The sequence below is a fragment of the Pagrus major genome, chromosome 17 (assembly GCF_040436345.1).
Source record: "Pagrus major chromosome 17, Pma_NU_1.0".
Taxonomy (NCBI): Eukaryota; Metazoa; Chordata; class Actinopteri; order Spariformes; family Sparidae; genus Pagrus; species Pagrus major.
The window spans coordinates 8,055,172-8,127,260 of record NC_133231.1 but is presented as its reverse complement, the minus strand read 5'-3'; the positions used below and the strand labels follow the sequence as shown (position 1 = coordinate 8,127,260).

The following is a 72,089-nucleotide window of genomic DNA, read 5'->3' as shown; positions in this document are numbered from 1 at the left end:
TTTAAACTAACCTTATAAACCCATCCAATGGTACACTAATTAAAATTTAAAATGTTGATGAAGGTTCTCAGTCATCCAGATCGTGGTAATTCCAAGTGCTGTATTGTAGCAACTGGATGTGTTTCAGTTTCTAACATTGAACATTGCCACTATGAGTGTAATTGTGTTATCCGTGCTGGACCACAACAACCAATAAGAGGGCCACCTCTGAGTAGCCGACAGTGCTGCCAAGCAATGGTAAACATTCTAGTGCTTGAGGCTAACATTAGCTAGCATACTACTGTTGACTGTTAAAATGTCAGTCGTTTAAGCTTCTGCTTTAGTTTTTTTTTTTCCTCACTGCAACACGTTATTACAGCATGTTGTTGTACCAAGCTGCACTTTGTTTACGTCTGCTTCCCCACGAGATCACGTGAGGTGGTGCATTGCTCCCTCTGGTACAATAACCTTACATGTAGTGTGTGATGTGCCATTGTTTTAAAATCTTGTACTATGTGCATTTCATGGAATTCTGAGGAGTTTCTCCTTATATGCTCAACACAACTCTATTTCAAAATCGGTTGGGATTTTAAAAAAGAGTTCTAGTGTGAGCCATCACTGCACTTTATTGGGTCCTCAGCAACACACCTGCCAAGTGTGAAGTAGACTGGATGAATGGTTCTCGAGATATGCGAAGGACAGACAGACAAACAGACCACGAAAGGAACTTGTCCCAGTAGTGCAACTGACCACTCAGTGGGTACTCCTTTAATTTTTGTTAAAATTCCTGCAGTCCCCCCCCCCCCCCCCCCCAAGATTCAGCCAATATCATTACATCTGTCTCTAGTGTATCCATTCCCGTGAGAAATATTTGTGGAGCTACAGTATGAAAAAAAAAACTGCTCTGTGGAGGCCAGTACTGTAACTGACACCTGTTGTACTCTCAGCAGAGGACGGCATTCAGTTACCCACGGTGAAACGGGGCTACATCATATTATCAAAATGCAAACTGTTATGCAAATCCAGCTGAACGATTTAGTCACCGAACTTTCCATACACACATTAATTTGCATTTTTCCATCAACAGTCAAGTGTCTGCTAAAAAGACGACAACAAAAGGAGAAAAAATTGATTTGCATTCGGTGTATAAATAGTTCCAGGACAAGGGCTGTTAAGTTTGAAATTAACATGTAAACAGTTGGAAAGTCTGCCCCCCGCCCCTCACTCCTTAACCCCCACCCCTGGCTCCCTTTTAGTGCCTTGATAAATATACATAAAGCCTCACACAAAGACCGCCTTGTTCCTTCAAATGGGCTACTTTTTAATGGAGACATATATTTCCAGGATTATATCAGCATTCAGTTGCAAATTCTGAGTTTTAATACTCTGGTTGGGGCAGTCTATGAATGAGAGTATCATTTGAATTCAGGGAACACCTGGTGCTGAGGGGCTGGGCTGTGAGGGGGCTTCGAGCTGACCTGGAGTCAGTGCCAAGGCTTCACTTGTTCCCAGCATTCCCATTCAGACTCTCACCGCCTCAGCCTTTCGCTCTGATACTGTAGACTGCACTGCATGTGTTTGGAGTCAGACAAGCGCATTATTTTTATGTTATTTTTATGATAAATGATTAAACAGCCTCAATCATTGAAAGAAGAATTGCTTTTCAGGTAGCAGCTAAAAATGACTTTTATTTTGACAGTATTTACAACTGGTGCATGTTGCCACATCAACATCTATTTAGTATTACAGTTTAGCAGAGAAAGCATTTAATAGAGGAAACATCATCTCATCATTCTCTTAATTTTTTTTTTTTTTTTGCTTTCCACTGTCAGTTTAAAATAAAGCTTACAATTCACGACTGTACCAAGAAAACAATATAACAACAGAGCTTTTTTTTTTTTTTTCCTTTTTACATGACTTGGCGTCATGAGAAAAGAGAGGGGTCGGGGGAGGAGGAGGAGGGAATGAGTAGTACTATTTGGAGGAGGAGAGAGGAAGGGGTCCGGGGTCTATTCGTATGCACCCCACATCCACTTGACACACAATCAGGCCTGTATTGCATTTTGCAAATTTATACCCAGGATGTTGGTTTAGAGTGTTTCCCTGAAAAAAAAAGAAAAAAAAAAAAAAAGAGAGAGAGAGAGAAGGAGTTTTTTTTTTTTTTTTCAAGTAAGTGTCTGCTTTCATGAGCAAGAGTGATTGAGGCACACAAACAAACCTTTGTTTCCTAGCTCACAGATGCAAGGCCCGAGCTCTGATTTACGCCCCACCCCAAGACACATTTGCACTTTTCTTTAATACTTTAAGACTCAGACTGTATGAAAAAATAGGTTACTACTATGAAAAAATATAAACAAAATCAGTGATTTAGAATGAAACTCAGCAAAGTTGTTTTTTGAATTAAAAGGTAAATGTCCTTTAAAAAAATTATATATATGAAAAATAATGTGTCCCCATACTGAATGATGTACATTCGACACTATACATCCACAGTCTCTCCTCTTCCTCAAAACATTAGCACAGCCTTCTGTTTGCAGTGGCTGGAGAGCTCCTCTCATGACAAGCCAATCTATAGCCAGACACAAACAGTCAAAGTCAAAGGCAAGAAACACCGAAGCCGAGAGGCACTGACACGTCTATGACTGAGGTATGCAGGAAGCAGGTGATGCTTACTTTACATTATAATCTCATTCTATGTCACTGATGCTATAAATTAACATGTTTCTTATGTTAATGTCACTGTAACGTGATGTCACAGTGCTGGTGTGTCAGGTTGCCTGCAGGGCACAGTAACTCTAAAGATGAAGATGTGTTTGGTTTTGTGCAGAATGATCAGTCAGATACAGTGGCAGCACAATATGTATAGATTACATGAGATCATAGGCTAGGTTGAAAAATATTGAGAAGCAATGAAAATATTTTTTTTGGCAATGAAAAGTGATTGGGGAAAAAAAGGTAAACAATGCGTTTTGAGGTAACAGGACCGATTTGTAAGATATGGCCATGGATATGGAGTGTGAAGACACAACAGTGTATTGTGTTGCAGAGATGTCTACTGAAGTTGGGATGCTAACCAGCTAGCCCCGGCCCGTCCTGTCTCGTAATACCGCTTTGTACCGCAAGAGGCTATAGTCCAATAGCCCCCCTGCTTTCAGCTGGCAGATATATGCCAGCTGTTGGTGTAATAAACTCACAAAATAAACTCACAAAACATCAAGAAATGAAACACTTCTATTTTATTTTGTAAACATACAAATAAATATAAAATATACAACTGTGAACCTTCTGAAATGAAGCTCCTCTCTTTTACTGAACTAAGATGAGCTTAACTGCCTCGTTAACTCATCATAAAACACACTTCATTCAAACTTGACATAAACATCATAAAGCTCACCAACACAGTCTTGGTTTGTCTTTCCACAATCATCTCTGGTTTGGTCGATATAAAGCTCTACATGCCATTTTCATCTGCTGATGTCCCACTCTCTGTCTGACTTCGCTATGCAAATTAAGCTTGACTGGTGATCCAGTCAGGCTGGCAGCTTGGCACCACTTCTGTCTAGTTTCACATCCATTATAGACGAAATGAATGAAAAAACTCACATTCTGTCCTGCGTGGCTGGTAGTTGCAACACTGAGGGGAAAGGAAACGATCCAGTTGTCTTTGGGACAGCAGCATAGTGAGTAACTAGTTAAGTAACTGGTTTCTAAAGAGCTGAAATATTTGCCTTCACTTTGGTTTGGTTTGATTGGTTTGTAATATGTGCACTTCATCAGGTCAATGCGTTCTACTCGCTGAGCTGAGACCACAGTCAAGTCGGCAGGCTGCTGACAACTTGTTTACGTCAGTCCCAATTAATAATTAGTTTAATGATTTGAGTGCTTGACATGTGCCCCGGACAAATGCGGGCAGGAAAATGCACACACAGTGCTGTTTGCATAAATCTGCCATTTCAGCTTGGGTTGAAGGGGGGAACAGAGGGAGAGAGGTGGGGGAATTATAGGACTCAGATGTGTGTGATTGGCGGTTCCCCTGGCTCCCAGGGTTAGAGAGTTCAGAGAAAAGCCGATTATTGCTCTCCCTCAGGTCAGGCCTTCATAAATAAACAAGGGGAGAGCCTGAGGCACCGTGTTTTAGTATGATTAGCATATCATACAGCCTATCGACAAGGCACTTATCATATTACAGCATGGCCGTCCTCTGAGCACACAGAGGTTACATGTACAGGGCTGCTGAGCATACATCTCTGTTCATTAGACGGGTCCTCGGGGGAGAGAATAAATCATATCAGCACGTGGTTATGGCAGCGCAGGCGTTTGACTCCTTTAATAAGCCGGAGAGGAGCTGACAGTTGCTTTACACCAAGGAAAAGGGAGGGAGTGAGCGGAAGTGATGGGGAGGATTGAAAGGCAGAGCTGTGGGTGTCTGAGGCCAATATCTGGAGCACTTTTCTGACACTTCAGACTTCAATCTCCTGTGTTTGGACTCAGACTTGTCTTGGCCTCAGCCGTTTGTGGATCCTGACAGAACCAGTTACATGTCTACCTGGTCCGATCCTCAGCATTATAAATGATTCTTTAACCTTAAAATTCTCTGATTTGATCAGGGCTAAGGTCAAGCTTAGGGTTAGGGTTCGGTTAGACCTACAGATTTGGGGTCAGGTTAGGGGTTGGACTCATACTGAGTACTACACAAGAAAGGTACATTCTTGCCCATTCTAACTTTAAATGAGTCTCAGTTTCTTTGGTCTTGGCCCTGACTTTTAGTTTCACTCTTGGACTTGCCAATCGTGGTCTCCGCTACCTGCAAGGATGATCCAATGAACAGCGAAATGGAATGAAATAAGAGGAAAGGATGATAGCGTTTGGTACAGTGAACAGACAAAAGAATGTTTCTTTGGATGATGAAATTAGCCCTGGAGGGAATTATGACTGTGTCTTCTTAAAACTGCATCCATGATGGAGTGGAAGTCGGCCCGACTCTCAGACACGCTACTCAGATTTCAATTTGGGCAAGCCTTTTCTCCTCAGCTACACAAGCTCAACTCACAGACCAGGGGCCACAATTAGCAGCTAGCCACTCCGACCAGGGAGAAAGAGCAAATGACATCCGCACCTAAGCCCTCCTAAGCCTGGGGAGCCGGGGCACGGAGCAGCCTCAGTGCTCTCCTCCCTCCAGTCAAGCATGGCCTCTTTAGGTGGTCCACGCACAGGGGAGGGATAGTATATTTTAACTGTTATTAGCGTTGTTTAGCCTCCTCTCCAGGAGGTGGGTGTGCCGGGGCTGACCAGCCTGGGCGGATATACAGTAGGCTATAAGAGGTTACAATGCAAAAAGCGGAATATTGGATAGGTGTTCTTCATGTCTCGGCTTCACGGTGGTGGCACAAAGCCGGGATCAGTGTGGAGGCCATGTCACTTGGATAATCACATCCACCACTGGCATGGATCTTATGCCAAAGAGAGGGGCAGTAGACACCAGGTGCAAACATTTAGTTTCAAACCGAATGTTTAAAAATTACTTGAAGAAAAAATGTCCTCAATAGCTTCAGTCTGGATGGGCTTTTTTTTGTAAAAAAGTGAAACAATTCAACAAATGATTCGCTTGACGGAGCTGTTGGGGAATGTGCATATTTTTGTCTGTGTACGCATTCTCTCAAACCATCCCACTACATTTTTATGCACCTTTGTGTGTGTGTGTGTGTGTGTGTATCGCATGTGTGATGCCAACCTCCCCCCCCTCCAAATCCTCCCCCCACCCCCCACCTATGCAAATTAGAACTTCACACACGTCGCGGCAAGCTGCCGGGTGCTCTGTGATTTCACACGACCAATTAAGGCCCTCTTGGCAGTTGTGTGAACAGTTTCATTAGAGGAGATAATATTGCAAAGTGAAATGATAAGCCAAAGTGAAATGATAAGCAATCATTATGATTAATTCCCAGACATTACATTGCTCGTTAATGAGGTGTAAATGATCTCATTATTTTTTGAAAGAGTACAGATTAGATTAAAGTGGAGTGGACAGCGCTCCTCGGTGTTCAGACAAGTTAGTGTTAATTAGGCCCAATCTCCAGGAGCAAATGAGCCGCAACCCTTTGGTAAACAATTAGGCTTCCATAGCCCCGGGCTAGATGGACAAGGATAGGCAACTGAATGGATAGATCGCTGGAGAGATGGATATTAGGGGAGTGTTCGAATCTGAATCCAATTCATCGTTTTATAGCCACGGAAAATTAGACAAATCATCTTTCTTCTAGTGCTGAACAGCAGAGTTAGGCAAATATTTGTGGTCGGTAATGGGCTTTTATTAAATATCAGCAGTTAGTGTGGTTTGCTCCCGATATGGTGCAGTTTCCTTCTTCAACACGGCTACAGAATATTAACAAAAATATTGCATTTAATCCTGATTATTCTCCTGCTTTCTTTTAACTCATCTCACTATACAACAATTAAGAATACAGAGTGAGTATCACTCGAGTTTTTGAAGAGGGGTCAGTCATGAATGATCTTTGTTTCACGGTGATTCATTGTATTGTACTATAGTCAAATATTTTCTTGTACACATTTATTGTTGAGGTTTATGTTCGTATTGTTTCTTCTGTATTCACTGTTGAGTTTTATGTTTTATGTATTTTTAAAGGCCCATCTGGGAACAACATTGCAAATTAGCATAGTCTATGAATGCTGTGGTGTGTGGCATCATTTTATGCTACATGCTACATACATGCTTGTCTATCATATAAACATTAAATAAATGAATGAATGAATGAATAAATAAATAAAAAGCATGCAAAAGGTAGCCAGTAAAGTATGTTCTTTGTCTATTTCTAAATAAATAAATAATGGCGGACTCCAACAAGAAAAACTGAAACTGGTAATTACAACCATTGCTGAGAGAATAATGATAAAATATTGTAACAAAAACTCTAATATTCTGTAACTTTAAAGGAATTTACCTGGCTTTCATTGTGAAAATGAATGGGGATTCACACGGTATATCAGCAGCCTTGTAATATAAAAAAATACCTTCATCAAATCCTGCTGAACCACCACAGACACATTTAGAGTACACTGTCTATTCACACAACCACACAACCATTAATGTCTAAAAAAAGATATAGGCATATAAATGCTGTTGGTAAGGGACAATATTTTGGTATCAGCAGTGTTCTGGTTTCTGTTTGTAATGTGTTATAATACTGGCCAATCACGTTTGAGCTGGTTTTGGTTGCATGCAGGTGAACAGTCAGAGTGGAGAGCAAAAAATGTGGAATGCATTGGCCAAAATACAAACTTCTAACCCATCAACTATTGTCTGGTGACAATTTAGCTTTTAATTCGCTTTTTTAAAATAATTTATCTGCATTCATATCTGCTAACAGAAATTAGCCAAATGTTCTCCGATGTCTCAAGTTGCTAACGTGACTGTTAATTACTGGCGCACAGCGGAGGAAGTCTTGAATCGGACGTCCATTATCTGCTGGCTACACCGGAAGCTCTGAAACATTGGTCGTCGCCCCTGGAGGCTAAATCGTACCAAGGTTGCACAACCATCAACACAATCCATTGAAAGGTTGTGGAATGTCAGCAAACATGAGGATCATGTCAGACTGCCACACAGACTGGAAGAGTGATTCCCTACTCCCTGTCTCGCACTTTCATGTACAGAGGCCTTGCAGCTGCTCTCAAGGTAAGAAAACAATCTTCATGTGCTGTAAATGAATTTTTGCAAACAAAAGTGGAAAGGATTATCTTACGTGTTTTATCTTCATTTCATGAAAACAGAGCTCAGCCTATTGATGTCAAATTGTCATTCATTGTGTCTTTATTGATTCAAACAACACTTGCTTTTGAAAAAAAAAAGTTTTTGTGTAATTCAACAATTTAGCGAAACAAAGAAGACAAAGACTTTAATTTTTGGGCTTTTGTTTTTGACTTTAGTCATGAAATTCATTCATTCGACAAGAACCAATTTATTATTGTGCTGTAATGAAATAATTACATGCTCCATTGTTGGAGTATAATGTCAGTAAACATGAGGGCAAAATTGATTTAAAGGTTAGAGCTGTGTGTAAGCGTGAAGTTTTTAAGGGAACGACATACAAACTTCTATTAATTAAAATCATTTTGAGCAGCGACACGTTCACAAAGAGAGATCTTGATGTCTCAAAGGTTAGAACAGTGCTCCTGTATCTCATCTAAAGACAGACTGGAGCAGCCGCGGTGGGAAATGTCTGCCTCTGACAACATTGATTTTACCATCCTCTGCCTTTGTCTGAAAAGATATGCTTAGATTATGACAAGAAAAGCGATGCTGTAATCCCACTGCTATAGGAGTTATGTTTTAGAGACATCAGGCCCTTATCGGTGATTGATAACGCTTAACTCAAAAACATATAGAAGCATTAGGAACGTCAATATTTTGCCGGCGACTGAAGGTGACCCCTGGTTCCCGTGTTTGCAGTGTGTGCGTGGAGGGCTTTGATGGTAAATTTGTGAGGGTGGTTATGTGGGGAGGCTATTATGGATTTGCTATCTTGGCCTGAAGTGTTTGCGGCTGATTATGTGATTAAATCAATAATAATTTCTGTTTGGGCTCCTTTGCTCCTCTGCTTCATCTTCTTTTTCCTGTGTAGTTGAGTGGAACGGTGGGTGGGGACTGGTGTACACAAATGCAGGCGCAAACACACACACACACACACACACACACACACACACACACACGTACAAACATATACTAGAACAACTGTGCAGCAGATGGCATTAAGGGCACATTCCAGGGTCCAAAAAGTTTACATGAAGGAATTAATCAATAGAGAAAAACATGGAATGGGAAAAATGTTCAAAATCTAAATGTTTGAAGAGTTTTTAAACACTTTTGTTCAATAAAGGAGGGCACAAGTACATCTTGAACACAAGCAGACAAATAAAAGGCAATCGTTTTCAACAAAATAACACACTTACCTAACTTTTACCTAACATCTGAGACTCTCCTCGAGGCTCAAAATAAGACTAAAGAAGATACCCCGACGCCTCGGCTGCATCTGTCTGACTGTTCCTGCGTCTATACCTCAGACGCCCGTTTGTTGCCGACTTGTGCCAGCCACTCCTTAGCAACCGCAATCGCTCCCCTCTCTGGTTCTGCCAGGTTTGTTGTTATGTCTAGACTGCAGGAAATGCAACATTACATTTGTTTACAACCAACAGGAACTAGAACCAGAAGCTGTTATGTGATTAAAGAGTGTTACCCAGAGAGAGTGTGTGTGTGGCTCAACCCCCTGGGTTTGGCAACGATCGACTCGATATAGGCGAACCAAAATGGAGAAGGAGAGCAGAGGTGCTGTCCGCATCAGTTAGATGAACGGATTACATTCAACGCGGTATTCTCGCTAAAAACTTCAGGTGCTGAGAGGAAGTTAGAACGAGCCAAGTTCGGGCGTTTCTTTACTGTATTAATGCTGGTGTTTATGTGTGCATGTGACTATGTAGAATATGCATTTAGTGTGTCTCTGTGGCTGCGTGCGTGTGATTGTGTGTGGCTGAGTTAACTCACAATCCCTCAGCACCCTCTTAAATCTATACCCAATAAAAATCAGCGCCGTCTCGAAAAACAAAACCCAGGGAAACATCTGTAAAACATCGATTTCGCAGATTGCAAACCAACTGCATGGCTAATGAGAAAAGAAATCATTTTTGATTAATTAACCTAAAAATTGGAGAATCTAAGCTGCCACCAGGGAGATGACAAGTGCTGCAGGCCTGATCACACAGGAGGAGGAGGACATACTGTAGGGCTGCATCCAGCTCCAGCTCGCTCAGGGAAGGGGGGGGGGGGGCTTTGGGACTGCTGGTAGCTGAGGTATGGCACCCATTACTGAGCCAAAATCACCAAGAGTCTTTGTGGTGATCAAATGCTGGAGTAAAATATTTTCCACTCAATGATTGTGCCCATTTATTCATGAGGGGGAAAATGTTGGTCAGCTATCAACATAGGTGGAATTTATTGCTTTTACAGTACTATGCGTGTTTTAAAGGGTCGGTTTACCCAAATCACACATACACACACACACACACACACACACACACACACACACACACACACACACACACACACACACACACATAATGTCTCACTTACCTCTTGTGGTATTTTGCCATGCAGACCATTTTTGGGTTTACTTGCAGAGGTTATTTCTGTACAAACACAACTGAGGTAAATTAGATGAAAAACTAGAAAGGCACTCAGTAAAGCGCAAACCTCCACCAAAGCCCAACAGTCTTCTTTTGTCCTCACTCATAGATATGAACCAACTAAATACACCAGATGTATTTCATCAAGATCCATGCATTACTCCCTGAGAAAGTAATGAAAAAGTTCAAAAACGACCTCGCAATGTTAAAGAAAGTGAGAAAAATTTACTAGATACTTTTATCTGGATCTGTACCAAAAGTTAATAGGGACTTTCCAGTCCGAGACCCATCCTTCTATCAAATTTCGCGGAAATCTGTTCAGTAGTCTTTGTGTAATCCTGCTGACAAACCAACCAACCAAGACAGAAACAAACAGACACGGGTGAAAACATAACCTCCTTGGCGGAGTTAATAATAGCAGCTCGGTTCCCGAAATTGTGTTGTTGTTATATTGGATATTCAAATACCCAGTCAGCAGTTTTCATTGGAACTACTTTGTTACGCTTAAATATATATTATTATTTTATTGTCACATGTAGGTCAATGTGCGCACTTAACCCACTTCTGTGAATAGAGTAAATTATTATCCACACATTATTTATTCTAGTATTCTTTGCACTACCATCCACTCTTGTACTGCATATGCCACAATCCTGTTAATACAATGCATTGTAATAATCTCACCTGTATATACATAGTTGTTTAAGTATATTGCAGACATATGTCAAATAAAATCTTAGTATAGCGGTATGTCTGCACCTGCATCTCTGTTTGTAGACTGTATTAAGGGCTACTGAACTGCAACTTTCTTCCTCAAGTCATCATTGCCACTATAAGTGTAAAACAGCACTTTTGCTTTCTCTCTGGAGAATAATCCTGTTTTTATTTTGTTTTAGCAAGTATAAACTAAAGCCGTATTTAATATTTAAAAAAATAAATCCTTATTTTTAATTCAGTGTCACCAAAACTTGTATTATGATAGGACACAGCGACTCATTGTGTTCTCTACATATAGCCCAGGGAGAGAACAGCTAAACACATCTGACCTCTCCGGTTCGTATCCCAAGACTGCAAATGGCCAGCTGGGACTTATGGGAATTATCAATAAGTTCGGAGCTTGTTTTTAACCAATCAAATAACATAGCCGCAGCCATTCATTGTACGCGCACACAAAGGCGCACGCAAACAGATGCAATTTGAACAAAAAACACACACTTATACTCAAGAGCTCTATTCTGCTCTCGCACGCACACACAAACACACACAGGCGCACACTCTCAGAAGGGAGGGAGGGTGCGGACAGCCAAGTCGAGCTGCACTCACAACACAGCTGGTTCTCCAAGGTCAATAAGAAACTTGGAGTGTTTATTTGTTCATGTGTTTTATTTGCTTTCTAATACAGACGAGGCTCTGATTTGACAGATCTTCTTGAAAAGAATCATAGCACTTTACCGTCTAAAGAGCATGGGAAATTTCCACTCGCCATAGAAGTTTTTACGTCTCCTCTTCCTCTTCTTTATTCTATTAGATTTTCATAACTCATTACCATCCTCACTACTTCCCCTGGTGCCTTAATTTTCTCCTTGAAGGAGGCATAATGGTCGTACCCTAGCAGCTCACTAGGGTGATGCAGTAACAACCTCCTACCCTCTGATGGCTAGACAGTAGGCCATTGTAAAGCTGAATTGCCGTGGATTTATGGCCACAGTCCTGGGTTCCCAGAATGCAATGTCACTCTGTCACACCATCATCAATCTGCCACCTCTGACCAAAGACGAAGAGGGAAAAGATTGCCGCTGAAAAGTAGCACCAACGGCAAGAGTGATACTTCTTTATGCATGATCTCATTTTTATCAGCTGCCTGTCTGTCATAGGTAAAATGTGTGAGCTCCATTTACTCAAGGCAAGCTGGGCGCAGCCACGTCAGACATCATCTACCAGTTCCAGATTGCACAATTAACAAGGGGCTGGTTGAGCGCCAAATGTGGCCATTGTAGCAAATTAATACACCTTTTGATGCCAAAGCTTTTCCGAGACATTTAATCTTCATTAAGCTATAAAACCTGCAGCTCTGGAGTCCCTTTTCACACGTTAATATCCACTCATGTCACAGCACAAACCTTTCATGTGGACCAATGTAGGAAATGTATAAAAAAAATCCAAACGGCACAATTAATTAACATAAATTCCCGTCTCTTGCTAACTTGGCTATTTCCTACAAAAACACACTCAAGAACAAAAGCAGTCTGCTGACACAGACTGCACGCTGCTCTCTTCCCTCGCTCATAAACTCTTACCTCTCACGCTCATTTCCCATGATCTACACACACTGATATTGAACTCCGTAAATCAGCTTCATAAAGGACGTCTGAGCGATTCTGTGTCTTTTTTGGAAAAAAAAATAAAAGAGAAAGAAACCTAAATCCTTGTGATTAATGTGCTCTCAAACCCTCTCATAGCCATGGTAACCGGGGCAGTTTGCCATGCCATTTAGAGGATCCAGCCTCTGACATACAAGTCTCTCACTGATACATCTGGTTCAAAGCCTCCGCTCTTGTTTTTAAGCAAATTATGTTGCATAACGTTTTATAATAAACAGCAAAACATCTTTAGAGTTATTCCACTTTTCATGTCCATTCACTAGTCTGTCATATGCAGACCGTGCTCACCTCTCTGTGCTTCAATACTCTTCAGAAACTTTTTTTGAAAACGGTGAAGAGTATGAATGAAAGACCTTGTATCATACTGCATTCACCACATATAAATCATAATCTGTTACAGCGGAAGAGACATCAGAATTGGATATGACAGCGGTGATTCTTCTCAGTGCTCACATACAGAAACAGACAGGGCGATAACAAACAAAGGTTTTAGGGGGGGAAATTCATAAAAGTGGAGAGTCTAAGAGGCTTTTCACTGCAGGAGAGGAAGGTCAAGTGTTGACATGCAGAGAGGCAGAATTTCAGTTTATGTTTTTACCTAATTTTCCCATGAAGCAAAGTTTCACCTTTTCTCCAGAAACAGTAGTTTTTGGAGAAGGGATTCAAACTCAGAATTTTGATATTTACAGATTAATGAGGTAATAATACAAAAACTTTGAAGTATTTATTTTTTCCATAACCGAATAAACAAGCTGTTCTCAGAGGAAAATAAGGTCCCCAGAACACTGTTTGAAGCTAGAAAGGTGGCAGGGTCCGCCAAATATAAACAAAGTAAAACAGTATGAAACTGCGTTGTCCTTTACGGTCAGTTTGTTTATATAAAACATTAAAAGTTTGTTTATTTAATTTGTTTAGGCATAAACAAAAATCAGTCAATGAAGATCTTTCTCTTCTGATTAAAATTTCTTCCCCAAAACACCTGTAAAAATCAATATTTAGTGGTGATATACTTTAAAGTAAAAATAATCAATGTTAAAGGTGCACTATGTAGTTTTTAGAAAGAAAATCTAACTCAGAAAGTTAATATTTACAATATTATGAGGTAACAATACAAACTCAAAAAATAGTTATTTGATACATTTCCATAAAAGCAAGCAATCCTCAAGGGGAGTAAGGTCTCCAGAACAGTTTGACGCTACAAAGGAAGCTAGTGCTGCTAACATAAACAAAGTAAGACAGTATGAAATTGTGTCATCCTTTCAGTTTATTCAGTCATCAATAAGTGAAGAATAAAATAAAAGCATGAATAAAAGCAAAATAAAAGCATGAATAAACAAATGTAATATCTCGTGATGAATTCAGAAAATTAAGAGCAGTCGTAATTTATCATTGTGAGCACCCCATAAAACTGAATATTTACGCCCAACAACACACGCTTTCAGGTACAAAGGAGGAAATACACACCCAATAAAGTGGGGCATACTTTTTTAGATGTACATAAAATGGAAGGAGATGGGAATTACAGAGTGTAGAGGCAGAAGTAAATGAGAAGTATGCACGTAAAAAAAGAATAGAGAGAAACTCACCCACTGTGAGCACAGCTGCGATTATAAGTTTGCTGTTGATGCCTCCGATCCGTCAGCTACCTGATGTGCGCCTCCTCTAATTTACTACGTCAATAACGCCGCTGTGGAAACCCAGCCGGCATGATAGATGGAGACGCTTTGCACGGACTTCCCTCCAAAGTGCCAATTCTTGAAAGTAAAAAGGGAGAGAAAAAAAAAGTTAATAAAAAGTACCATTTCTAAATCACCTTGCATGCCTTTGCTGCTACATGTAGCGACTGCTGTTTCGCTCTTTGGGGAGCTGGTGTTCACTTTGAGCTGTTTCCATTTATGAGACATCAACATTCTCCTCAAGTAATTAGTTGCCACAGACACGGGTGGATGTAAATGCTGTTTGTTTTGTGCTGCACTGACATAATTCTGAGAAAAACAAAGTCAAATTGAAGATCAATCTTAAAACTTGAGCATTAAAAGTGCTAAATGTAAAGAAAGTCTAACGTTTTTAAGATTATAATAAATTAAGGAGGAAAGCTGCAAAGGAAAAGCATGCGTTCATTTGTGAGAAACTCTTCTTGCAGCCAGGAAATGCAGAATTATCAGAACAGAACAGAAGAAATTTGCAATGATAGAGGAGAGTTTGAAAAGTTTGATTCAGCTCTGTTCCAGCTGAGGACTTGTCTGTTGTCTTCGACAAAAGGTCTTGACAGGAGGCCGCAAAGTTCAATTAAAGGAAGAGTGGAGAGGTGAGCATTGATTTAAAAGACAGTATTTCAAACTGCACCCCAGAGTGCAGGGCCGGGCTCTCACACTGATGACACTAATTCTTCGGGGAAATTCATGTTAGTTGGTGTCTAGACGTTTTATTACTTGGCCAAAGCACCAAAACAATGGCTAACTCCCCATTTGGAAGACTCGGCTGCTTACATAGAGGCATGCAGGCTTGAGCTGGAGAGATGGCATTCTCTCTGCATTAGGTCAGTTTGACTCACTAGCTAGTTAGTAATCAGATGTATGCAGCATTAACAACTTGTTGATGAAACGGGGCAACGAGATCAGGTCCCTATAAGTCATTGTATACAACCAGCATACCACCTGCACTGCAATGCAATATATTCCATCATTTTGTTGCTAGCTTCCAGTGAAGGCTTTTTTAGGATTTCAACCACTTTTTCTCAACATCTGGTTGGTCTGGATGTACTAAACAATATTTCATCTAAAGACATCTCACATCTCATCTCTTTCCCAGATTGGACTCACAGTCTTGCCTAGAATCAAAGACTCAAATGTAGGGAAATGTTTGACAGTATTTGCATAAAATTGGCCTAAGAAAATGGGGATTAAGGAAAATGTTCATCCACTAATATTATGAGACCACAAGTAGTTGAGGGCTTCAACATAAACAGTTGTAGGCGCTATAAATCCAGTCAGGTGCCATTAAACCATTGCAGAAGAGGAGGAAACAACAAGGTGACGTAAACACAAAAGAGCACCAGTCAAGCAGTAGAAAACAATTTGGCGGTGGTGGAAAGAGTTCTGAAAAAGTCTGTACTCAAGTACAAGTACAGTTACATCACTGAAATATTACTCAAGTACAAGTAAAACTACTTCTAATAAAATAATATGCAAGTAAAAGTACAAAGGACTCTTCTCAAACACTACTCAGAGTATTGGTTACTTTTTAACCGTTGATGAATCATCAGCAGCAGGTTTCTGTTTACTTTCTGTTTACTCCTAACTGCTCTGTTCTGCTCGGTGGTCACGGTCACCTCTCCAAACCTGGGCCTGCTGCAGAGTTTAGTCTTTTTTGTCTGTATGTCAGGGTTTTTATGAGCCGGTTTGTGATCGGATAGTCTTATTGGCTACAAACATGCAGCCTTACATATTAATTCAAATTGTACTCAGTGCTCAATTATGATTTACATGGTGTAATGCATTCTTAAAGGTGCAATATGTAAGAATTTCAGTTAAAAACATTAAAAAATTAGATAAAATTTTAGATGTAATGTGAAGAAATAACCGTTTCCACCTTGACGTCTAGGTATTGTGTTGCAGATATGTCTACTGAAGTTTGCATGCTTACCAGCTAACCCTGGGCCATCTCAGTCTAAAGCTCCCGTACTAGTCCGGTGCGCTAACTGTATGGCTAACTAAGCTAACTGGCTAAGGGCAGCTACAGTTAGCAGCAGTTAGTCGTTACTCTGCTGATATGCTGACCCGTATATGACCAGTTCTTACATATTGTACCTTGAATTGGAGAAAAATTACAGACTTGAAAAAATACTCGTACTCTAAAAGTACAAGTATTGACTTAATTACAGTAATTTGATTAGGCGTAGTTACTTCCACCCATGCTATTTTTCATCTTTTCAGTGGCGGTTTGGGTGACAAACTGCTCACATGCTTTACATACATCATGAATTATTCATTTGGAATTTTTGGGAATTCATGACATTTTTCTCATAAGTGACTCAAAGTGAAAATGCACATAAAAATAGGTGGGAGGAAGCACACTTACAGAATGGATTGCCAAAATGTGTCTGGTACTAGTTGACCAATCATCTCCTGCAAAGGCTTTTTGCTTAGAAAAATTTCATAATACAAAGAAGTGCACATGTGACTCCTTGTCACAGGGTGTATTGTATGTCTACGACTTCTGACCAGTTCAAACTAAGTGGGACTTTTTAGAGGCCAAAAGGCACCACTGCACCGTATTTCCCAAAAAAAATACAGGAAACTGCAGCAGATGTGTGTGTAGGAGAATTACACTTTCTCTTGTGGCCTATCCCAACAATGATCTAACGATCCTTAGATACATTTTGTAATCCACTGATGTGGATGCAAACCAGGGAGTCTTTTCCCAAACTATCTGACGCATTCACAAATTCACATATTTACTTATTCAAAGGGTATTCAGAAGTTATAATGACTTTATTGGACAGTGGTGTTCCTGTGGGACTAACATACTGCAGTATAGAAGACTGCAAGTCCAACATTTAAAAATAAAATTCACACAAATTTCTGTTTTTACTTCAGAAAACATAAAACAAAACACTTCTTCAGAAGTACGAGACTGCACCACCCCTCCTCCTCCTCCTCCTCCTCCTACTACTACTGCTTACTACATGTTGAATCAGTACTGTGTTGCAGAACCCAAACACAGATATTCATTTCAGAAAAAAGGTCACAGATTTTCACTTTAAACAGAGAAACACTTACGTACTAAATGTATTTGCTATCATTAATGTGTATATAGTACAAAGACTTCAAAACAGACACACTCTCTCTCTCTCTCTCTCTCTCTCTCTCTCTCTCTCACACACACACACACATGCACACACACATGCTCGAGATGATTAGCAGGGCTCCTGAGAGTGTGTGTCAGGTTTTAGTGGAAAATTACAGCTCTTTCAACAATTCCTCAGTCGGAATCCCATTCTAAAGTGGATTTTATCTGCAAATCACAATTATTTTGTTCATGCTCTGTTTTAATGGGCACACCCGCTGGGCTGAAGAAGACACTTCTCTATTCATAAATGTATTACTGCTGGGGAATCATTAACTTATTGTTAGCGGCGCGACTGATGGCTTATTGACATGACAACATTCAACCAACACTTTTGTCTTTAAGCCGCGCATCCGTATCACTGAAACAATGTCATCTACCCCATTTTCACCACTCCCCTCGTGTGTTTGAGCTTAGTGGAAGGCTTTTCAGTGACCGGGTAGAGAAAAAAAAAAAAAAAGTACCCAGCGAGAGATAAGTGTAGGCTGGGTTTCTGGAAAGTCTGAAGAGGTTTTTCTTTATGACGAGGAATAAGAAAAGAAAAAAGCACCAGATGCCACGGGAAATGGGACACAAGGGTGTGAGATGATGTTAGACAGAAATCACTGTTTGCTGAAAATGACACACTACTTCTGCTGGTGTCAACACGAGAATGAATAGTGGAGAAAACAGAGCAGGGAGATAAATTGGGATGTGTGAATTATCTGAGAAGTGACGCGCCGTGTGATATTTATGGCAGGAGATGCAGGAGAGTCATAGAGGGAGACAGTTTGCACAGATGGTGGCCATCCTGGGTCAACATTCAAATAAAAAACGGAATGAGCGTCTCCCTCTGTGTCCAGCTATTCCTCTCTGGGTGAATGCAGACGCAGATAAAAGGAGGGGGTGTAAAAGTGTTTAAGTAGGCAGAAGTTGTAAAGGAGAAAAAAGCAGAATCGCTATTCACTGCTTGTGCAATCCTTTCTGCCTTGTTGAACTTTATTAAATTCTGTCGTTCTCTCCTTCCCGTCTGGCTCTCTTTGTCAGCTTCTTCTCATGCGTAACTCAGATTTTTTCTTTTTTTTTTACAGAGGTGTTGTGGAGGGCATTCAGGCTGAAAGAATGTGTCGGTGATAATCATCCCACAGTGTACCAATAAGAATCCCAGTGAGATGAATCACTGTCAGAAATCAGGGGCGAGCGGAGTAACTAAAAGTCAACCGCTTATTGTTCAGAAAACATCTGAGTTAGAGAGGGCTGTGTTCACACTGCAGGTCTGTACGCTTGAGTGTGAACCGCTACTCATAGTACATATTGATGTAACTAAGTACATTTACTCAAGTACTATACTTTTGTCCAATTTTGAGGTTACTACATTTTGGAGGCAAACGTTGTACTTTTTACTCCGCTACATTTATTTGATTGATTACTTTAAAGATTGCAGCATCACAGCCAAAGCAACAGATACTTAATTTCTTTTTTTTTTCTTTTGGCAGTCAGATTAAAAGAAAAAAAAGATTCCAGTGATCAGAAAATTGCTGGATTTTGATTCTGAAAGTCGGCCAGGCAGGTAATTGGTCACCTCGTAGCATATAGTATATAGATACGTAAATATATGCATGATTTGCTTGTAATTTTGATACTTAAGCATTTTAAAATTAATTTATTTTTTCAGGAATAGGATAAAAAAAACACTGATTTAGATAATCAAAAAAAAAATCGGATCCTATAAAAGATTGACCGATTATATACCATATAAACAGCACATACATGTAAATATATGTATCATTTTACTTTTATATGTACTTTTGATACTTCATATCAGATACTTTTTAAGACTTTTCTCATGTACTATCTTTATGGGTGACTTCACTTTTACCAAAGTTATATTTTATCACAAAATCTTTTTACTTTTACTCAAGTATGACTTCTAGGTACTTTTTACAACACTGGTAAGCAACACTGAATGCTAATTTTTTTTTTAAAAAAACAATCTAATTGGTGTTCAACACAACATGCACATAATATCAGAATTAAGACATTTTCAGATAAATTGTGAATGCAACTGCAAATAACATCAGAATGCTAATTTGAAAGTGAACTACAACACATGTGAACATGATGTGGTGAACAAATGTGGTGTCAAGTGATACACACCCAGACACTGACACAACAAAATATCAAAAGGTCACATCCTGGTCAGGGAATCTTGACAATAATCTTGACTTCTAATTTAAGCAGTTACACTTCAAATCACAAATCATCGCGTTGATATGTTAAAAACATATTTTATTTTGATTTTGTTTTGATTTACAAATTTGTTATTTGTTTAATCACCGACAGCACTTGAGTTTAAATGTTGAATAAGTCAAAAGTGACTTGAAGTACAGGACAGCTTGTGTTTACTTTAACATTTAATCAAAACCACAATCTATCAGTAACCAAAATGCGTTTGTCACCTGAACCCAACAACATGTAGGACCGAGAATGCACTCCACTCCCAGTGTCATAGTCCTGCGCCCTGCCTGACCAACGTCCACTACACCACCTCGGTGTGCATAACAGCTCATGTGAAAAAACATTACCAGTAAACACAATCCAATATGCAATTATATTTCAGTTCAAACATATTTGACAAAATAACTCAGCACAATATAAACACATATTTCAGGAAACAGTGAATCTCGAACATCTTCATATTATAATATCAAATATCACAACACAGATCTCTCAGATTTAGACACCGTATATTAAGACATAGTGGAATCATTTGAACTGAATCAATCAACGTGTCATTAAAGTATTCTTCCTGTTGCCTTGGCGGTGCTCAGACTCCACTCGGAGAGGTTGAGGATACCAGTATGAATCACAGCTGCTCTGCCGTCTTTTTTTCTTTCTTTCTAAGAGACAAGTTTGGTCTCGAAGTATGTCTGTAGTCTGGCCATTCATTACAGAGGCTATGAAAGCCAGCCTAATGGATATGAAAGCCCAATCAATTGGCCAGGAAAGGGAGATTAGGGAGGGATGAGTCACCATATTCCTGCTTCTTGACAACCATGTCATGCCTTGCAGCCTCTCCAGAGACGTCGCTGATTGATGCCTATCTTTCATCAGTCCAGCTTTAATCTGACGTTCCACGTGCTTTTATAATCATATCAGCGGAAAATCTATATCGCATCAGCCTCTCTCTCCCTGGTCCCCACCTGCCGAGCAGAATATACTTTTTCTTTTATATAAAAAAAAACTGACAAAGCTGACAGTAGTGAGAGGCACGTCTTTATCTATTGATCACATTCTGAAACAAATAAATAAAAAAATAAAAAAAGAGGATAGAGAGGAGAGGAGATGAAGACGAAGCGTAAGAAAAGGCTGTTCCGTAAAACAAACAGTGATTGTGAAGTGACATTCTGGGAAGAAGTGGCAGGCTCTCTCCTGGTGCCGGCCAAACAAACAAACAGAGGAGCGAGACAAAGTGCAATCACTGACCTTTGTTCAAAGAAGCCATCTAATCTGTTTCCACTTTACTTAATTAGAAAAAGCAGAGGGATTTTTAATGTGCACAGTGTTAATGGGAAACAGCTCACAGGTGCTAATTAAAAAGAAAAAAAAAACACTGATCTCTTTGGTAACTTTGAGTCCATTAATCTATATATTCATCCATCACAAACTTGGCAAACTTATCTCTGATTACGCTGTTTTTAAAAAGCCAAATCACAACTCAAATATTAAAAAATCTTGTATTCATGAATAAATAAATGTTTTTTTCACTGGATGTATACACACTTAAGAGTATGTACCATAAAATGCAGGGTCTGGTCTTTGTCAAATCTGAGAGCTCGGTAATTTAAACTCTTTCTCTTTCCCCACTGAAGGCTATACAGCTTAACGCAGACAGTGATTAACCACTGCTTTACAGGTTCCACAGAAGTACCATGTGTGCCCTTGAGGTGGCAAATACATTCATTTCCTCTTTGACTTTGACTGTTAGAAGGAGCTGGCGCTGAGCTGCCAGAACGGTGTTTCATGTCATGTAATCCCATAAGTGTTTGACGGACGGCAGGAGGTGGCCAATGTTAACACTGACTACAACTCATGAGAATGCCACAAACTTATGCAAAAATGTTGAATAATTATGTTGATCCTAGTAACAACATTAATTCTAAAACTGCTTTGTAAGCAGTTAGCAAACAAGTATGTGTTGATAATGTAAAATCTATAAAATATATTACCCTCTACTGAGAATGTGCCAGTTGATTGTTGAAATGCTGCTCTCTCAAAGAGCCTTTTTTTACACTTACTCATAACTTCATCATAATAATAACATAAACACAGTCGTGTAACATAAGACCCAAATAGTTACACCCTGGAGCCCTGCAGTGCTGTATTCAAGTACTTCCATTTTAAGTTACTTTATACATTAACTCCACTAAAGTCAAATATTGTACTTTATGCTCCACTTTGTATTTAGCAATAATAACTAGTTATTTTGCTTTGACGCATCAAGATTTAAACTACAATACCTATAATGATAAAATATAATGTGTTTAAATGGTTAGAAACCGTGCTTACACAGTGATTCATCAGTAACGATAATCAAATATCATAATGTACAATGCTCTAACAAAGACTGTGTTGTCTTCCATGATGACTTTTAATTTGATACTTTAACTGCGTTTTGCGGATAACACTTCTGTGTGTACTTGTGTGTCGGCCTTGAGAACTTATTCCCTCAATCAGCTTTTTCACTGTATTTTACTAATGTATTCTACATGAGAACATTAAGATTTTACATTTCTATATGTTTTTCCTGTTGCTAAGTGCTTGCTAATGGGAGAATTGATATGTAAATTATAAAGGCATGGGCTCTACCTGCTTTGAATTAAAAGTGTCATAAGACACCTAGTGTTGTGATTTGGTGCTATAAAATTCAAACTGACTGGACTTCTCCTTGGTCTTTAGGCTGATTTGAAGTGTGCAGATGTCTGTTATAAAAATATGATCCCATGAACCACTCAGGATTTTGCAACATTTGAATCAGAATAGGTATGTGAGTTGTTTGGTCACATGTCAATCAAATCTGGTCAAACCACGCCCACACACCTGATAACCTGTTTTTTAAAGAAGACTTTTTGATTGCTGCTTATTGAGTCGTGATTATTAATAATATAGAGGAAAAACTTAAGAATTGAATCCAAATTTTTAATTTTTTGTAATTGTCATTTTTCTTCTTCTTTCTTTTACATTTTACACATAAAACATCTGAACACTTCTTTCACTGCTGTGTATTGAAACAGGTGTGTCTTACTTCATTTCACAAAGTTATGATGTCATCTTAAAAACAACAACAACAAAATCTAATATACAGCTTTCATTGTGGCTCTGCTTTCCTTGCATCTTAAATATCTCTAATATAATATGTTACACTAGATTTGAATTTGAATCTTAATATCCACTAAAGGATTTTAGTCAGAAACAATAACACACCCATTTTTTGCTTCCTGTGTGATAAAGGGACCCGGTAGCTGATGAGCTCAACCTCCTGCTATGCACCCTTAACCACATTAAAGCCCCTCTCGTATGGGCAGTGTGTGGTCTGCCTCTCAGGGACGGCAGGGGACGCAGGAAACAAATTAGCTTTCTTGACCTTGGCCCAAGTTTCCCTTCCACCCTTCACCCCTCCTCCCCCTGCCTGCCCTTCATCTGGCCACTTCAAGGGTCAGCTGGATGACAGCACGCCTCCGTTGTCCTCCGCGGTGGGGATATATTCAGATGAGGAGCTCATATAGGCCTGACGTGCATCGTGGGAAATGAGGTTTATATGAGTTTAGTTTATATATGAGGTTAAGTGGATGTGGATGTGGTCAAAATGATTACCAGTTGGACAAATGTCAGGTTTATGATGCAGCATGAAAGGAGCAGTTTTGAGCTGGAAATCCAGGAAGGGTAAAAAACAAAACAAAAAAGAAGACAAGGAGGTTTATCATCTCTTTCAGGTCTCTGCAGTGAAACAAGCTCAGGAAAGGGTTAATGTGAGGCGCTAAATGAAGACAGCTAAATTTCAGCATGGGATTAAACATTGAAATCACTATTAAAAGGAACATTTCCTGACAACATGAAGCACTCACTCAGTCTTTTTCCACCCTCAGTCTCAAGGTCAAGATTGCTGTCTCACACACACACACACACACACACACACACACACTCACACACACACACACACTGCTACCCCCATGAATGAAAAGCAGGCTTTTCTAACCTCTTAATAAGTTTAAAAATCTCAAACAAAATGCAATCTTCACTGCCACGGCGGCCTAAAATGAGAGACCTTTGGCTATAGGAGTGCAAAGAATCCTTTCAATGATAGATATTGGATTGTAACACCAACAGGCAAATCTAATTCTCCCAGTTCAGGCCAAAGCACGTCTACGTGCATCAGTGTTCAGCCTGAGAGCAAAAATAACCTGGGGTGTCCAGGGGAGGGAGGTAGCAGCACTATATTAATGCTCATGCTCTTCATTGATCTATGAGGACTCCTTAATCTTGTGGGCAGCTTCCTCCCTACGTATATTTCATAATGTGATACATCGTGCATCGATAACACTGGTAAGGGCCTATGCTTTCTCATGCTGGCTCACAGCACTTATTGATCCCAGAGTGAAGTAAACATGTCTTTAACACACAGGCCTGTCACTCCTCGCAGATATAACAAAACTGTCAAGCCACGCTCCTCGTTATTACGCAGTCTAACGATGACGGGGATCAATAGTTAACATGACAAGATATCATCTGCAAAGTTAATAACTGTCTGGATGGAGAGCGGGGAGGTTAAAACATTCACCTCCGTGCGGTTAAAGGAAAACATGTTTATTGCTCACCACCTTAAACTCTCAGCGCTGGGGATTATTTATTTGCTGTATGATTCAACTGGTGTTCTGGGAATGGATGACAAAAAAATACATACAGTAAAGTGACTCAGGAGCACGGCTTTGGCAGTGTACCAAATTGACCATATCCCTATGACTAAATGGTAGCTTGAGCCAGAGCAATTTCCTCAGTATTTTCTGCAGGCAGTCATGTAAAAATGATTATAGGTGTGAGCGCTGAGGAAGGTTCAGCCAAATATGGGGTTTTGAGAGCTGAAGCTACTGGATGCCTGCTGCCAACAGCTGTTTCATTGTAAGCTCATGTTGACCGTTTTTCGTATGACAAAACACATTATGGGTTAAGACCTGGACTGGTTACAGTACCTCTGCTTTGAATTCCCTATGTTGATGAAAGATCCTTATTTTTCATAGGCTCATTTTCTTTTTTATATTCTTATGAATTTTGACATTCATATTTTATCAGTTACCAATTTGTAACCTGTCTTAGGTGTTGAAGATTTGGCTCTCCTTTTTATTGGTTGTCGCAGCCAGTGACTCTAGTGCAGGGATCCCCAGACTCTGTCCTTTAAAGGCTCAAACTTGAAACTTAATGGCGGACCACGCCACACCTATACCCATTCACTTGCATTGTTTCTTTGCAAACGGTACTATGATCCCAACTTCCCTTAATTGACTGACTTCCTATGCAATGCGTCACTCTGCCCATTGTGCTCAGATTGTAAAAAATAATTACTAATTAGAGATTGTATGTATTTTAAGACATTTTTTACCTCACAGGAATAAAACAGCATGCACAGTAATATTCTTTTTAATTATTTCTTTTAATTTCCTTTTGTGAGAAACATCTAACAGACCAAATCAGACATCATGGTGGACCGACTTTGGCTCGCAGGACCATGTACGGGCAGCTCTTCAAAGATTTTGTTGTTTCATATTGTGAATTTGAATTTGAATCATTAAGGTCCATGACCAAAACACTGAATCTGTAATAAACTCAGTGGTGACAGTTTTGCAGGAATCTATCACATGACTTTTTTTCTTTAAAAGGGGTCTACCACATGTTAGATAATAATAAACTTTATTTATATATGTGCTTATTTGACAACACCTAGCAAGTCAAAGTAAGAAAAATATGAAAACATACACACAGTGTAACTTTTTAGTAGCAGTTTTGATTATGTTTGGTTATGTAGTCCTTGAACTGTCAGACTTCTAGATGGGCAAGTGCTGTTTTTTCTTCCCACCCCCACCATGACTCAAAATTTTTAAATTCAAGCATATGGCTTATAAACTGCAAATCCATGTATCAGGAGTTGACCTCTTTATTTGTTGGCCTGTGAAAAAAGTTGAATAGTGCGCCTTCAAGCAGGAGATAAAAGACCCATTAAACCTTCACTAAACTCTAAAATGCTCAACTGAATCCAGAAGTAAAAAAATAAACTGTCAAATGCAACAATGTGCAAGAAATATTAAATTAATAGTAGCGTGTAGTATGTGTGAATGAAAAGACGACCTGATAGAGTGGTTACAGTCATATCAGCCTACTGTGTTTCAGGCAAATGCAAGAGTCTCTAATGTTTCATGTAAACTGGTGGGTAAACCTTAGGCCACTAGCTGCTGATGACACTGACAAGTGTGTGTGTGTGTGTGTGTGTGTGTGTGTGTGTGTGTGTGTGTGTGTGTGTGTGTGTGTGTGTGTGTTTGGATTCCTCTAAAGTGAGATCACATGGCCGGCAGTCTGAGTCCAGACAGTAGGAAGTGAAAGTGCCACAGCAGCCACAACACAGGTCAGATCTCAAACATGGTTTTCCGCTGTACAGTGCAATCATTCTTCTCGTTTCACTCAGAAAACTGCTGCAGATATTTGGACACCAACGACGGAAGACGAGCCCTGCTTTTAATGATGTAACAAGAGGAATTAGAAACTGTGAACAAGCACTGTTAGTTAGAACGAGAGGAGATTCCTACAATAACCACATGTTGTGTTCTTACACGAACAAAAATAGTAAAAAAGAAAATCTGTTATAAATAAAAAATCACAATAAAGAGAAAAGTGATGTTCTTCTCAATTGTTTTAAGCTCTATTTTATTATCATTTTAGTGATTAATTCATATTTCTTAAGAATAACATAACCTGTAGTAAAATATAACCAATGTCAGCTAAATTCATCAGCTAAGTTTGCTCTCATTTGTTGAGCATGTTTGTGTTATAAAAATACAAGAGCTTGCCGCTGTGCTCACTGTTGCATTAGAAGCCCTTATTTTTTTTCTTCTGCAGTTTAATGAGCTGAACCTTGGAAGTGCTCGGGAGAGAGAAAAAAAAAGGGGACACACTACGGGTTACTCAGTTTGATTTTATTTTGTCATTGTGTCTGACATCGAGGGAGGGAGAGAAGAGCAAACATGAGGTTTGACAAAGACAGTGGCAGATGTGGAAGTGTGAAAAATAAAGCGAAAGGGGGATAGCTATTTGCGTGCAATGAAGAAAGACATAAAAAACAGCCTCGCACTGAGATAGTTGCTCTAAATGAAATACCTGGAGATTGCATGTTGCTTTGCATTTGCAGGGGCATTCAATTTTAATTAGGGTTTTGGAGACATCTTTTATCAGACTGTCACTAATCTCTCTCTCCCACCCCCCCACCACCCCCACTCTCAAAGACACACACACACACACACACGCACACACGCACACACACACATCCTCCTATCCCAACATTTAAAAATGCAAATACACAGCCAGGAAAAAAAAAAAAATGAACGAGAAAAAAAAGAATTTATGGAATAGTACAACAATTGTCTGATACACACATTATCAGAAAGCAATGAATTGGGGACAAAACCATCGTCCCATTTCATTTTGGAGAAAAAACCATTACCTCTACTTTTTAATTGCATTTTCTTTGGGGCAAAGGTGATAATTAATTTTGCTCAGGGAGGCACACATGAACCAGTAACAATAATATAAAAAAAATGTTAAATAGTATTCTTGCCTTCAGTCCCAGAATAACTATTTGAATTCTAACATGGTAAGTCCATGAAAGCATATTGTGGGACGGGATAAAAGAAAATTATACATCATACTCAATGTGTGTTCATACACGAGTACTTATTATTATTACTTACTTATTTTGATCTTTAATAACATCGTGATTTAAAAGCAAGAGAAAGTGAGAGAAAATACAGAATTCCTATTAGATTTATTGTAAATTTAAAGTCGGATGATTACAGTATTTCCTCCAAATCATCCAGAACACGAACAAAATCGTGTTTATTTTCAGAAACGCATCATTTCCCATTACTTAGTCTTATATAATGATAAATTGACATCAGCTTTATCAGATAAATTCAAACATTGGGGGATTTATCCCTCAATACATCCCTTAACGTTGTTAAAACAATCTGAATTGTTATTTATCAAATACAAGCTCTGAACCTGAACTAAAGTAGATACTTTTTCAAAAAAAGAAATTGTCAACGTAGCCGTAAAACAAAGGCAAGTTCTACCTATAAAATACACCCCCTCCCCTCCTCCTCTCCCTGTTTCTATCTGTGTGTGGGGTAGTGGTTAGCCTGTCTCCCCCTCTTCATTCCCGGCCCTCTTCCATTGTTAGTCACCTTGTTTATTGGCTGGAGCAGCCGTGGCGTACTGGACATCATCTGAAACTACAAACGACAGGATGCAATAAGCTGGAGAATAGCAGCAATCTGAGGAAAGTTCTCCATTCACCAGAGCTCCCTAACTCTCTGTCTTCTTATCCTGGGCAGAAAATAAAAAAATCAATACGGGCTCACAGGGCTTGATAAAAGTGCTGGACAGGGAGAGAAGCAACGCTGGATATAGTAAATTAAAGTGATCAAAATTTTCCAGTCGACTCAGCCCCACAGCCTACATAAACTAACAACCCTGCCTCCACAACTGTCCGTCATCCTCCACACACCGTCTTCATTCGCTCCCTCAACTTTATCTCGATCTTTCCATGCCATTCTCTTTTCTTGTTTTTATTTTTCAATTGTACAATATTGATGTAAAATGTCACATTATTAATTACTGTAACAATATAATGGTTATTTTTTTCCTGGCAGTCGAAGCAAGTTCAAAAACATGGGGTGCTGACGAAGGCGCGTGAGGCAGAAACCAACTCAACAAATTACCCCATGTGCGAGGCAAGACTGTGGCTGCAGTAGTCATTCATGCTGTTACTACACTCAAGAGTTTTGTGCTTTGCTCACTGACCTGCAAAAAAGTAACAGCACTATATCCAACAACCTAACCCTAAACATGACTAAATCCTTGCCAAAAAGCCTGTAAGACTTTAATCTGCCTTACCTGATTTTTTGGCTGCTGGGAGGCACAAAAAGTTTCACTCACATTATTGACATGTCATTTTCTCATAAAGTGGGTATGGCAAAAGTTTACAGCATGTTAGCAAAAATGTACTTAATTACACATCCAGAAAATGCAGAACAACATTAGCCTTTTTTGGGATTGTATAATGGTCAATAAAGCACATTAAAAACTATCCTTTTGGCTCGATTTTGGTCTCCACCACCTCCTGAGGAAATGTTTGACTCTTTAGCTGCTAAATGCTTTGCTATGTTCACCAGCTGATCGTTTGGTGCTGCAAATAATGTACAGTAGGTAGCATTAGCCTTTTTGCTACAAACAACTGCCTGCTACTGCTGGAAACGACACTGATGATAGATGAGACTCAACCGAACAGTAAAGTTGTGGGCAAGAAAACCAAAACAATGAGCTGAAAGAAGCTAAATTACAACAAGCTAATTAGCTCTGTAGAAATTAAGGGAACAGCAGACACTATTCACATTTTACATTACATAATGACCATTTTCTCATTGCTACTAGTAGGGCTGGGGAATATTTTAGGGTGTATTGTGACACACAATAATTATCTCAATATTTAGAAATGTCCTTTAAAGAACTTAATAAATGCTAGGATTGGGTGACAAAATGCCTCGATATTGGTACTTACACAAAATATTAAGTGGGTAAGTACTAGAACAAGTAGAACAGTCTGGTAAGTTCAGAAAATGACCTCACTAACTGTAATTCAGCCTTTAAAAGCAAGAAAAGACAACACCCTTGCCATATCATGATAGGACAATAACCAAAATCTCAGATGATATATAGTCTCATATCACGATATTGATATATATTGTATATATTGCCAAGCCAATACAAAGTTAATACCAAAAATATTAATGAGTGCAGCTTCAGGTATAAATTATTGAGGCAAATTAAACCCTATAGCCAAGACAACTGGCAGCCCCTCTTTCACACCAGAGGTATTGCTAAAGCTAGTGCTCCTTAAAATTAAGACCATAAATCCTGTTGATTCTCATGAAAATTAGTGTGTTGCTGCCTTCCTACCCTCCCCATCCCTGAAATACTAATGATGGATATTTTTAATTCTACCTTTTGCCCCTTTAACCTCCTCCCCCTGCCAGCACACTTGAAGTTTAAAGTAGCCTCCTTGTTTTCTTTTGTGCCACGAAGCACGACAGCTGGTTTTCTATCAAAAACTGACCCTGTGGCTCACAATGTTAACTGTGGAGGGAGAAATCCTCATTTGTAAATAATGTCTGAAAATAAATGTAATAATGTAATAACATACAGTCAGTAATTTGTGAATGGGCACAAAAGACAAGTTAGAAAATCATCAGGGTTCATGCCTTCACCTACACTGTTAGGAGTGCGTCCGACCACACATACACTAATTCAATTACAGTAATGCCGGCAGCAGCTGACTCACTCTGCTGCTAACACACACACACACACACACACACACCCCATGCCAGCCCTGCACAGGGCCCCTTTGGCACCTTGTCCACCTAACAGTAAGAAGGGATTAATAGGGATTGGCCAATCCGGTCCAGTCTCATGGTGTGTGAGGTTTACCACAGAGCTAAGCTGATATGCCAGCTCAACACCGATAACTGCAATTTGATGGCTGTGCTGTGGTGAGAGGGAAAATGTTGCACGTCTTGTCTTATCACCATCTTGTTTTTATGTCAAGATTGTGATGTTAGTTGAGGGATTTTTGAGGATTTCTACTGAATTTACTGACATCTTTAACAACAACTCAGCTGTATTGTCCTGTATTGTTTGAGGGATGAGCTACATTCGATACACTACTCACTAAAAAATGTATTCAGACAATATTCTGAGGCTACAGTGAGGAAATCACCCTACACATACCAACTCCAACTGACTCGCAAGCTGCTTCACCTGACCAGTATGTTCGTGCGTGCGCCTTCCTGTACGGGCCAATGTGACCGTGGACGTGTGTGTCTGGGATCAGCTCAAAAGAAACAAGCATCCACTCGGGCCAGCATTTGCTGTGGCCTTACATCCTGTTGGCGCCGGTTCGACAGCAGACAGCCTTGGGACACTTAAATCCAGCTGTAACCCTGAGCAACACGCACATGTCCTGTTAGCTCACATCACAGCTTGACTTTCTAGGGACCGGGGACCCACCACCGCCATCAGTCCCACCATTCTTCTATTCAAATAATGTGTGTGGAGCAACATAATACTAATGTAGCAAACACATAAGGAATAGTACAGGATGAGGTTCACAAAAAAGTACTATTGATATGTTTTAATTATTATTTTTGCCTCTTGTATTGAATATAAACAAAAACAGAACACTTTCCTGATCCCTTAATGAGTTTATTTGTGTTTCAAAGCAGGACAGGAAGCAAGGAAAGATGTAAGTCAACAGATTACAAGTCAAACGCACTAGTTCAAAGCAGGATTACCACGGGGATCCTGTTTGTCTATGTGTCTTATTAATCTTGTGTTAGCCATGCAGATCCCGATGCTCAAACTCTGCCCATCCCTTTCTATATTTATCTATTTTAATCTCTTTATAAAGCAAAAGGATTCCAATTACAAATGCCACAAGAGTCAATCCAATTGAAAAGCAGTTGGCAGTCCAGCGTTTAACACTTAAAACCTTAAGAAAAGATTACAGAGTGGGCCATTGCGTGCATATTCGAGACGCGATGACTTAGATGCATCACTCTGGAACTATTTGCCTAAGTGTTTCTGTCAGCCAATTAATTGCAGGTCTTTACTGTATGCTGCAGTCAGAGAATCAGCCACAAAACCCTCCCCTGGAGCCAAGCAACAGAAACCTGTAACCATGCAGGAGTGTGAAGATTAGGATTACTGCATTTAGGATTAAGAAACACAGCCTGCCCAGCCCTGTACGGTAGATCGTGTTACGCTGTCAAATAAAACATTTAAAAAATCATTTCCCAGACGGCTCTTTAAGATCAATATGATCTTTCATATTTCTCACTTGTAACCCAACACATGAGCTGCGATCTTCTGTATGCACGGTTCGTGCTTCTGAAGCTTAGCTCATCCCCACAAAGCATGATCGATGAGCACGTTGCCATGTAAACACACACATCCATACCTCCCCTATGCATTGCACACACACACACACACACACACACACACACACACACACACACACACACACACACACACACACCAAGCTTGATTTTGAAGGGTCCTTAATCACAACTAAGCAATTGACTGATCAATGACAGATATGAGGAACAACTGTGGAATGCTAACAACAACACCGCTTTGGTTTTTATCAGCTTCTTTACTTTGGCCCATTTTTATCACAGATTATATTTCTCTCTGTGTTAACAGGCTCCAAGCCCCGCCGAGGTATTAATTAAAATCTAAATACTAAATATTGATTGATACGTTATCAGGGCATAGCAGTTGGTCCGCAGGCTATTGATCCAGCCTGTGATTTATTATCATATTTAAGAAAAATCATTTTGCGTGATTATACAGGGTAATGGATTTTTAGCGAGGGGTGTAATTCTTTTTTTTCTTTTCTTTTTTTTTGTATCGCGTTTGTTATGTGGAAGGTGGAGCAGATTTCTCAATTGCATTCGGAGATCACTGATATCCTCGGTACTGCACTCCCCCCCTCCACCGCCGCCGCCACCACCACCCCTTTCAGCCCTGCATGGCCTGTGAGGGGCTAAAGCTTGTGTAAGAGAACGATCCCCGCTCTTGTCATTGGGAATAATGGGTATTGGGATTACCTCTTTAATCACAACAAAGATTAACAGATGGTATGAGAACAGTTATTAGCAAACATCTTGCACTCATCAAATCAATAAGATGATTTGTAATCAGGCTGTCGGTGCAAGTGAAAAGGGAGCCGGGGCTGTTCCCAGTGAAAGATCCTGGCAATCAGAGGCTACTGTGTAGCAATTACCTCTCCACAAAATAGGTGCTCTTCCTCCACTGGCTGGCAGTCCTCCAAAACACACGCCAGACTGATAGCAACATAGGGCATTAACACGGCAAAACACAAAACACTGCATGGGTAACCTTGTATTTGATCAGGTGTTAGGTTGCTCCGTGATTTCATTTCACTTTGTGCCTTTTAATTTGGTGGATCTCGCCGTGTACATGAGGGAAAAAATCAAAATGTTTACACACGCTGTCTCTCACGACAAAAGACCGTGTAGCTCATTAGCGGGTTACCATGAATAAGTCAGTGCAGGGACAAAGAGGGAACAGCATAGAAACTATACAGAGAGAGGGTTCACTGTGCAAATATTTCTCCCTGGAGACGCAGACAGAGAGAGAAAGAGAAAGGCTGAAGGACTGCAGACATACCGCTGCACCCAGTACTGTAAATGAAGGAATGTAAAATCTGTGTGGAGCTAAAGTCGACTCAAAAGCAATCAAGCGTTATTTTTCTAAAAATAACTTCACTTTAGTGTTTACACACAAACGCACATTTTTAAAAAAAAATTTCCATCATATTGCATGCAGGTGTTGTTGTCTAGAAATATTCAACACATACGTTGTGGAGGCACTTGCAGGTATATACGTTTTAATTTCATGTTCACAGGTTTTACGGAGAGAGAGTATGATGGTAGCTGGGCGACAATATGTCATCAGTCTCCTCTGCGTTTGTGCTTTTTCCGATTGCCATGTTAGATCTGGCTGCTCCAGCAAAATATTACAAAAAAATAAGAAATAAAATTTAAAAAACGCAGCACCGGGGGGAAAAAAGTAGCCGAACAGAGGACCGACTTCTATCGTTCTGAGAGTGCAACGTAGGTAGATAAGAATCTGCAAAATTGTCTTGGGGTCCATACATTTTTCTTTAAAATATCTGTTTCCTTTTCTCAACATCTATCATCATAAAATTACATTTCATATATTATTTTATATCATATTATTCTAGTTTTCGGTCTGTCGAAAGACTTCTTTTCCATTTTGTTTTGGATATTGAGTGGGAAAAAAGTCACTAAGGCCTAAAAACCATCATCGTGCCCAAACCGGTCACCTAAAGTATTACCGACTCTAAAAACAAAAGTCACCATCGTCCATTTTTGTTTCATTTAAGCCCAACAAAACACAACTTTTACACCGTCTCCTCCAGCTTCATAATCCTGTATAAAATAAATCGGTTTCACTCTAATTGCTGCTCTTAAAGCTCCCAGGTCTTTTGCAATCCACCTCACCTTGTTTGTATTGTTGCATATGTGTAGTGGGAACGGCGAGACCAAGCCGATGCTCCAAAAGATAGCTTCGACTGAAAGCAAGCAGTCGCTTTGGGAGCGGACATTTCTGACCTTAGCGAGATGTCGCATTTTGTTAAAGCTTGTCTGTCTCTAAATATCTGACGAATCTTGTGAACGCTGAACTTTTGTCTTGATCTCTTTCTCTCTCCTTGTGTCTTTTTGCTCTCATTTTCGACGGCGTCAAGCACACTCACACGCTCGTGCAGGCATGCACTTGTACCCCACTGCTCACACACACTCACACTTCTAATGGCAATCGAATCACTACAAAGGACATGCGACGGTAGCTACTTACCGCACATTTATCAGCATGCTAACTTTCACTGCTCTTGAATCATGATGCGACATATGCAATCTATCTGTGCTACCTCTCCTGACACACACACGTGTAAACACGCACACACACACACCTCCACTGACAGTGTAGATATGCACTTACCAGGATTAAGCAAGGCAAATGGTGCCAAAACAATGGCAGTATGAAGTAACTGATGCTGTTTAAAAATTCAAAGGCCTCTATTGAACAGACAACGTGGCACACATATCACCGGGCCCACAGATCCCTGCAGCCCACTGGTCTGGCTGCTGGCTGTTTTCAGCCACATATACTCACTATAACACATCAGGAAGTCCATGCAAATACAGGTACGCTCCTCTGACCCACAGTTACACCGACAGACAGAATCTAAGGCTGCTCTAAAGCACATTTCACCTGTGCTTTATACACACTTGCAATCACATAACTGCAGACAGAGACACATAGGCACCTCTCCCCTCCCACACATACACACACACAGTCACTTGTCGAGAGGCTAATATCTTCCCAAGGTCAAACCTGACAAGGAATTCCAATGAGATTAAGTGTCATCAGTGCGACTTTAGCCCCTTTCTGCTCATTGTTCTTGGAAATGGCATTAGAGCCGCAGATGACCGAGGCCTCGGAGCAGTAAAACCTCTTCCCTTCCTGTGCGGGGCCGAGTTGATATGTGAGATATTTGATACAGGGCCTCCGATTCCGACACCAGAATGTAATAATGTTCTTACATATATCTATATCTAGGAGGGTTAGGCCAGTATACTGGTCTGCGAGTGTCAGATATCAGCGTCAGTGTTATTCACATCTGACTGCGCAGTATTTGATTTTTATTTGTGCTTCAGTTGTTTAAAATATCTTTTTATCAGCTGATTCTTTATTCATGACTCCCAGGGTTTGTCTGCCGTAGATTAAGAGGGTCATTCTTTATTTAAGAGCTGCTAACGCTGTAAGTATTTTGGGATTCATTTAGGTCATGAAAAACAGTATTCTGGACTATAAAACCAACAATTTTGATGCACTGCATGTACAGTGAATGTGCTTATTTCCACACGCAGGCAGATCTCCACATATTTCCCTCCATATGAGGCAGTGTCTCAGCTCGGCACATAATCGCAGGGTGTTTTGTTTGTAGACTCTTCTAGTGAAGCACCAGCCTTGTCAGTGTTGTCAGCCAGCATTTGCTGCGCCGCCTTTCACACTGAATTTGACACATAGTCTTTGGTGGCAGCAATGAGCATTTTGTCATCTCCTCTCGAGTGCCAACTCGACGTCCAATTACAGCCCCGCTACTAATTTAATTACAGTAGCAGAAGAAATTGGTTGATTCAATTCATTTCAATTAGGCCTGATTGGAGCAGTCAGATCAAATTTTACTCATCTCAGGTACGAGCCGCCTGTCACATTTGATCTCAGCCTGCCTCATTTGAAGCGAGATAAGCAGGCCATGATATGATAACTGGAAAAGTACGCTTGAGTTCACTGATGTCTGATATTAAAAAGAAAAGAAAAAAGTTCACGGATCACGTGGATTCAGATTCCTCCGAACATCCGACTCTGTGATGAATGTGAGAGTAAAACACTCCACTTTCAGCGCAGGATCACAGCCAGTTGCCACTTAGCAGCGTCCCAGCTACAATGGTCATTACTTATGCATGATGTCCACAATTATGTATCAAATTGTGTGTGCATGTGTGTGCGCGTGTTTTACATATCCAACTAATGGATGCGTAGCGCGGAGCAGAGCTAGAAAACATGTCAGGAAAGAAAAAAAACACTCTTATATCATGTCATTCAGACGAGCAGCTGCTGTAGTGTCTAATAATACGACACACACTTAGAGTGGCTCCCTCCTCAACAGTTTACTGAGAAGACCCTTAAAGGTGCACTATGTAGTTTTGGGGAAGAACATTTAATCAGAGGAGAAAGCCTTGTTTATGCCTAAACAAACTAAATAAACAAACGCTCTACATTTTCACGACTCAATAAACAAACTGACCTTAAAGGACAACACTAATACTGTTTGACTTTGTTTATATTTGGCGGACCCTGCCACTTTTCTAGCTTCAAACAGTGTTCTGGGGATCTTATTTTCCTCTGAGAACAGCTTGTTTATTCACTTATGGAAAAAAAAAAATTACCTCATTTGTATTGTCTCTAAAACTACGTAGTGCCCCTTTAATATAAGACCCGGTAATAAGAAGTAACAGTGATCCTTAAAACAACTGTACTGATCTTATTTTAAATGGTAAAATAATACTTTCTCAGAATAACTACAGCTTAAACAAGCTCAAACATGTGAACGCTGAGTTACATGTTTTATATAGCACATATTTCACCTTTCTTTTCTCCCTTTTTCTCTTTTCTCAGTCGTTCTTTTCAGTCATTGTTCTTAATTGTTGGTCTTACTCATTGTTACAATCACTGTCTGCAGCGGCTGCTTGTCTATGGCTGTTTTATTGTTAGTTTTAATGTCTATTTTAAAGTGTTGTATCATGTGTTTTATTCCTCAAAAGCCTCACCAGGGACAAGGACTGCAAATTAGCCACAGCTAGAAGTCCTACAAACATGGCATTGGTTGCATTTCAATTAGATGCAACAATGCTTTCATGTATTGTCCCCATGACAAATAAACTGAAAGAATATATAAATAAATAAAGGTAAAGCCATAGACTCAGTTTAAGAGTAGATAATTATAGGAATATTGTAATAAAAGACAACCACAAGAAACTGACGAAGAAATGTGATTACTTTAAATTTCTTATCTAAACTTAGACTTTTATGAAAGGAGCCTTCAGACACTATCATAACATGTCGCACATGGCACCATAACCTTTGTAATAACAGCTACAGCGAGCCTACAGATTGCGAATAGTGTGGCGTCGGACAAAAAGTTCAATAAAGCAATATGACAAATATTTATAGGAATATTATGAAGATCGATTACAGCAGAATAAAAGGCATGTGATCATTTTAAAGTGTATCACCACTGACAAAGTTAAAGTCTTGGTTAAAGGACATAAAATTCATAATAATGTCACTAAAAACATTTTAATAACCAAAGTTATGAAGTAATTTTACAATAAAACCACAGAAAGTATGAACCTAACATAACCCAACACTCACAGACACAGTATGTGAATGTTTCAGTTACACAACAATGCCAGTAAGCACCAATAAAATCACTATAAACCAAATATTTAGTCACAATCTAGCGGGGATATTTGAGCTGTCCTCAGGGAGAGTGTTCTTATCATCAACCAATGGCAGAATAAAGTTATACATCGTCTCTGATTGGTGCAGATAGAAACCCCAGCAGTATGCCATAGGCTGCCATAGGCTGATACAGTAGCCTGCGGTGTGTGTGTGTGTGTGTGTGTGTAAATGCGTCTTGGCACCAGTTGCGGCGGCGCAAAGACGTCTGATTGGACGCTGACGCGGGGGGACGCGGTTCTTCAGACTGCGTTGCGTTAACGGTCTGATCACATGCTCCACGAGCCACACAAGGTATACAAAATATCATTCCTCTCACAGCCCCCGCGCTTACAGATAAATCTAATGGTTGAGTCTTATTTTACGCAGCGACAGACTGAAGGATAAATTCAAACTGCGAGCGTCATTTACCTCTTGGCGTCTCTCCCCTCGCGGTCCGGGCCTCCCCTTCACGGTATCCGCAGTGAAAAGACAGATAACCTCACGGCAGACTGCAGAGTGTGAGAGAAAAGTCAGCCGGTGCACTTTATGATGCAGAGAGAGGGCCGCTGCTGAAGCCAACTAGACCCCTTCTTTTTCTTTTTTTTTCTTACCTTGCGACACAGATCCAGAAGGGGTTGAAATGGGTAAAAATGGTTGTTTGGGTGATTACACGTTTCTTCTCTCCCTCCCTCCCTCCCTTCCTCGCCCCCCTCACCCCTCCTCCTCTTCCTCTCCTCCACCAGCAGCTCTCTCTCTCTCTCTCTCTCTCTCTCTCTCTCTCTCTCTCTCTCTCTCTCTCTCTGTGTGTGTGTGTGTCGGTGAATGGAGGAGAGTGGCCCTGTTCTGTTCTAACAGCCGCTGTGGGGCTCCAGCTATGCAGCAAAACAGCCCCGCCGTCCTCTAAGGTTAGAAGACACCTCCGAGGCGCGTCCCGTGTCAGCTGTGTCACAAAACGAACGCCCGTTTATTACCTTTTTTTTTTTTTTTTTTTTTTTTTTATTAATGAGCTATTTATTTGCTGTTACATGACTGAATTCATTGATTTTTTTAATTTTAATTTCATCAATATACTTTCATATCAATTATGAAAAATGATGGGATGGAATCGTGTGGATCGAGCCTAACATCAGACAGAAGACCCCTCAAAACCATCAGAAATTTCAAATTAATTACTTTCCCAGAAGTCCAAGCTGTTTGGCGATCCCTGATCACACTGGATCTCCCTCCCCTCCCCTTCTTCCTCTATGTGTGTGTGTGTGTGTGCGTGTGCGTGTGCGTCTGTGTGTGTGTGTGTAGTGTACCGGATTAAATGGCACCTCGTCCTAAATGGCACCTTGCCTCGTTTCCCCTCTCCTTTCATCATCAGCAAAATAAAGATTAGGCCTACAGAGGAGGAGGAGGAGGAGGGGGGGGGGGGGGGGGGGGGGGGGGGGGATTGTGAAGGCTCGCCCCTCGCGGAGGAGGCGCGGGGGATCCTCATTCCTCCGCCTTTGTGATGATATTGATGATGATGATGGCCAAGTGGACAGTTTGATTTTTGTGTGGCGAGCTAGTTATAAAGAATCAATATTATATCAAGGGGGTAACTTTGGTGATAAAGGACTTCAGCCACTCTGGCTATTCATCATAAGTCTGTAGCAAGCAGATAGGTCAAAAGAAATTATATTGCTCTAAAGAGTGTGTCTCCTTATCTCTCAGCACCAGGGGAGTGGAGGACACGCCGATCGATACAGTAGCTGCCGTATACTCCTTGCAATTATCAATAGCTGATTTTGTCTTCCCGGGGCTGCATCTATTAATACTAGATAATAACAGGCCTTTTGGACATAACTTCTAAAGGGGAGGAGGGAGGGATGATGGAAGGAGAAGGGGAAGGAGAAGAAAAGAAAGTTTGCTCACAGGACGACCTTGCTGTCAACAGATTTGTCTCTCATATGAGGTGGACACAGGGGGATAGACGAGTCAAAGCGACAGGAGGGAGAGGGAGGGGGGAGGCTCTAACTGAGCCCCCCCCTCTCTCTCCCAAACACCACCCCTCCTGACAGGAGTCATCGTTACAGTAAAATGGTTTTACGCGTCAGAGCAACGAACACGACAACAACTAGATATGTGCAGAGCTACTCTTTTCACATTTTATAGCATTAAAACACATCATTATTTATGCTAAAGAGAGATTTCGTGGCGAATTAAGGAGGTTACACACGTAAAACTAAGCGATTACAGCAACTTTACGCAGCTGTTAAATCATATTTATCGATAGAAAATGACGCACGTTCGTTTTTCCTTCTTATTTACTTGCCAGCCGGATTCCACGTCCTAATCCTTTCAATCCTCTCCCCATTATTGTGACCACCGTGCTCACAGAGATTTTAATACAAATAGAAACATGCAAAGTAAAGAGTTAATGTGTTTCTTCTGGAGCACAATGAGATGAAACATCGCTCCTATTTTTCATTTTGCCAGAAAAGAGAAGAAAAGGGTGTTAATAATAATACTATTATTAAATTATCTTTTGAATGGGCCACACAGCCTGACAGGACTCTGTAAGATATTTTTCAATGATCTTTTTACTGTAAATCATACGATGTGATTGCTGTCAGTAAGGGAGAAACTACACTTCCGCGCGTAAAATGTCCATAAACTAGAAATAAAGTTAACACAAAGGCAGGAGGCTGTGGTGGAGAGTCACGCTGGAAACACTGTGCAAAAATACACTCTGCGAGATTAATATGACAGTCTATCTGTCAGCGGCGGCGGCTGCTAAGAGCTGTGAGATATTATATGATGGGAGGTCAAATCTGGGTGTTCACACTGTGAATCTGGGGACGATCCATTGAACAGTAACGTGGTGGTACATCCTAGTGGTGGCTGAAAGCAATGGGCTGAACCTCTGCTTGGGGGTTAACTCTCACACACAGCGCAGTCCCCCACACACACGGAGCCATGCCCGACGCCGAGAGACCGACAGCGCTTGTGGGCTGCCAGAAAAGATAACTTCAAAGTTGGCTCCGAGTGAAGGGAAGACACCGACTGATGCTTTCATTTCGGGAAACAAGCAGCGCTTGAGTGTTTTGGCTACCGAATATCCAGAAAAGACACTTTTTTGTTTTGTTTTTGTTTTTTGGAGAGAGCGCACCGAGGCGAAGGCGCAACCGGGAGCTAAAACACGGCGAGAGGAGGAGTTGGTCGCGATCGGGGAAACACTGAAGCGACTTGCCTAACGGGACAGATGAGTTTTTGATCGCACTGTGGCAGAGAGGAGGACTGTTGAAGCCGCTTTTCTCGGAAGACGCGCGTCAAAGTTTGGAGAGCGGGGCTGCGCCATTCGAACAAGAACAGAAAAGAGAAAACCCTGGTGACCATTTATTGCCGGTGTCAAGAACTTTTGCTCGCACCGGAGAGATGTCCATCGAGAGAAAACTTTAAAGTCTCAGAGACTGTAAACATCGCTTCATCTGAGTCCAGTTCAGAAGGAGGTGCGTGTTCAACCTCGACGCACACTCACACTCACACACTCACACAAAAGTTGCCGAGAAAGTGCGAGAACTGAGCCAAACTCTCGAGACAGACTTGGTGAGAGAGACGCTTTTTCTGAAGCGGGGATCGTAAAGGTCAGAGTGATGAAGATGAGAGATACTTCGCGGTGAATCCTCGGCGCTTGTGAGTCGGTGCGCTCGCTGAAAGGAGGGGGAGAACAGAGCCTGACGTTTTCCCTGTTGAAGACCCCCCCGTGAGCTGGGCATAACAAGAGATTTGGTGTGTTGTGTTGTGTTGTTGGGGGGAGGCTGGATAGTAAAGAGAAAAGAGACGGATAAAGTCTGAGAGTGAAGCGGCTAATTGCTTAGTCCGTCCCTCATTACCATATCCAATGCGCGTCCGCTGGACTCCAGCCAATCCTCCCCACCTTCACACGGTGCCATTAATCGCGAGGCATTATTCACTATCATAATTATTATACCGACATGCGCAATCCGACGCACAGCAACAGCAGCGGCAGCGGCAGCAGCACCGGCTAATTTCACATTATTTTTCCCCCTGTCCTCTCTCCCCCTTGCTCTCTCCGCTCCGCTACTACCAGAACTGTTTGCGAACTTTTTTTTTTTCCTTTTTCCTTTTTCTTTTTTTTTTGTAAGAGTGTGTTGATCCATTCGCTCCCCTTCGCTGATGTATCTGCAAAACGCAGAGGCATCTCGGAGCGCAAAAGCAGAAGCATCGCCAGCACTGACGCCAGCAGCATGTCCCGACGCAAGCAAGCCAAGCCGCAGCACCTCAAGTCGGACGAGGATCCCGCACTAGCCGGGGTGGTTTCCGAGCACGGTGAGTGGATCCGATCAGCTGAGCTCTCTGATCCGAACAGACAACTTCCCCCTTCTGCTCCACACTGCTGTGGCTCACTCTGATTTTTTGTTTTATTTTAGCCGCTTTTAAACTTGCTTCTTTCACTTTAATCTCAACTAGATTTATTTGGATTATTGCTGGGTTTCAGATAAGATTAATTACTTCAATATAGATGGAATTATTTGTGATAAATCCATTATGATGCACTCAGGAGTCACTGGTGACTGAATGGTGGATTTCTTGCTGAAGAAGTTGTGTTTTAATTTCATTCCCAAACATCAGTCGAACCTGCATGTCGCTCAGGCTGTGCCGGCTGTCAGATGACTTTTAAGATTAATATAACTAATGCATATATTCATTTTCAACAGTCTGCACTGGCTGCGTTTGTATCAGTGTATGAGCTGGAGGCCTTTTTGAAAAAACTGTTTCTTTTTTTAATAACATAATTGTTTGAATACTTTCCTATATGTCAAACATCGGAGCTGTTTTCTTAAATGCGTCTTCGAAATCCTACACACTTGTATGTACCTGCGCGCACGCCGAATACACGCGCAAACCATGCATACACACACTGTGTGAGAAGTTGGAAATTATTTGACATCCTCTCTCAGAGCTTTAAAATTCTTCACTCGCGCACAAAGGAGCAAAACACGCAGCTAAATGTATGTTATTCATTTAAAAAAAAATCATTTTATTTTTATTTTATTTTTATTCCACATTCGTGCCTTTTGTCCCTGTGCGCCTGTCTGGGCTCCTCCGAGGAGCAAAATGCGGATTCTGTTGCAGGTCGAAGCCTTGTTTTTGTTATGGAAATGTTTTTGTTTACCCCCCTCACATAAATTTAGCACACTTGATTTGTTCCCTTTTGCTCACAATGTCGACAAGATCGCTTGACAGAGCTCGTCCTCGCCATGTGGGGAAGGAGGGGAAAAAAAAGGCTCATTCATGTTTTATTCTGTACTCAGCCCTTTTTTTTTTTTTGCGCAATAAAACGAGCATTACAGAGCCAAAGTCACATCTTAAGCGAGGCTGTAATGCTGGAGGAATTACAGGAACAACGTGACAACTGTAGGGATATTAATCTTTTTACTTCAGAGCGCACACATCCTGCTGTACGTGCTGGTTTTTACACTCGCAATCTTCTTAAATTGTATATTTTTAATCATTGTATTTTATCATATTTTATCTACCAGGATTAAAATCTATTAATTTTGTAATTTTTATACAATTTTAATAACACCCTTCTCCAATAACAAAGCTGTGTTAACTCTTAGAATCAGCACATTTAATGGTGTTCACTGAAAGATGTATTTCCATGGAGCTCACAACAAATCACTGCTATTATTTATACCTCACTACAGGCTCATGTTGGCCAACACACACACACACGCACACACACACACACACACACCCAGTCACACTCACACACACTCTTCTTTACAATAGAAATGCGTGATGTAATCTCTGGGGAGCAGTTCTCTGTGCATGGGGAAATGTTGGTGTGAGGAGGAGAACCACACTGATCACTCTTGGCTCTTTTTCGTCCGCTTTCACTCTGTTGATTTCCATCATTTCAGGGGGAAATTCATATTTCAACACAAAAACTCTTTCTGTTTTAACGTCGAGGAAAACCTCCCCAAGGTTTTGGTCAGAGATGCGAAAGCGTCCATCAGGTTGCTCTCCTGTAGGATCGTGGAATGAAAAAGCCAACGTACGCTTTTCTGACGTTGAATTTTACACACAAGCAGAATTTATTTAAAAATAATTTTTGCATTTTTAAAAAAGAAAATGTCTAAAGATGGATCAAATAAGCGTTGAGTAAAAAGAAAAGAAGCCATACACTCTTTTCCTGCATTTTTAACACACACTGTCCTGCATGGATGTGTGGCTTTAAAACAAAAACACACAAACAGACGCACACTGAGACTGTGTCGTGGGTAACCTATAGCATCCACACCATTGTGCTTCAGGCTGGTAGTGGCCGTGGAATGTTCTCGCCTGTCCTCGCTGGAGCTCTATATACTGGCTCGCTTGTTTCCAGGACAGACGCTGCAGTGAAACAATCCCAAGCCTTTGGCAGAGCACACTGAGCCCATACACACTTAGATAAACCTAATAATACCATGTCTCATCCTAAGCTACCTTACAGACGAGCTACAAATGTCAGACTGTCAGTGTATCATTGCAGCATGATCGGATTCTCCGCTGCCTGTTCTATTCTCCGTGGCGCAGCTCGTGACGACACTATTGATCGCCGGCCTTGACAAATCATTGCATATAATGTCGAAGGAATTCAAAAGTTCCAATCGTCAGTCGCCGCTTGATTTAGACTTTAAATCCATACATGTCGGGCTGGTGGCAGAGAGAAAGGCAGGCAGTCGAGTGGTGTTCAAATTGTGCTCAAGGACACTCTGTCCGCGGCGCTTTTCGTTTCAAACAAGGAAATAGGCACAAGATTAAGGAGCTTGGGTAAAAACTTCACCTTGTGTGAGCTTTCTTTTCCAAACCTTCAGTTTGATTTGACCTGTTTTTCATGTGACTGTCCTCTCACTGCTGTCCACTACAGGAGCCCTTTAATGTGCTGCATCCCCTGAAAAGATGGAAAAACTAAAATCAAGTGCCAACAAGCTTGTCTGGCATATCATCTCCCCCTCAGCCTTCCGGACACTTGCCCCCTGGGGGCATGGGGGGTTGTGTGTGTGTGTGTGTGTGTGTGTGTGTGTGTGTGTGTGTGTGTGTGTGTGTGTGTGTGTGTGTGTGTATGTGTGTGTTAGGATGGGGAGAGGAGGTGGTGGAGAGATGGGGGCGGTCTGCTTAGGAGTGCTTTTATAAAGCTTGCTGACTTAACCTTTGTCTAGCCCCGGCCAGCCAGGTCCTGCCGCTAGATGTCAAGCTCCTTGTACAATTAGAACATGTGTGCCGTTGACCTTGGCAGCACAGCTTACTCGTGTCCTAGAAAGTGTGAACAGCGACGGGCTTTTCATCTCGCCAACCGCTTCCTCCTCTACAGCTAGTGTCTCTGAAGGTGTGCATGTGGAGTGTGTGGGAGGCGTATATCAACCCATTTATGCTTACTCTTATTTAGAAGGATTTCAAAAGGTACATTTCCTCAGCTATGGACGTCAATGCGAAGTATCAAGTGTAACCAAAAAAAAATTAAATTTTACCATTTTAATGGTGGTAAAATTATATTTTTTGACATCTTCTAAGACGTGTTGGTCAGGTTTTCACGACCACTACGAACGTGGCTTCAGTTTACATTTTCATATTCACATTTACTCTCAAACACACTCACCATGTTTAAACTCTTTCCCCTCTCCACAGCTTAATCTTTGAGGCAGGAATGTACGCAGTTATGAGGTGCAAAAAATATAATATATTGAGGAAATCCCTGCTGACAGTGACAACACGGTTCCCCCTGCAGTGGGGCTTTGTTTGGCTTTTGTTTTAATCCCCTCTCACCATTGGGTGCAGGCCTCTGGACCACCCACATAGTCGTGCCAAAGATGTCTTCAAGAAGGCACTCAAATATGGCTGTGTCTTAATTACTACTCAGCACTGAAAACACACACGAACAAGTGAGATCCTGATTGAGAGGAAGGACTAGACAGGAGAGACCATTTAACTTTCGACTAAAGAGCAGATTTTGGGGAGGATTTAAGAGAAAGCTAACAAGGCATCAAGTGAAAAGGTGCATTTTGCCATTAACTGGTTTTCTTTTGATGACTTTGTTTGTGTTTGTTTAGCTGATTTTAACAGTGATTCAAATAAAAAATATAGCCATAGTGGAAGAGTTTGACAGTGGAGATGATTCAGTTTTTCAGCTTGTGTTGGGTGTAATAAGAGAATTTGTTTTGTAATTTAAAAATTAGCAACTAACCATGTAATTTTAAGTGAACCTCAATTGAAGGAGACAGACTCTATAAAATATGTCTTTGGCCTGCCGAGGATGAGCGTCCATTAGATCCTCCTCCTCACCTCGAGCCTCTTTTGTAAATTCACACGCCTACACACACAGAGCCGTCTTGACGGGTGACACAGTCATCTGGACAGAGTGCCGTCATTGAATACTGTATTGCAAATGCTTACACAAACAAATCGTTAATGTTTTGGCTGGTCCACATCTGCAGGCAATGACAAAGGCCTCTCTGTTAGTGCAGATATGACTGTACCACTCTGCAGTGGGGCTGACCCGGCCGATGACACACACACACACACACACACACACACACACACATAGACACAGAGCTGTGCTGAGGACGCTCGAGTCTCTGCAGGTCTGAGGATGCATGGGATCTTTCGAGGTGTTGAGATGGTTTAAGTGGTTATGGCCACAGAGAGATGACTGAAAAATATCATTTTTTGAAGTATCTGTCGGCCTACAAAATACAAGCAAATATACGGAGGGAGAGTTAGTGGAATCAATGCAATGTTTAGATCAGATTCAGTATTTAAAAACAGGAATTAACGCATCACAAAAGCTTATAATCAAAGTAAAATCTGTTTATATCTTCTTGTGTGTCTTGAATGATCGTTTGCTGCAAGTTTCCAAATGTAAAATGCAGCGACGTGCACACAATGCATCAAAACAGTTGTCTGTCAGATCAGCTTCAGTAAAATAAATACAAATTCTGACTTAAATAATTAATTTATTAGAGAACAGAAAATGATGCAATGGAAAAATGTAATTTGCGCAAGAATTCCAACATTGTTGAGCACAGCAGGCCTCTTTTTTTTTTTTTTTTTTTCGCCCTCCCCTCCCAACTTGGGCTGGACCTATGGTGATGCGTCTCTCGTGAAGGATCCTATAAGCTCTCTACAGATGCTTGAGAAGAATGCATTTTAAAGAGGCAGAAGGAGGGGCGGCACTTTTTGGACACGGCTCTTCTTACTGTCTTTAATAATGTAATTGAAATCAAAAATATCACAGCTTGAGCTGAAAATAGTTTAAAGGTAGGATACATTATATTTGAAATGACCCCAAAGATTTCACCTCAACGTAGAGCAAAACGTTACCAGTGTCATTGTCCATGTGTGTATTCATTAAGCGAATCTGGAAATTGTTAAGAACGGGTAGAATTAGTAATTGCTCAACGCTCCGCTCAATGCCCGGCTCTGTGGAATCAGTGGAAAGCATGAATACCTCATCTGATATAATATGTCAGATTAGCGGTTTCAGTTAGCATGCCAAAGATTGCCGAGCGAGATAGCGGACACACAGATTCAATGTCTACAATCCCCCTATTGACTGCGATCAGCTTAATATTTGCATCTGAGTAAATGAAGACTCTTAAAGGAATGAGAAACGGATTGGATTTTTTCTTTCCACCCTTTCCTTTCTCATGCTATAGGAAAATCAATACGACCCCCCCACCCCACCCCACACACACACACACACACACACACACGCGCGCGCGCACACACGCACACACACACATGCACACACTTTGTCACTGTCTTGCAAACACATAACAACCACAAAATGTCGCCTTCACACAGCTGCATGAACAAAACAATGGCACCCCCCTGTTTCAGAGGGGTTGTGAATGCAGTTGGAATTATTTGGAGATCATGAGCACGTACAGTTCTAGAATATTTCCCAAAAAAGCATAGAAACGATCATGTTGCCATCAGTGTGGCCTGTGTTGTAATGTCGAGCAATTGTGGCGATGTTCAAACTGTCCGAAACCACAACAAAAACCCGCCTGATTGGTTCCTTAAATCTTTTTTTTTAAAGTGGCAGTGTGCAGTATTGTTGAATTAATCAAATTGTCCTGAGCTATTGAGAGTGTAGAATTGAATTTTAAAACAGAAACGATATTTTTTTTTGTGATCGTGCTTCCTGTACAATGTATACTGCAACAAAACTGTAAATGTCCAATGGGAAGGACATTTTCAAATAAAAAACAGGAATTTTAAAATTAAATTAACAAAATAAATATAGTTATAAATAGTGTAGTTTAACAGTTTCTCTACTTTTAGGTCATAAAAATATAGCTCTTTGCAGTGTAAATTTGACAAGGAAGGCCTGTGCAGGCACACTCATACACACTCTGGATAGGTATTCTTTTGTGTGTATGTGCATATGTGCTTTATCTCTATACATACACACGTAATGTGTGTGTGTTCTTATGCGCGTGATAAAACGTGTCAGTGTGTGTGAGGTCAGAGGCATACAAAGGCCCCCACTTGTAATTGTATGAATGAATAAAAGAGATTGACAGTAATACCATTCTAATAACTAATCAGCTCAACACAATGCCTGCTCATTTGCGTTGACCTTTCAACCCCCAATTATGGAAATGAGTTCTGCTGTCCGCTGCTGGGCTAAGGAGATTTTTAGCCTGCTGTCACGTGTCATTGACGTTTCTACCCACTCGCTGCTTTTCACTTGAGGATTTTTCTTTAGGATTTGAGCCTTTTAATGAAACTTTCTTATAGATATTAAGAAAATAATGAAGATTTTTTTTGTTTTAATGGAGGAGTTTGCAGGAAAATCAAAAAGAGGGGATATTTTTATTGCAACTTGGAAATAATGCACAAAACATTTTACATTTTATTTTCCCTCCTCCCTTTTTTTTCTTATTTAACCTGGCAACATACGTGATTATGTAAAATAATATCTTGTTTTGTCAGCCCCGCCCCAGAACATGGAGACTGTCCAAAGCCTTTCTGTTGATAATTAATTAAGTTACAGACACCAGACCTTGATAGCTCATGCCCCCCTCGGACAGAAATTACAGGAGGAGTGATGAATTTCTTTACTAATGAGTCACTGTAATTGGAACAAATGCTTCATGTCTGCTTCACCGTGGCTCGCTCCTTTTTAACCTTTGAGTGTAGGCACTGTATGAATCTCATGATTACTCACGCACAGAGCAGAGTTAGACCTTTAATGTTGATTCAACATGTGCAGTCTGTGACGTGCAGCATTTTCTTGAAGTAATTAGAGGTGATGTCTACACGTCTTTTTATATCTGCGTAAAAAAAAGATCAGTTACTTACTTTATTCAGGATTCATGATTTGTGTGTGTGTGTTTATATATAGACATACAGTCACATACATACTTTGCAAATAATTATAAACCCATTTTTTTTTCTTTGAGCCCCTTTTTAAAGAATTATTAACTCTGCTAAAGCTTTTTTAAGTGACCATCTGTTCGTGTAATAAATTACTTCTATTTGCAATAATGCCTATTAAATTGTCCTGACATTTTTTATAGTGTAAAGTGTGTAGAAAATTGTTTAATTTGTATATAAATAATTGTATTAGCAGATATATGCTAGGTCTGTGAGTGTAAACTGAAATAAAGTACGCACAGGATGCTGTGGCGGTGATTGAGTACACTTCCTACTCGTAATGAAAAGGAAATATGTGTGCGGCCATGAGCAACACACACGCACACCCACACACAGACAAACACACATAGAGTATAACTATGCTTGAGCACAAAAAATAAACACACAAGGGAGGCCATTTCTACATGGTTTTGATCAGGTGTGAATTAGGTCCATGTTCGGAGCTTACGCTGGCTTGTGTGACTCTTGATGGTTGCATGTGGAAGAGGAAGTGGCTTCCTACAACTGTGATTAAACATGTGTAACTAATCAGAGACTTTGCTGCCATGGCACTAGCATGTAATTTGTTGAGTCTTATTTCAGAGACCATGGGAGAGACAGAAAAAGAGAGAGAGAGAGAGAAACTAAATCTGGGAATTTCTCAACACAGAGGGAATGTTTTATATTTCAAAACATTTCAAAGTGGGCTCAATTTTGAATAATAGATGTGTGTATTTTGGTTGCAGATATTTTAAATGCGCTAATTTAACAGTGGGTAATGCAAGGAATGTATAAGAGCTGTATATTCATCAGATTTCTGAACTTATAATTTTCAAAACAATTGTCACAATGTCATAACCAAAGAATATCCCAGTAAAAAGGCCCTTGCTTAGATTCAGGGCTAAAGCATTACCTCTGCAATGCTAACTGAAAAGGCCCAGGCGTTTGAAATTCAGGTGGAAATGACTGGGCTTGATAGCAGAGGGGAATCCTAATGGGGCCATCAAAGTCCTGATTTGTACCCAACAGATGAGGCAGCTGTGAATTGTATGAAATATTGGAAATCAATAGGTTCTATGGAATTTCATTAAGCGGCAGTATCCACAATTGATAGGCCCTCATAATTTGATGGATTGCACAAAGAAAATTATTAGCTGGCTCTATGGAGAGGGTGTGAATGCACAAACCTGGGTCTTGAGAATTGGTGAACTAGGGCAATTTGTTCAGAGTAAAAAAAATAAAAAGAATATTGATTTTGGTTATGTTAAAAGAGAGAAAAAAATCAAAGGTTAAATCTTTGCAGCACTGCACTGCAAAATATGTGTGGATTCTTTATTGATTATTTATTCATTAATTCTTCTTTTTTTGCCTCCTCCTCCCTCCTTTCCTCTCCCCCTTCACTCCCCTTGCTCCCTCCCCTCCCTTCAGCCCGAGGTGATGTTCTGGATGATGCCGACAGCGGGAATGAGAGCCGCAGTGGCAGTGAGGAGACGCATGTATGTGAGAAGTGTTGCGCTGAGTTCTTCAAGTGGTCAGACTTCTGTGAACATTTAAAGAACTGCACCAAAAACCCCCTGGTGCTTATAGTGAATGACAATGAGGACACACCTAACCCCTCCCAAGAGTACCCGACAGAGCCCTCCCCTGTCCCCAGCTGCTCAAGCGAGCAGGCTGACAGTGAGGACCCCAGGGAGGGCAACCACAGTCCTGCTGGTGAGGGGGATGACATCCCAGAGACAGCAACCTTAAATGGGGTCAATGTCCTAGAGAAAGAGGACGAGCAGATGGAGCTAGAGCTTTCTCCTGAAAAAAATATGGATCCTGAAGACAGAGAAATGACATCCCCTGAGCCAGACGGCTCTCTACCTCAGCTCAATGATGTCGTCCCCTCCACTGTTACAAGCTACGCCATGCCAAGCACCAATGTTACCTTGGAGACCCTTCACGGCACCCGGGTTGCGGTAGCCCAGTTTTCACAGAGCGTAAGGGCAGCAGCGGGCAGTGGGGTTTCCACCATGGCTATTCCCATGATCCTGGACCAGCTGATGGCCCTCCAGCAGCAGCAGATACATCAGCTGCAGCTGATAGAACAGATACGCAGTCAGGTGGCTCTGATGAACAGGCAGTCTGCCTCACAGCCTGCTCTCAACCAACATCACAGCAATGCTGCTGGAAACCAGGGGCCTGTATCCTCCTGTGTCCCCCCTGTTGCAAGTCAGCTACAGCTACACAACTTCATCACTCCGCCAGTCCATCCGCTGCCTGTTAGGTTGCCGGCCACTCTCAATGGTCAAGGCCCTTCACCCCTGACCTCAGCAATAGAAGGGCCTCTCTCTCATACACCACAAAGTGGCAGTCAGCAGTCTAACTCTTCAGTCCCCAACACATCCTCAAATAACTCGGTGTTTCCTCCACCCAGTGGTACTGCGTTGTCATCACTACTTCCCTCCTGCTCATCCTCAGTCACAAACAACAACATTAGCACTAGTAGTAGTGTAACAGGAGTTGGTGGCATCAGCAGCAGCTCAGCTCTTCCCAGGAACTCCACCACCCCTCCCTCGCTCAGCCACAGCAGCCTGAGCCTGAGCTCTGCCTCCAGTCTACCACTGATACCTCACAGCTCGTCCAGCAGCGTTATCTTCCCCAACCCCCTGGCCAGCATAGCAGCCACAGCCAATGCGCTTGACCCCCTCTCTGCTCTGATGAAGCACCGCAAGGGGAAGCCCCCAAATGTGTCTGTGTTTGACACTAAGCCCAGCTCTGAGGACCCCTTCTTCAAGCATAAGTGTCGATTCTGTGCCAAGGTGTTTGGCAGTGACAGCGCCCTACAGATCCACCTGCGTTCCCACACTGGAGAGAGGCCCTACAAATGCAACATATGTGGCAACCGTTTCTCCACCAAGGGAAATCTGAAAGTTCACTTCCAGAGGCACAAAGAGAAATATCCACATATTCAGATGAACCCCTACCCTGTGCCAGAGTACCTGGACAACGTACCCACAAGCTCAGGCATCCCATATGGAATGTCTTTGCCCCCGGAAAAACCTGTAACCACATGGCTAGACAGCAAACCCGTCCTCCCCACGGTTCCCACCTCAGTCGGGCTCCAGCTGCCTCCCACGCTGCCGAGTATGATGGGAGGTTTTGGTGAGTCTCCGAGCCTCACTCCGCTCAACAGGTCCCCACAGAGGCCATCTCCACCATCAAGCGAATGTGCATCGTTGTCCCCTAATATCATCACTGACTCTGGCATGACCACTACTTCACCCTCCCCAAAACCCATCCTAGGGACTGATGCACCGCCTCTCTTGAAACCCGAAGGTGTCCTTCTGCCCCCAAGCTGCTCTACTAGGCCAGGAGATAACACCACCACCACAACAACAGTGACTCACGTGGTTCTTTCCTCTACTGTCACTTCCACCACACCGTCCAACAGTTGCCAGGTCACTGAGCCTATCACTAGCCCCACCTCTAATCCTGTCTCTCATCCTGTCCTTCCCATGCTCTCAGACCAGTTCAAGGCCAAGTTTCCCTTTGGAGGCCTCCTAGACTCTATGCAAACCTCTGAGACATCAAAGTTGCAGCAGCTTGTTGAGAATATTGACAAGAAGATGACTGACCCAAACCAGTGTGTCATCTGTCATCGTGTTCTGAGCTGCCAGAGTGCACTTAAGATGCACTACCGCATCCACACTGGGGAGAGGCCTTTCAAATGCAAGATATGTGGCCGGGCATTCACCACCAAGGGCAACCTGAAAACACACTTTGGCGTCCATAGATCTAAACCCCCTCTCCGGGTCCAACACTCCTGCCCCATATGTCAGAAGAAGTTCACCAACGCCGTTGTCTTGCAGCAGCATATCCGTATGCACATGGGAGGGCAGATCCCCAACACCCCAGTTCCCGAAAACCTGCAGGAGATGGAGACTGACCTCTCCCATGATGACAAGAGCTTAGATGCAATGAGTAATTATGATGATGACCTTCTGGATGAAATGGAGCAGGCTCTGGAAGATGAACCTGACCTAAAAGAGATAGAAGTGGACCCATTGAAACCTTACTCACCTGGAAGCTCCCCACCAACTTCCATCATCTCCAGCATTGCTGCGATGGAGAACCAGATGAAGATGATCGACTCCACTGCCAACATGACCCGCTCATTTGGTCAAAAGCTTATGCAGAACGGCAGCAGCTTTGGAGGAGAGACGGATTGCTTTGCCACCGATTCCCTGTCTATGGTGGGGGATGCTGAAGGTCAAAGCTTGGGGAGCCCTGCTTTGTCTGAGTCCTCTGGCTCCATGCAGCATTTGTCCCCATCTCACAGCCATTCTGAGAGCCAGCTATCCAAGTCCCCAGCTACACTGAACAATAATAACAACAGTAGTGCCATGACAGCAGAGGATGGCCAGGAGAACAATACAGCTGGCTTGGCAACAGTGAAGTCGGAAAAATCAGAGACCCCATCTCCACTTTCGGCAACTGAAGGCACTGGGGCCCTTGACCTAACTGCCACTCAACCTAGCAGGCACTTTATCAAGGAAGAGAGCCACTTCAACATGCTGTTTCTAAACAGAGAGCGAGGTGTGTATTATGTAAAATTAACCAGAACTTAATGCATTATATAAATGGAATTAAATATCTAATGTGCAGTTATTACTGAAAATAATGTCCTCACAATGCCATCTATGCAGGTTATGACTCAGTATGTTATATATTATAATATATGATATAAAATATGATATATTGATAATCAGAGAATGATTGAATTCATTTATAAATAAACAAATAATGTGTTGTTAGCCTAATTAATGCAGTGGGGCAGGGAAGAATAATTTAGAAATTAAGATAATTTTCAAGTCATACAACTTTAAACAGCTACCTTGCAGCTATATGGGGAGCAGAGTTAGCAAATGTATCCTGTGTAGTTTAATGTCACCATTCTAATACTAATTTGACCTCTTCTTTTTCAGGGCTGAGCACCCCTAACTTGGCTAGCACTGCATCGAACATGATCAAAATGGAGATGAACGGACATGGGAAGTCAATGTCTCTGAGCGACAACTCTCACCTGCCTGTGGGCATCCAGGTTCCTGCTGCGGCGCCCCAGACCACCATGAGCCCCAGCCTCAACCCCATGTTGGCTCCCCCGCCTCCAAGACGCACTCCTAAGCAGCACAACTGCCACTCATGTGGGAAGAATTTCTCCTCAGCCAGTGCTCTGCAAATCCATGAGCGCACACACACTGGGGAAAAACCTTTCGCCTGCTCTATTTGTGGAAGGGCTTTCACCACAAAGGGCAATCTGAAGGTATGAGTCAGTTCAATATAGCCTTAATTCAAATTGTACTTACAGTAAATGGGGTCTATCTGGTTTTAAGATGCACACTATGTAATGTGTTACAATTCTTGCTGAAGGCCTTTGTAGTTCCAACCGCTCTCCATCACTTTTCTGGGCTCTCTTGATTGTTTGCTCAATAAAACATACATATACCACCATCACACATCTAAAATAAGTCCATTTCAGACATAAAACTTACATATATATATATATATATATATATATATATATATATATATATATATATATATATATAGATATATATATATATTCACAACTACATGGGCCTCAAAATTAAAAAGAAATTGATGATACGATATATTGAATTATGTTGATCAGTGGTTTGGTTATATCAGTTCATTTTATATTAATTTCCAACAGTTCTCAAATGTGCTCTTATATAAATTTTTAGTATTTCACAAAGTCATTTTTAAAAAATGTACGGCTGTTTGTTTTTACATAGAACTTTGGCCTTTACCCTTCTATTCCCACCCATAAAATGTTTATTTGTATGTTGTATTTGCCTTGGACGTAGGACTTGTGACTTACGATGGCACACTCATGATGTTTCTTTTTATTGTCTTGCTAATTTTAGGTTCACATGGGAACACACATGTGGAACAACGCTCCAGCCCGAAGGGGTCGGCGACTGTCTGTAGAGAATCCCATGGCCTTGCTGGGCGGGGACGCCATGAAGTTCAGCGAGATGTTCCAGAAGGACCTGGCGGCTCGGGCCATGAACGTTGACCCGGGCTTCTGGAACCAGTACGCAGCCGCCATCACCAACGGGCTGGCCATGAAGAACAATGAGATCTCTGTGATCCAGAACGGAGGCATCACCCAGCTGCCCGTCAGCCTCGGCGGCGCAGGAATCACTTCCTTGGGTGCCATGCCGGGAGGAATGGACCGTGTTCACACCGGCAGCAGCCCTCCCATGACGGGTATGGAGAAGGCTGGTCTGGATGTCGGGGCCAACCGCCCCTTCTCCAGATTTATGGAGGAGAACAAAGAGATTGGGATCAATTAAAAAGACTTTTCTGTATTATTCCAAGGTAGGCGTTTGGCAAAGACTAAGAGTCTAACAACAAGGAAAGAAACTGCTGATCCAGTCTGAACTCATGCGTACTATATTATGTACAGATTAAGTATTTTTTGTTTGGTTTTGGAAACATAGTATTTAGTATTGATTAGAGGTCTTTGCCTTCCACCCATTCCCTCCTCACTTGATATTTCGCCTATACGAAGAATACTTTGTCTCTTGTTTGAGAATATGTCGTCTTGCAAGATTTGCATGGTACTTATTGGTTTTTATCAGTATGTTTGACTGCTTTTATGAATTCCTTTGAAAACCAGGATCCTGCCTCAATTACGATGGGCAAGCATCTTGTCTGGACAGGACTGAAACAGAAAAGAACAGAGATTTGTTTGGCCTCTGTCTGGCAACCTTGTTTATGAGTGCTCTTTTAAATATAAAGGGGGCATGGATAGACTGAAGAAAAGACTGAAGTATCGTGTTTCTGTGCTCGCCTGATATTTTTTTTCTCATGAACTAGAAAACTTGAAAAAAATAATGTTTGAACTATTTTAATCTTTACATTTAGTCTCCCAGCATTGTCTTATAATATTGTCCTGTGTCTTTAGTATTTATGATATTGACAAAAAAGCGGGTATACAAAAATATATTTAATGGCCCAAGCATTTTATTGATCCATTTCTTTTCTAAACTGCAGGCTTCACTGATGAATATCTCTTTCAATAAAGACAATATGTCGTTTGAGTTGAACAACAGAGAAAATGGTAGGTTTTATTTGGATATCTGTTGAGACTATGTGTATCTGGTTACACCGTAAAGAGGCTAGAGATATCCGAAGCTGCTATGACCACAACCCTGCTTTTAACCTTTGTAAAAAAGAAAAAAGAAGTGATCCTTTTGAAGAAATATCTATGTATAGAAATACAGACAAATCTAAAACAGGTATGCATATTTTGTATCACATAAAAATAGACATCATGAGTTGAGAGTATTTGTCATGTTTGTGAATGCACTTTTTAAAAACAAGACGTTTTGTCTGTGAGTTACCGTTAACCTTTTGACTGAGCTATCTATCACATGCTGTTTTCATTGTTTTCAGCGTACCACTCCTACAATTTGCAGAGTCGGTTCTCTGTTATTGCATCTGTGCTACTTGTCAGAGTGCAAACTCATCACTCAATCAAAACCTTCTTAAATAAAAAAAAAGCGAACAGGTGTGTGTGTTTGAATGGTTTCCTTATCTGCATCATGTCTTTCCTTTCTCTGTCACCCTTTTATTTCCATAAATTAAAATTTAAATACCAGATACATATGATCACATCAATGAGACAGTCTTTTTATTATCATTATCACTATTATTGTTATTTAAATTTCTCTAAATCCTTATTTAGAGAATTATTCAATATGTCGGAGCAGAAGAGATTAACAGAAGAAAAGGTCCAGGCAGGATAGCTTTTTTTAAAAATGATTTATAGTGTGGGCCTAACTGACCACCTCATTTTAAACAAACAAAAATGTAAAATTTGTGAAGTTTTTTATATTAAGTTTTTTAAAAATCATTTCTTTAAATTCATGCAAACAACAACTCTGACATTTCAGTATTATAGTAATAAAATACATTTAATTTGTAAGAAATCAGATAGTAGTTACCTCTGGTTTGACTCCCTAGATACTCTAAAGTTATTGGGCTGTTCATACATACAGAAATTCCTAAAAATATCTTGTGGTGGCTTGAGAAAAAAATCCTACAAAAACTCCTTTGCCTTTGGTCTGTTTTTTATTGTTGTGTTGCACTGAGCTTTTTTCTAATTTGTGACAAAAAGATTATTTTATAACTCGCATTTACTGCGTGCGTGTGTGTGTGTGTGTTCCCCTGTATAGTTCAGTCTAGACATTATTAAAAAAGATGGCCTTCTTTTAAATTCTGGAAATCAACTTATCTGGACAAGTAATTACACTCATTATATTTATTGGTCAGATATAAATTACTGCAAGGTTTCAATAGTAGTTTTTGTAATTATTACACAAAACACTTTATTATGAAAAATTGTCGTTTTCCAGAATACACTAATGAGATCATTCCAGTTGAAAGCTGTTATTCCTACTGGTTTTTGTTTATTAAATCTATAAATATGCCAATAAATAAAATTAACTTACTAATTTTGCATATTTGGTATGTAAAAAATCATGAACTCGAATATGATATTGACATCACAATACTTCAGAAAATCAAAGACTACGTGGCCAGAATTAGTGCTGAACTGAGTTCATGTAAAATCCATCTTGAAACTAAAATAAATAAATGAACATGAACTTGTTGTGGCTGTTGTGTAATAGTAGATGAAGATATCACATGTTAACGTGTGAGACAATGTGGTTTTGTCCAGCAGTGTGCCAAAGCATTTCACCTCATAACTAAGATGCCTTCCTGTGCTGCTGTGGCAGTGTAGACGTGTGAGACAGCGCTGTGTCTGGGAGGTGGTGTACGCCGTGTGGGATTCAGTAAAATCATCTTGTGTGTGTGTGTGTGGGTGGGTGTGTGTGAACGGTAAAGCGATGGTGGCTTCCTCCCAACATTCAGCCCCCCTGGTGCTGCACACTTGACACATGGTCCACATGTGTGCGAGCACACACACAATCTCACACTCCTACACAACTACCCATGTTCTCACTTTCCCGAGCATAAAAAAGACAGAACAGAGTCACACCAAAATATTCTTAGAGATGGAAAAAGCAGCCACATCAGGTGCAAGATGAAAGTTAATGTTGACTTTAATCATTGAGGAGAAAAAGAGTTCTTTAATGCTTATCTGTGGCAACTGGACTGGCAGATGTGATCCACTTGACTAAAGCCTTGATGGTGAATTCTTTTCTATATAAAGTAAGATTATCATGACTATAAACTCATTTTCATGTCAGTCTGTGGAACATGGCAATAAATCATTCTTTGAGGGAAAACTAAAATAGTTGAAGCCGCTCCAAAACAACAAATCTGAAGATCTGATTTCAAAATTTCCCCTGCGTTCACCCATCCTATCAGAGGCTTTCTGAGCAGCTGATATGTTGGAGCCACAGCTGTTAGACATAATAATGACCTGAGTCACTCTCAGAAACCTTAAATTCAGCAAAAATGTAATAATATATATTAGGAGACGACGCATTATCACAGCAACCATGTACAGCAGGACTCCTATTGCAGAGCCAATAGGCCGCATTATCCACCGCAGCTGAAGTGATGATTGGTCCGTCAAACTCCAGCTTACATCAGCTTTCACCGCCGAGCCATAAGTATTTATTTTTGTGTTATTTTTTCTCCCCACTTCCACACACACATATTGCTTTTCATGTTGATGAATCAGAGTTAAGTCTGCCCTCGGGAGCTCTCTCTCGGGGCCGTTTCGGTAATGCGCACTGCCGTTTGTAGGCCCATTGTTTGACATTGCACTGTCAGCTGATCGCGCAGGCTTAGTCAGTGGAATTGTCAAGTAATGAAGAAAATTTCATACTGACTGTTTTTCTCTATGAAGGCGCTTATTTTGCTCATATTTGAGCGGAGACAAGATGCATTCCGCTCATTCTTCGACTCATGCGCTCGCGTTTAGCCAAAGATTTTGCAGACGGCAAGAATACGTGCATGTAAAGACTGTTGTCTGACGCCCTAAATGGCAATTCTTCTTCAAATTTATAATATAATCCAACAGGCTGTTGCTGTTCATCGAAACGCGCAGTGAAGGAGGGCTCTTTTACCTCAAGTGATTTCAATTATGATGCCTTTCCAGCTCAACATGAGGTTAAATGAGGTTATAAATATGACACTGTTGGATTGTTATTTCCATTACAAGACTTCAGCATGTTATACAGATTTCTTTTTTTCCATTGAGCAATACATTACAGAGGAATGTCTGACACGTGAGGTGCAATTTCATTTTACTGTTAAAACAGAATGTTTATGAGCAACCAGGGGAATTATTTGAGGCGTGTCCATTTAAGAGGATTTTAACAAGTATAATCTTAGAGCGGGCTAATGCTAATTGTCTTAAAGTAACATAACATGCCGTTCCATTTCTCATGGATATTTTTTTCTCTTTGTTCAGCACACGGAGCAAATGCCTGGCCTTTTTTCTGTTTTATCTGCACTTCACTCGTGTTTGTGCGCTACCTGTTTGAAGTGAATATGTGTGACATTTGGGCATGGCACAGTGTGAACAGACAGGCCATCACTGGGACGGGGCTGTCGGCTGTTTGTTTAATGCCCTGCCTACTGTGAAAGTCTCCCTGAAACAGGCGCAGTAAATATCCCCATTGATCCAGAGGCAGGGGGCCCTACGATGATGTAGTGGCGAAGAGCCACAGGAGTAAATCTAACCGACAGTAATCCAATCCCATTCTCAAGGCTCTGGGATCTGAGATAGGTGCTTTAAATCCAAAAGTGTGCCTTTTTTGCACAATTTCTCTGCCTTTGTTGGTGCTGCTTCTCTTGTGTTTTTTACTTCCACGTCTCAGCTCCTGAGTCAATCCATAGCTTGCTGGGGTGCTTCGCTTGCTATCCTTTATATTTGTTTAAAATCAAAGTCCCGTAATGATGCCGCAGACTCAGCCTCATGCTCATTCCACTGTCAAACTCACTCCCACACTTACTTTTGCTTGTCTAAAGCATGTGCATCCACCTGAAGTACAAACTCTAAACTCAAGAGAGTGTGAAACTTGTGTGTGTGTGTGTGTGTGTGTGTGTGTGCATGTGTGATAACACTCCTCAGGTAATCACTGTTCTCTGTGGACGGTAGAGGGGATACATTGGAAACTCTGCAACCCCATTAGGCTGGAATTTCTCTTTGATGGCCAAAAGCTGCCTACCTAGCGCTTGACTGCTTGCTTGGCCGCTCCAGCAAGTGTTAGTTTTCATGCAGGCTCTTGAGATGACAAAGTTACGCACTCCAGATCCCCTGGAATAGGATTGTGTGGTTTACAAATTCAAATTCTTTCCTGTATGGATTGTTGAGAGTTGCTGAAGCGTGATGCACTTTAGCCTGGTGAGCAGTTTGGAGCATTAACAGTTTGGTACAGTGAGGGATCAACAGTTGGGTATTACTCAGCGAAGAAGATGCCTGTGGTTACTAGCTCACATCAGAATCATTGTAATGCACTTCACCGCATGTTACCAACAGTCAGCGGTTTTAGAAGCTGCATGTAATGCCACTTTGTGACTAAGAGGGACTTTTAAGTCTTTATGAAACAGTCTTATGATTCCTCTGATGATTATAAATGACCTGTAACAGCAAATTAGACCATCAGAGAAAAGACTGCTATTTTTATACAGTTTATTATTAATGCCTGTGCTTGGGTCCGGTTACATATATAACATATAAAATCACATATAAATACATTACCTCATCGCGATCCATCCTGCAGTCTCTCTGTCACTCGCTTCCAAAACAAATGCATGCGCCGCCGGCACGCGCTAGCAAAGATCTTTACAACAGCAGGCACTGGTGACGTACTGCTTTTGTCAAAAGGAGCCGCTAGAATCAACAAAATGTGAAAGTTCCTCGTAGTCACTTTAACTAATATTAAAGCTAGGACTGGAAAGTTATTCCAGAAGCATTTTCTGTTATACTTTCCACTACTATCCAGACAGCAATCAGTAAATCAAATGCTACAAATAAAAGATAAAAAAATCCAGTAGCTGTGGCTGTTGCAGGCCTCTATCAAACTGTGACCAGAGTCTTCCAGAGGGCTAGGGCGGATGTATTGCTAAAGCTATTAGCGAGCTGGAGAAACAAGTATGGCAGAGGAAGTGCAGCCAAAATTTCTTAACAACAGCCATGTTCATTGTTTGGCGGCATCAACACTCTCCTGTAGCGGCTAACATTAGCATAAAGCACACAGTCCCTGAGCTGACGATAGCTGCAATGGCAGCAACACCCTCCTTTGGCAGCTAATGTTAGCGTAAAGCTGCTGAGTAGCCTTTTTCAGAACCGAAGTATGTTCCTGACGGCTATTTTGGTTGTGTATACACAATTGTGGCATTTCACTGTTTAACAGAGTTGTTGGTTTATGTATTCATTAGTCTAAAAAAACCTAAGAAAGCGTGTAGCATGTAGCAAACTAGCCGCTAACGCGTCTCCCAGCTGGCCAGCAGCGACAGCTACGTGGCAGCCCGTGTACTAAGGCAGTGCACGTTCCTGTGTTTTGGAGGAGTAGCTCTGAAGAGAGACGGTAGGATTTTTCATGTTGTACTTTCAAAATGTATCCTGCTTTTGCTGGTGTCTACAGTCTTACCAACTGCAGTTTTAATTTAAGTCACAAAACTCGACTTCTGATTGGCATTAGCTCACGTACACCTGAGATGAATATGAAACTGCTTTGTGCACCTTTGTGTGTGTACAAGTGTGTATTTCAGCCCAACTTTCAGCTAACGGCTCCATCTCTTCTTTGAGGAATGTGAGCAGGGACTTGACTTTTGCTCACTTCTCATAATACTTTTAAGTTGATACACCTAGTAGGCCTCTATACTAACAAAGAGGCACTGTATATCCAGCTCTGAAAGCCGGACTGGCTGCTCAGAACCACGTTTGAAGGACGCTCCTCTTGCCATGTAGCCGAGGTCTTGTCAAGGTGGGGGTGGGTTTGTCTTTTGCTGTGAGGTGCTTAAAGAAAGCGGGAAGGGGGCAACAGGAAGGGGTGTTTTGGAAAATCAATGAATGCGTGGGACGTAGTGGTGGTCCACCTGAAAGGGAACACGTCATCAATTAAACAAACTTGGCGAACAGGGCCAATTCATCAGAGAGCGGCGTGGATCAGCTATTGGGTTCAGCTTCGACGTGACAAATGCCGGACCTCCTCTGTGTGCCCAAGGTTGCCGATCGATAGAGATCATCATTGTGATGTGGCCTTTTATCTCACAACCTGCTCCCTCAAGCCTTATATTATTCTATTCCCAACACAGAAATCTCACAGGAGGAGGAGGGGTGAGAAGGGCGCGAGCCTGATTGTATCTTTTATTCTCACAACGTATGGGTATCATTTCTTCAAGCTGTTTTCATGGCTTTTGACGATCACCCTGAAAGTTTTGAGGGTCCTTACTGGGTTTCGTACCTGCTGTTGCAGTTTGTTTCATCCTGGGATTATTCCCCGGCAGATGAATATCACTCTGGTTAACATGTCGTTGCGCGCTGAGCGATTGACTTCTCTCAACACAAGCCGGCTCCCCCTCAGCGGCACTTATTCAAATGTGTCAAATCCGGCTGAGAGGAAAGCCTCCTGGGTTGCTATTGATCTGCGCCATTATGGAATTCCATGCCAATAAACTGTCATGACTTACTGTAACAGTCCAATGATTAGGCTCCACTTCAGTCACGTGACCGCGGAGAGCTTCCTCATTATCAGAGGCCATTATGAGAAAATGGAGTTTTGCAATTGAGTTATGCAATGATAAATATTGACTTATTTCAGCTTTAATCGTCTGGTTTAACTGTGTTATTGGTGTATGGGCCTATAGAGTTGCCAGTAATTGCAGTGTTGTTATGTGCATCATAATAGAGTCTTCTGACTTTTTTTTCAACCCTCTTCCTTCATCCCAGCCATGTCTGATGTCTGATGTCTAATTTCTGAAATAGGTTATAGCATCTTTTTTATTTGTTTATTTTAATTTATTTATATCGCCCAAAATCACAATCACATTACCTCAGTGGGCTTTACAATGTGTAAGTGAACAACATCTTCTGTCCTCAGACACTCAGCATTGAAAAACATTTTGAAAAAAAAAACCCTTTTTAACAGGAAATAAAGATGGAAGAAACCTCAGGACGAGCCAAAGAAGAGGGATCCCTCTCCCAGGACGGACAGACATGCAATAGATAAAACAGACAGCCCGTTCTCAATCGCGAAGCATCGAATACAGCAGCCCCTCTAGCATCACTTCTTGAAGTGCTGCTCTAGTGTGATATTATAAAGAGTGAGAAAGTCAGAGTCATAAGGTGGGTTATTAATAAGACTTTCCCTCCAGAGACCGATGTTCTCATCCCGTTTGTGATTAAGAGTGATTAGTTTTTAATTTATGTAACGTAAGTAAGCGAACAAATGTAAAAATGACTTAAATGATGTCACGTACGTAACGTGACATGAGTTACGTCACTTATTTTACTTGTATTAGTTATTTTAACCCAAAGAAACCTAAACCAAGTAGTTTTGTTGCGTAAATCTAACCAAACTGCAACTACATGACAGCGGTAACAACATTCAGCATGCTTTAGTTTGAAAGTGTAACTTGATATTGTATGTTGCTTATTGTTGTGAACCTAACCGATCCTTTATTTTGAAAGTCTAACCTGTCACTGCATATAACGTATTATTGCTAACTTGACTGCTGAGTCTTTCACGTACAAACCTAAAGCTAGAGGGGTAGGTAGAGCATCATAGTTTGAAGCTTAATGCCGCTAAACAAGCTGCTGAATTTAGTTGTTGTGAGTGAGAACGTGTTGAAACATGCTGAGAAAGGTTTTGATACTCATTGTTTCTCGAGTGGATCTGATTTAGGCTCTGTTAGCCAGTTACATGAAGCGGTTTGTTTAAAATGTTCAGTAACTTTGACCATGTAAGGGAAATGGAACGTGACTGCAACGTGCACGCAGAGTGGATCGTTTTCAATGGCTGAGAAAGGTTCACATTTTAGAAAAGCATAAACTGATGTAAACTGCTTTATTCTGGCAATTTTCTCTGTCCAGTGTAGCCAGAAAGCAACAAAAAACATGCAGAAAGTGTTGGTTGAGAAACCATTCATTGGAAGTGTCTATTAAGCGCTTTTATCCCTTGCTATACATTTTCTCTGCTGCACAGGAGGTGGTGTGTTTTAGGATTGAGGTTAGTGTAATGAGCAGCAATCCTCTGTAACACAGTTAAGACTTCCGTAGCATATGAACATGCCAGTAGCAAAATATAAATTGCAGACTACCTCAAGCAGGTTTAATCCATTAACTACTTGCAGTTTCTGTCTAGATATGCTAATTTCCTCTGTGTCCTACAGTCTTAACTTTGTCAAATCTGTTCAGCTCCTTGCAAGTGAAACTTTACACCTGGGCTGTAGTGTAAAATATGCATGCGGACACTATCAGTTACATGCTTCTAGCCTGCTCCAGCTGGGAGAAATTGAGGATATTACAACTCACTCTGTGTTTCAGCAGCCAGTCCCAGTTTCCCAACACTGATTTGAACCAGTCTCTGCTATCTGCTCTTCATTAGATGAGATTTCGGCCCCGCTAGTAGCTGCAGGAACGAATAAAGGCAAGGCTTGCAAAAGTGCTCCAGCAGTAGCACTTGACAAATATGGCAGAGAGTTCTCCTTCTTGTTCGCTTCCTACTGAAATCAAATGCGAACATGTGTAGCGTAAAATACAGCTGTTATTATTTTAACAACTCGATTTAATATAGATCTCAGGTTACAAGGTTTAGGGATCGCATTTGATGATGATGATGAGTGTTCTCGTTACATTTTTACACGGCTTGATACAGGTCACTGTGTGATTGACCATTTAATTTATAGCTATTACAGTAAATAGTTTTGGCAGTACAGTACAGAGTTGAATCCTACTCGCTTAAAGCGATAAATAACTCTACACAAGACTGAATGATGCAGAGCACTGATATCGCACCAGACCTTGAAATGCAGTACAGTGTGCATTAAAATATAAGAAGCCCAGCCTCAGCAGGTCCTGCATCACCCTCTTGACTGATTCTGTTTTTGATGCAGCCAGATTGTGAACACTACTTGCTGATGTATGGAATTTGAAGAGTTCCGAGATGTCACTGTCAGTGATTGACATGATGAGACGATCAATGTAAAAGCCTCCCTGCCAAGCAATAATCCATCCAAACTGATCACGCTTAAAATTGCCTGGGGCTATTGATTACATGTGCAGGCCCAGAAAACACCGTAAGCACTGTGCAATAACAATCAAGTTGGCTAAAGAGGCAGATTGTTTTTCCCTTTCCTTTCTTTCTTTCTTTCTTTCTTTCTTTCTTTCTTTCTTTCTTTCTTTCTTTCTTTTCATTTCATATACACTGTGCATTGAGAGTTTTTCGGGAAACAACTGGGGTCAGTTGGTTTCCTTGTTTATCTCAGATACCTTTTGGGCGTTCACGCTAACACTGTAGCGTGCAGTATGACAAGCAACTGCAACCATTTTAGCACTTTGCCCAAACCTGAAAGTCTAACAGGTCACTGAATTTTTATTTGTCGAAATCGATCGTGAAATCAGGATGTGTTCTTTTCAAACCTAGCTGAGGTAAAACGTTACACGGACACGATCGATCGGTGTATCTATTATACATTTTGCTGTGATATCAGTTTGAATAAAATCATGTCTTTTTCCTTAGTGACAGGAATTATGCACCTGTAAGCACCATTACAAGACTGTATTTGAAAGGTTAGTCATGGAAGTTCTTAAACATGAAAAAGTCCTTCAAGATTACAATGAAGAATGTAGTAAATTTTATAATGAAATCTTTCCATCGAATCCAAATGAGATATTTAAATCCAATTGAAGTCCTGGAAAGAGTGGATGAAATATATATTGACATTGTCAAATACAGTGGAAAATAAATGTTGTCTGTTACTAACTTAGTTCCTACTTTGAACAAAGAGACTACAGAGCACCAAAAATTAAGAGGTTACACAAACTAGGCAGGAGTTTTAAGTTTTAGTTTAGCCTTACTACAATTGCTGAACAAATGGAATGCTTAAGAGTTAGCATGCTTATGGGAAAGAGCTGTTATCCAGGGGATGCAGAGAAGATTTTAGTACCAATGCTCTTACAAGATACTGGTTATGAGGACCAATGGGCCAAATGCCAACCCGTCAATGTTTACAACTGATTTAAAATGATGTTTCATATGTTCCAGATTAGCCAATTAAGTTTAGAAAGTAACTTGCAACAGGTTGAGGATCTATTGCGGATCCATGAGGACTGTTCACACCACAGTCTAAATAAGCACATATAAGGTGATAAACAGAGATATGGTGTGGCAGCAGGTTGCCACCTTAGCAGCCTGCAATACAGTATGTAGGACAAAGCTGTCCATGATCACAGTAGACCATTGCATTACACCTTATCATTTCCTCTGGAGCTGAAACTCAAACTGAGACTCATCAATAATGCACCTATGATCTCCCATTCAGAACATCTCAATGGCAGATCAAGCTACTGTAGTATCTCCTCTCCGCTCTCCGCCTCCACTTCTTCCACATACTTTCTTCAAAGCAGCGTCCATACATGTAAATTCACTTTACTGACCACAATCTCCACACTAATGACTTCAAATGTCCAGGACCCTCATTTGGGAGTTGAGTTGTCTGCATAGATTTTCCCATTAGTCCTGTGCCTAAGATTCATTCTGTCTTTTTTATTAAAACCCACACAAATGGATGTCTCTGTAATGAGCTTTTTTTTTCTTCTTCTGTTGGCCACAGCAATATAATGTCAACCGCTGTGTCTGGACAAAATGATATCCCTGACTATATTGGGTGAGAGATGCTCCTCTATTAGGCTCTCTTGCTCTCTAACTGAATTATTAAATACACAGAATCTGGTTAGGCAGTGTACATTTTCCTAAAGGTCAGAAAGTTCATTAACTATGGACTGCCATTGATTGTATCCTTGTTTAGTTCTCGGCCTGGTGTAGGTTTTCCAACCTGGTTATTGAGAATATACAACAACAAGACTGCTGTTCTATCGCTACAGCTACGAACGTGAGGTTTTAGTCTTGTTACATAAGTGGTTTATCTGATACTGTCAAGTTGTTGTTGTACCTAGAACAACCAATACTTGGGTAGGTTTAGGAACAGATGGTTTGGGTTAAAAAAGGCTCTTCTCCAATGTTTACCACTCGTTAGAAAAATCTTATTTCTCCCATTTTCCTAAATCGCAAAGCTATGACATTGCATAAACATGACTGGTCAGTTGCAATGATGGTGACATAAAAAAATAATAAAATAAATAAACAAAACAAGTTTTTACACTTGCTTGAGGTGGTTTTGCATTTCAGAAAAGTTAATGTGTGGTTAATGCACTTGATGGGAGACAAAAGCATTTTTCTCAAATTTCCTCTTCGTCTTCTGATGTAGAAGACGAAGAGGAAAAAGAAGCTGTTTCTTCTGTCAGTGTTTTCCAAGATTTAATTACCATAAAATTCCCATTACCAATATCCATATTTCCTTGTAGATGACTAAGGCAACTGGTTTTGTTTCTTCTTCTATTTCTTTGATGTTAATTGGCGGTTGGCAAACAACTGGTTTTGTTTTATGGTTGGCAACCTCTTCTTTTTTTACTGTTTATTCCAGCCATGTGCAGCATAACCTGTACCGCCATATTTTAATGAAACTACACATTCCTTAGCCCAGTTTATTCACTCCAAATCAGTTGACGAACGTGCCAAATTCGCATTTTTATATTTTTTGCAACATTTTCAAAGTTTGCTTCAAATTTGCTTCATAAGTAGACAAAAATACAACTACTGTGTAATTGTGGGAAAATAATGTTATAAATCCATTTTTGTCAGTAAAATCTGGTTTCATCACTTACTTTGATTTCAGATCCTTTTCAAAGAAGTACTAAAGGTAATAGTTCAAAGCGTTTTCCTTTCCCCCCAAGTCAATTTGAGCCAGGTTTCTGAATCCACCGCTGGCTAAAGAACACTTCACTGTAAAGGCCACATGCTTTTTTCTCCCCTAGCAGTATCTTTACACTGAAAAATCCATAATGACTATGACAGCCATGGTATCTGTTTCACAACAGTCCGCTCGTGTCAATCAGCATGATGCCGATAAAGATCTGTATTTTGATTGAATGTGTGCAAAACCACTCATACTTTACACAAGCGACTTTGATGTTAAACCATTTGAAATCATATCAGATGCTGCGCGACCAAAGAACACCCAATCAGCAGAGATGATTTCATAAAGAGGGCTCTTGGGTTTCAGCGTCATAAATAACTCATGGTAATCCCATATTTCTCTGACTTCTCTCATTTGAGCTTGGGATGGAAAGAGGGCAGTTGTGACAAACATTGTTAGCGCGGCTGCCAAGCCGCTCTGACCTGGCTTTATGTGTCTTGGCTGCTCTGGTTTCTCTGCGCAAGGAGCTATGAGGTGATGTCCCAAGTTATCCATATCCTTACCTTTTTTTTAACCCATTACGTACTCTGCATTCAGTAAAAACATTCAAGGTTTAGCTTCAAGTAAGACTTTGAATACAATCAGAAGGATGTTTTTTAACCTTTTTACATAAGTCAGTGTATCCAGAAGGGAAGGCATGGATTTTGTATGATGTCTAATGTATAATGCTCTTTCAAACTGTAATTAGTGCTCTTTTTCTCTGCCTGTTTCACAATAATAATGATGATAATAATGTGTGAGGGCGTGTGCATGCGAGTGCCGCTCTGTAAGGATTTTTGAAATGGCTTGATTCATAAGTCACGGGTACCCCTGCTGAGACCTCTTCCTACACGTGCAATTTTCCGAAAGCCAGCCACTCACCAAGCAATAATTATGCTGAAGTTTTCAATTACACTCCTTCCATTTCATTAACAAAAAATGTTTGGCTATTGTATAATTAGATATATGAGCTTACCACCTACATTTAACATAGCCACTACACAGCAGCTTGATGGAAAACAGAGAGGGGTTTTAGCATGTGTGCATTTACGGCGGTTTAGTAGTCTACTATAAAGTAAAATCAGCTAGACGTTATGCAGCACCCTCCCCCCCTCCACCTCCTTTTTTTCCATCATTTGCTGAGGTCCTCTAATCTACAAGACATATACAGACCTATAATTGAGTATTATGAGATGTTTGATGAAGTATGGGAGGTTTTGTTAACATGCAAACTACACATGTACGCAGGCTACATGTTAGTTGTTGCTGCCTATAACATTTTATACGAGATCATACATTTGAACCATGTGTGGCGGTGATTATTAGTTACCTTAGCCCCTGGCATTAAATTAAAAAATGTAGTATCACCACAAGTGGATATTTATGCACCATGAAATGATTTTATAGAATGTTTTACACTCGGAAACTTAAACTCTGTCTCCCCTCTCTCCCCTTGCTACAAAGTATAACCCGTTGATGATATTATATAAAAAATTAAACTGTCCATCATCGTGGCTATCTTGCCATCTTAAGTGGCTGTACCCTGTTACCACACAGGCTTGAGTTTCAGGGCAATGCAATCCAATACAAGCCACAGAAACTCTCCTCAGTCCTGTCATTTTGTCTGTTCCCTTTCACATCCCTCGCAACAGGTTTCCACTGGGGGCCAAGATTGTTCTCAGTACAGAGGTATGTGTTGCTGCTCTACCTACATTAGCAGGAAACCGCTGAGCTTATTGTGTCTGAAAGTAATTCGATGTCAAGCGCAGGTTTTTCAAAGGCTCATTGGTGCATGATGGCTGATTAAAACTGATTTTGGACGTTTCTAAATAGCATATTACCACTCAGTTACGGTTCACTCAAGATGTGGCTGACCTATTTGCTTGACACCAGTGCATCGCTGACAGACAGCAACGCCTCTAGGTGTGCCTGTGATGTCAAAAAGCTGACCGAGACCATGCTGGAGACAAAAAGAGAGAGAAAGAAACGGAGGAGGGAAGAGCGATCTGATGACGCAGAGATAAAGTCAGCAGGGGACAGAGTTTTAATGAGCCTGGCCTCTCGTTGGAGAGATGGCTGGATGTTCACTTCAGCTGGGCTGTAAAGTGATCCCGGCCTGATATTCCCCGGCCCTGTGACAGAATTATTAAAAGCTCATCCTCTTAATGCAGCATCCACAGTGTCACCTTTCACAGGTCCTCAGAGACACTTGCCCAATAGGACTGCGTTTTTTTTTCCACAGGTAAATTGGCAAAGAACAGACGAGCACCTAATCCAACGCTAGCGACTGCGACTGGTAAACTGAACCCTCTCACCACTACTTGGAAGTTGCTTTCAGCCACACTTAATGCTCTTTTCTATCTGTCAAAGTTAGCCATGAGTATTATGTATATGAGCCCTAATTCCCTGTCATTAGTGATACTAACTGCATTATGGTGGTCATCAGTTGCAAAAATGATCTCAAAGTGGTGTCCATTTTTAAGGCAATTTTGATACTAAATGGATTTTGCCTCTTTGTGTATAGGAGCAAGTCCCCTCAAGCCTGTACTAATTACATCCATAATCAAATGCGTTCTGTGCCTCCTTGTTAATGACATTGATCTTTTGGAATATCCGAGCCTATATTCTGTGAGATTATTGGATAAAGTGCAGGGCGAAGTCTGCGTGACCCCGGGAGGAAGACGTCGCTGCAGACATAAGTGGGTATTAAATGGATATAATTAACAGTGACCCTTCCTGGCACTCTGCGCTGCCGAGGCCTCTGGTCCATGGATCATACAGCAGAGGGGATGAATTAGCATGGGTTAGGAATAGGAAAATTACAATTAAGAAACGGGAGATGGGCTGAGAGATAGATCAATTTTGAGCCAGTGGGCTTATCAGCTGATAGGGGCCACAGATGTAGTGGTCAGGTTTCAGTGTTGGGGCAAAATCCATCATTTAGAAACTTCTGCACTTAATTTCACTGCAAACTTCACCGAACACTATATCAGATACTTGGATGGATTTAAATGTTCTTTCTCTTCCTTTACGTTTGCATCAGCAACCACATATGCATCGTGTGTGGGCACTGACTATGTTTTCTTATTGATCATTCAAAGGTCACGACCTCACGGCCCTAATCCATTGTGATGATGTAGACGGATGATTTTGAGTGAGATGAATCCAACCTGGCAACATATAATCAGAGTTTTCCTCTCCACAATATAAAGGCTAATCGAGTCTTGCGCTGTGTTTGTAAATGCATCTAATTGTAGAGCTCAGTATTTCAATTTCTATGACACACTGACCTCTCTTTACGAGTCGATCTGGCAGCCGCTCCACCCCTGCACAGGTGGGTCCCATTGTGGTGTGCGCGTGGTGTTTGCTTTTCGGCTGTACTGTTGGCATGATGAGGGTAATTGGAGTGTTGGTCTGGTGAATCAGTTCCAGCCTGGGTGGGCAGATTGCATATGATGATCATGTTCTGACCAGATGGCTAGCTGGCACAAGGGCTTGAATTGTAGGGGTGTGTATGTGTATGTATTGCATGTGTGTGTGTGTCAGTCTGTCTGTGTGTGTGTGTGCGCAGGAGGGTTAAGTGGGTATGAGTAGCAATTTCTTGTGACTGCTCATTTAGAAACGTATATTGAAACTACGCAGATACACACAGAGACTGTGGGCCTCACGCACGAACCAGTGCTACAAAAAGACATACGTGTGATTTAATAGAATTTGTGACAGTCAGTTATTCTGTCATACTTTGAATTTTCTTCTTTTAAAGAATAGAAGTATGAATGAAATATTCAAGGTGCCACGACCTGTTTTATGAGTCATGTAAAGAAGGCAAGGGAAAACGCTTGTTTGATTTGAGAATAACAATTACATAATCTGAATCAAAATCAAAGTATGACATCAAAATTGACAAAAATAAAATTTAAAAGCGAAAAGATTTTTAATGCAAAATTAATATTTTGTTTACCAAATCATCATCATCCTTGCTTGCCATTTTACTGAGGTTTGGCAATTTGTATTTGCTGCATGGTGAGGACCACATAATTTTAGTCACAGACTGAGGACCGATTTGGAAAATGAGGACATTTTGGGCAGTCCTCACAATGTCGAAGGGCTGTTTGAAGGTTAAGGGTTTAGGTTAGAACTAGGTTTAGGTTAGGGTTTGGGTTAGGCATTTATTTGTGATGAGTAGGTTTAGGGTGAGGAGCTGGAGAATGCTCTATGTCACTGAGGGTCCTCAAAAGGATATAAATACAAGATTGTGTGTGTGTGTCTGTTTATTGAATTTGATGATTGTATTGAAATATT

The 72,089-nt window shown here is 41.0% G+C and overlaps 1 protein-coding gene across 1 annotated transcript; it reads left to right on the top strand.

Moving 5' to 3' along the window:
• The first annotated feature begins 41,608 nt into the window (after nucleotides 1–41,608).
• Nucleotides 41,609–55,135, top strand: sall3a (spalt-like transcription factor 3a). The gene is made up of 4 exons (XM_073485888.1): nucleotides 41,609–41,690; nucleotides 50,199–53,351; nucleotides 53,741–54,078; nucleotides 54,704–55,135. The coding sequence occupies exons 1-4, from the start codon at nucleotides 41,609–41,611 to the stop codon at nucleotides 55,133–55,135; spliced, it is 4,005 nt and encodes a 1,334-aa protein (XP_073341989.1).
• Nucleotides 55,136–72,089: the final 16,954 nt, after the last annotated feature.

Coding starts and splice junctions, on each gene's coding strand:
- sall3a (XM_073485888.1), top strand. CDS start 41,609: ATGTCCCGACGCAAGCAAGCCAAGCCGCAGCACCTCAAGTCGGACGAG. Junction 41,691..50,198: donor CGGGGTGGTTTCCGAGCACG/GTGAGTGGATCC, acceptor CCCTCCCTTCAG/CCCGAGGTGATGTTCTGGAT. Junction 53,352..53,740: donor GTTTCTAAACAGAGAGCGAG/GTGTGTATTATG, acceptor CTTCTTTTTCAG/GGCTGAGCACCCCTAACTTG.